Source organism: Sus scrofa, chromosome 8 (genome assembly GCF_000003025.6).
Source record: "Sus scrofa isolate TJ Tabasco breed Duroc chromosome 8, Sscrofa11.1, whole genome shotgun sequence".
Lineage (NCBI taxonomy): Eukaryota > Metazoa > Chordata > Mammalia > Artiodactyla > Suidae > Sus > Sus scrofa.
Genome location: NC_010450.4, coordinates 84,029,040 through 84,101,128, shown reverse-complemented (window position 1 = coordinate 84,101,128; position 72,089 = coordinate 84,029,040). Strand labels below are relative to the sequence as shown.

The 72,089-nt window shown below is 40.7% G+C and overlaps 1 protein-coding gene across 2 annotated transcripts; it reads right to left on the bottom strand.

Annotated features, from left to right (window-relative positions):
- GYPA (glycophorin A (MNS blood group)) lies at positions 34,033-63,555 on the bottom strand. 2 transcript variants are annotated; one of them, XM_003129173.4, is made up of 7 exons: positions 63,263-63,549; positions 59,495-59,578; positions 45,361-45,450; positions 43,811-43,849; positions 41,832-41,917; positions 39,948-40,098; positions 34,033-35,307 (listed from the first exon to the last, which is right to left on the bottom strand). In XM_003129173.4, the coding sequence occupies exons 1-7, from the start codon at positions 63,297-63,299 to the stop codon at positions 35,300-35,302; spliced, it is 495 nt and encodes a 164-aa protein (XP_003129221.1). In that variant the 5' UTR covers positions 63,300-63,549; the 3' UTR covers positions 34,033-35,299. The 2 variants fall into 2 exon arrangements, with proteins under 2 accessions (XP_003129221.1, XP_005656583.1); XM_005656526.3 differs by lacking the exon at positions 59,495-59,578 and having other exon boundaries at positions 63,263-63,555.

Below are 72,089 nucleotides of genomic sequence, written 5' to 3'. Positions count from 1 at the left end.
AAACTTCCAAGACAATTGTTATTTTCTGTTCTGCAACTTTTTACCTCTATATGAATGGGAAGGTGTTACACCTTTAAAGATCTGAGGCTTGAGAATGGGCTCCCCTGTATATTTCAGGATATAGGAAACATTTATTTCTTTACAGAGGTGTAAGTCAGCATGACTGAACACAAACAACAGAGCACAAAGGTTAGAGCTAAAAGAATAAATTCAAAAGGGAGTCATTTGTTTTTCTCTGTTACAAGTCTCTTTTATATTATATTCACTAATTTGTTTGTTTTGCAAGTACATGATTTAACTTTTCATGAATCCTTCTTTCCATTTGTTTTGTTTTCCTTATTTTTATCTTTTATATGATGAAGTACTCTCATAAAGATTTTGTATTTTCTTCATTAATTATTCTCCCAGGTGTTATTATTATTGTTATGCTATTATTAAATATGGGGTATTTTACTCTATTTTATATCTTGTAACTGGTGGTTGTTTATGTACATGCAGGCAATTAATTTATGTATATTAATTTTTCCCCTGTGACTACACCAACTTGTCTTATTAGTTAGAATAGTTTTCTTAGGTGAATCTCTGGAATTTTCTACATGTATATATTATCTAAAAAGTGATCATTTTTTTCTGTTTCCTGCCCAGTATTTATGCTGATTACATATTTTTTTTTGTTCATTCTGTTGTCATGTACTATTAGTGATAGTGAAGGGTCTTTGTCTTATTCCTAAATAAATATTTTTAAACATTTTCCTTTTGATCAGTGTCCTGACCAACGTTACCATGTTTAGGAAGAATCCATTTATCCCTATTTTAAAATCTGAACTTTCATTTTTTATTAAGACTGGATGTGGAATTTATTAAGTTATTTTTCAGCATTTATGGAGACAATAACAAGATATTTCTCTTTCAGTCAACTACTATGAGTTATAAGATTTTTTTATAGTGGATCAAATTGAATTCCTGATGGAATGTATCTGCTAATATTTTATTTAGAGTTTTGCCTCTATAGTCATAAGTGTGTGTACTTTATAATTCTTTATGTGATCATGATGGTTTTAGTATCATAGTTTTTCATATTATAGTTTTATAACAATAATCTTAAAGCTATTCTTTTTCTATGATCTAGAACTGTTCAAGAAGATTGAGATTTTGGGAGTTCCCATCATGGCTCAGTGGTTAACGAATCTGACTAGGAACCACGAGGTTGCGGGTTCTACCCCTGGCCTTGCTCAGTGGGTTAAGGATCTGGTGGACGAGGCTTGGATCCTGTGCTGCTGTGGCTCTGGCGTAGGCTGGTGGCTACAGCTCTGATTGGACCCCTAGCCTGGGAACCTCCATATGCTGCGGGAGCAGCCCAAGAAATGGCAAAAAGACAAAAAAAAAAAAAAAAGATTGAGATTTTAATTTTTTAAATATTTGGTAAAATGCTACTACGAAATTATTTAATTACATTGCTTTATTTGGGGCAAGTTTGCTCTTTGACAATTATTGTTACTTTTTAATGGTAATTCACCTGTTTCAGGTTTTTTTTTTTTTTCTTTTTCAGTCACACCTGTGGTATGTGGAAATTTCCTGGGCCAGGAATTAAATATGAGCCGTAGCTGTGAACTAAACCACAGCTGAGACCTACACCACAGCTGAGGCAATGCTGGATCTTTAACCCACGGTGCTACAGTGGGAACTCCCCTATTTAGATTTTTTTTTATTTTTCTGGAACTAGCCTATGCTACAGCCACAGCAATGCAGGATCCAAGTCATGTCTGTGACCTACACCACAGCTAATGGCAACACCAGATCCTTAACCCACTGAGCAAAGCTAAGATTGAACCCACATCCTCATGAATCCTAGTTGGGTTTGTTAGGACTGAGCCACAATGGGAACGCCAGGAATTAGTTTTAATAATTTATATTTTCCCAGAAAATAGTCATGTATGCAGATTTTCAAATTTATTTTCTTAGAATTGAGAGAATTATTTTGCAGTGATACTATAATTTTGTTTATATCTATTGTCTTTGATATCTTTGTCTTTTGTGCTTTTATATGCTCCCTTTTCTTGATTAGATTATCTAATTTATGTATTTTTTATTAGCTCCCTCCTCATATCAGTTCTTGGATATATTTATTAGCTCTACCTTTTCCTATTTACTCCCTTTGATTTTCTAATTCCTATCCTTTTCTCAAATTCATTTTTTAGCTTTTCTAATCTTTTGAGTTTAATTTTTAATTTGTTTATTTTACTTTTTTTTTTGCTTATCAGTATAGGTATTTAAGGTTATAGGTTTTTCTTTTCAGTATGACTTTGTGTCAAAGATACTAATAATTCACATTTATTAAGTATTTTCTATATTTTGGGGACTATTTAAAAATTTTTTTCTGCAACACAGTGAGGTAGTTATGGTTACTATTACCACTATTTATCAGCAAAGAAACTTAGGCGCCTGTGTGTTAGGTGGTAATTGTACAAAATGAAACACAAAGCTACTGGAGAAACTGTTAAAGGTAACAACATGTATCTTCCCTGTTTCTTATTTCATCAGGAACCTGTGCTACAAATAGAAACTACCCCTTTCTCTATCTAACTAGCTGCTCTTTTAGCTGCCCTGAGCTTGAGTTCTCTCTGCTCAGTGCTCCCAACTCCTCCGTTGGTGGAAAAACCTGCTTGAGATCTCATTGCTCCAGTTTTATTTTACAGCCTCCTTCCCTCACTGTTTCTAACACTGAGGAAACTGACAACAATAACAACAAAGACACCAAGAACTTTCTTTTCCAAGGACAGAGAGCCATCAAGGATCTCTATGGACATGGAAAGCAGAACGCATGCTAAGATTTTGTCAGCTCTTGCGATCTCTGATTCAGCCAAGTTACTCTTTACATGCCAAATGAGAACACTAATGCACGTCTCTCTGCTGGCTTGTAAAGAGAATTTGCCTTTTTTATATACCAGGAATTATTAGGCGGGGATAAGTCTGTGAGGAAAGTTTGGAGATGGAAGGCTTAACCCCCTGAGCCACAATAGGAACTCCCAGTCTGACTTTAAATATGTGGTGCTCATGGCTTTAAATGTGGGTTCAAATTGTTTATCTTTTGTCTTTAATGCTTGCTGGTTCCTCATTATAAGTGTGATGCTCATGGAGACTTAAGTTTGTAGACTCTTTTTGTTTCCACTCATTTCAGGATTTTTCCATTAATGGTGACTTTCTTGGTGTCACTATGGGTTTCCTGCTTTTCTCGCCTGTCTTGACTGTGCCTTCACGCCAGTTGTGAGTACTGACAGCTCCCGAGACTGCTACAGGAAGTCATTGAAGAGGCATCACAGTTTTTCAATCCTTTGTCCTTTCTCGTTTCACAGAAGTATATATCTTTTCATTCCATTGAAAGTGCTCTTGCCAAGTTCCCCCATGACTCATTTTTTGCTAAATCCAGTGAACCCCTGTGAGTTTTTATTTAATTATTTGACCTTGCAACAGCATTTGGCACTACTGATGATTACCCTTTTCTGAAAGCACTGTCTTCTCTTGGCATCTAAGACATGCTCTCCCCTTGTGTTTCAGGTCTCTGAAGTTAGACTGTCTGGGCTCAACTCTTGGCTTTGACACTGATTAGCTGCATGACTTTGGGAAGCCACTCAATATTTTTTGGGATTCAGTTTCCTCATAGTTAAGGGGAATAACAGAACTCATCTCTTAGGATGGATTTGAGGACTCATGTGAAATTATATGTAAAATGACTCCAATTATACTTGGCATTTTAGCACCACTTAAGTCACAGTGCATGGGGTGCTGGTAAACTGTCTTCCTGGAAAATAAAGCCCTGGTTTGCAGTGTTGACAATTTTTTTGGTGGAAATACTTCTGTGGCCTTAAATAAGCCTACCATTCTGGACTGTTTAGCAGTGGGCTTTCCCAGGAGCTGGCTTTGAGGTAGGAGATAGCTGGGCCCCTGGGCTGAGAGAAGTGGGGGGCTTGATAGGCCATGTAAATAATTTCTCTTTGACACCTCAAAGAAAAAGTTAGTTGAAGGAGCTGAACTCAGCTGGAGTAGAAAGATAAGATGACCACTTCAATCACTCTTGGAGTCAAGGAGATTTCCTCAGTTACACATGGGCAGTAAGGCTCCTAGGGGTCAAAAAAGGGAGGGGGCGCCAGGCCATAGTAAGTCCTGACAGCTTCCCGGTATCCTTTGCTCTGGAATCCATCTTTGTCAAGAGATGTGCATGCATTTGGGGAGGGTCCTATGTCCAGTTAGGTGTGAGAATTAAAACAAGATAGTTGGCTAAAGGTAAACAAAGACCCAGAAGAACTGTCCTATGTAACTAAATCACCTCTCTGGCATGCTCTTCACTCAGGACGCCCACACTCGTACTTTAGGCGTATATTTCTCTTTGATTCTGACTTACATAAATAAACTGCTTTTCTGTGTGCTCTCTCTCTCTCATGCTGTATTGTGACTCTTAACGATGAAATTTGTACCTGTTTTTACAGTTTTTGTCTCCTCAAAACATTCTTGCTTTCAACGGGGACAGGAATCAGGCCTGGGTATTTTGTTAACAAATTTCCTAGTATGACTTGTTTGTCCTAAAGTCATAAGCTCTGGCTTGAAGAAAATGACAGTTTCAGTCCTTTCACACTTGGCATTTAAGCTGAAATGCCACAATAGTTTATTAAATAATGAGTCAGCTTGATGAGTCATCTTGTTTTTATTTATTGCCCCCCATACACCTTTTAGGGCTGCATCTGCAGCATATGGAACTTCCCAGACTAGGGGTCAAATTGGAGCTGCAGCTGCTGGCTTACACCACCACCACAGAGACGCAGGATCTCAGCTGCATCTGCAACCTACACCACAGCTTGCGGCAACGCTGGATCCTTAACCCACTGAGTGAGGCCAGGGATTGAACTACATCCTTGTGGATACTAGTTGGGTTTGTTACTACTGACCCACAGTGAGAACTCCCCTATTTATTGCCCTCTTTATAGAAAGTAGGCTCAGAAAAGATGCAAGAAAGTGAATCATACACTGCATTTCACTATTCATATGTTGGTGTCATTTCTCACAGTAAAATATAATATACTTCGGGGGTGAGGTGTTGGAAACCAGATTCCTGGAGTTTCGTGAGGTATATAATTGACTGAATCTGGAAATACTACAGTCAGGCCAGGTGAAGTTGTTTGATGTTTCTGCCACAGTGATAACCAAGAAAATAGAAAATACATTGTACTATGTATAAAATAGGTAACTAACTATGACCTACTGTATAGCAGAGGAAATTCTATTCAATATTTGTAATAACTTCTATGAAAAAATAATCTGAAAAAGAATGGATATATTTATGTGTATATCTGAATCACTTTGCTGTACACTTGGAACCAACACAACTGTACTCCAATGAAATTAAAAGCAAAAAACAAAAATCAAAAAGAAAATACATTGGATAGGAGAAAAGAATGAATAAATGAAAATAATAAGTGAGTTATACTAGTCACTCTCTTCTGTGACCCTGGGAGCCTATGCTGAATTTTTCTAAGCCCACCTGACCAACAGGGATGGGGGTGTGGAAAGGAGAGAAGTAGGGAAGGAATTAGAAATGGGGGAGCTGGACAGAGCTCAGAAACCTTGCTCTAGTTAAGCCATGTTTACAGTATGACAGGGTAGATTCTATGGGCAGTGAAATTGGAGTTTAAAGCAACTGAATAAATATTTTTAAATCATAGTGGAAGCATTTGTTTCAGGAAGAGGCGGGAATTTGAAGGGGACTGAGGGCTCACCTCCAGTATAGTCAGTGTTGCAACTTTGCTCCTGATTCCTCTGACTTGGTTCTTTATGCTTCGCTTTTCCTATTGTGAAGCCCAAATTGCAGGCTTCCCTTAAAAATGCTCCTGCATTCTGTTGCCGCCTTCTGCTCTCAGGCTGATTGTAGAATCAGGGCAGGCAGAGAGTCCACAGGCAGGTTTTATGTGCAAATCTGAAGCTGAGAGGAGTTTCTTTATCTACTTGTTTACCTGTGACAGATCAGCAGGACATGCTTCCTTTCTGGGAGCAAATGCAGTGTTTTGGGCAGTTTGGTAGAATTGTGTGGCAAGGGCAGCTGTTTCTAAAACAACATTCAGACTCAACTGAACTATATTTGTTTTTCCCTTAAAAATAGATCCATTTTCTCTTTTTTTTTTTTTTTTCTGAAAGCAGAAATACACACAGACTCGGTCTTTCCAAATAAATACTACGAAAGTGATCTGGCTGTTAAAATGGAAGTGGCAATCCTTCAGGCCAGGTATTTCAAGGTTAAGTGTCTTCCCCAAGGTGAGCGCTTGATTTAAAACAAGAAAACAGGCTGTCAGCTGCAGGCAGGACTTGACACAGTCTCAGCATAAATGATGAAGTGCATTGCAGGCCTGTGGTTCATCTCCTTTAGGCATCTGAGAAGCAGTGGGGTGTCTGGGTCATTTGAATCAAACAGTAGCCTGCAGAAGTGCCAGCATATTTACTTCTGTCATCATCTGTGGTCCTATTACGGACGTTTCGCAGCAGCTCCGCGGCTGCAGTGTATCAGCTCCAGCAGCTCTGCCACCCGGAGAGAAACCAAGTGAGCCCGTGGAGAGCTGAACTCAGGCTTATTACGCCGGCGGGCCCAGAGGAGATCGCTCTCTGGAATCAGAGCCCCCAGGAAGGGTCTTACAAGGCCTTTATGGGTGGATTTTCTGGGGTCTGTGCTCAGTGGAATGGACTGGAGTGGGTACAGGCAGGATTGCTGATGCAGAAGCAAGCTTTCAGAAGCAGACAGATGGCCGGGGGTGGTTAGGGTCAGTTGGCTGGACCTTGATTAGTCATCATGAACAGGGTGTTCTCCCTACTCTTCATCTCAGGACATTTTCTCCTTCAGTCCCCGAGAAATATCCAGTGAGCCCCAAGCGACCTCTTAATGGGACAAAGTGCTAGCTCATCAATACCAGGTTGCTCAACTAGGATACACTTAATTTCCAAGTTTCCCAGAAGAGAGATGAGAAAAATAAAGGACTGCTGCTCAACACGGGAGTTTTACTTTGGCATTAAGCAAAAAAGCAAAACCTGATTCTTCCCAGAGTCATGAGAGATCAAATCTGGGTTTATTCTCTCACCATAAGTTAGAAGACATGTTATTTCAGAATTCAACAAAAGATAAAGGAAGACTAATGGGGAGGGGGCGCAAGAAAAAACTAGTGCCCTACAGGGGAGAGAGAGATTTATGCCTTCTAACATGGTGTATAAGATTGTTGCATAGGCATTTATGAAAGATGTAAAACTCCTGAGCATGTCAAGACATGTCTCTGTATTTATAAGGCATGATCAAATTATGACTTAAAACTCTGGGCTCTAATCAGAAAAGTGATATTGACAGGAGATATGAAACTTATAGAAAAATTTTACCTTGGGTAAAAAGGCTCTATTTTATCTGTGTGTGTGTGTGTGTGTGTGTGTGTGTGTGTGTATGCATGTATGTAGGTGTGTAAACCAGCCAAATAATTATGATTGTTTATCATATGGTCAGATTCTTTTAAAAAATTTTGTAGGAGTATAGTTGACTTAGAATGTTGTGTTACTTTCAGGTGTACAGCAAAGCAAATCAGCTATATGTATGCATATGTCCATTTTTTTCAGATTCTTTTCCCATAGAGGTTATTATAGAAGATTGACTATAGAGTTCCCTGTGCTATACAGTAGGTCATTATTGGTCACCTATTCTATCTTTAGTAATGTGTATATGTTAATTCCAAACTCCTAATTTATTCCTCCCTCACCCAATTTCTCCTTTGGTAATGATAAGTTTGATTTTGAAATCTGTGAATTTGTTTTTGTTTTATAAATAAATAATTTATTTATGTTTTGCTTTTTAGGGCTGCAGCTGCAGCATATGAAAATTCTCAGGCTAGGGGTCAAATCTGAGCAGCACTGCCGGCCTGCACCACAGCCACAGCAACATGGGATCCAAGCCTTGTCTGCAGCCTATACCACAGCTCATGGGAATGCTGGATCCTTAACCCATTGAGTGAGGCCAGAGATTGAACCTGAGTCTCATGGATGCTGGTCAGATTCATTTCCGCTGAGCCACAACGGAGCTCTGGGAGGCTTGTTCCCTTAAAAAAAAAAAAAAAAAAAAGTGCCCTCCAAACCCTAGTTGAAGTAAAAAACCAACAGACTTCATACATAAGACATCTTTGGTTGATTTTATTATACCTGATTTTGTAATTCTGTAAGATGATGTTTAATCTGAATACTAAAAGAAAATAATGCTTTCCTCCAACCCCAGCGTGTTAAACAGCATTATAAAATGAGTCATAGAGTAGTCACCCATATGTATATGATTCCTTCTTCATATTTTCTTACTAAAAATTCAAAATTTCTCGGTAAGGAATATTTTTCTTTTCTTTTCTTTTCTTTCTTTCTTTTCTTTCTTTCTTTCTTTCTTTCTTTCTTTCTTTCTTTCTTTCTTTCTTTCTTTCTTTCTTTCTTTCTTTCTTTCTCTTCTCTCTCTCTCTCTCTCTCTCTCTTTCTCTCCTTCTCTCCTTCCTTCCTTCCTTCCTTCCTTTCCTGCCTGCTGCATGTGGAAGTTCCTGGGCCAGGGATCGAACCCATGGCACAGCAGCAACCCAAGTCCCTGCAGTGACAACACCGAATGCTTAACCCACCTTGCCACCAAGGATCTCCAAGAATATTTTTTGATGTTCCAGTTGGTGGCTATCTCTTTACAATTACACAATTTTATGAGGGTTAAGAGTCTCATGTTTTTAATTACAGAATTTGCATATTTGGTTTAATATCATGAGTTTTTTTGGTAGGTTTATTTTATAGTCTCTTCCTTTCAAATCTAACAAGTCAAGACTACCTTCAGTGATGGGAAACAATGTTCATTTCTTCTACCAGATTGTTGACACGTGGCCTGGTTCCAGCTATCGATGTCACATATACCTGGGACAACTTCAGAGGCTACAGTCTTCTCTGGGTAAAGGTCACCCCATCAAGAAAAAAAAAATTTTCCCTGGTATTTTCTTGAAAGCATTGACTAAGTCCTACTAGCTCTTCAGCACCTTTAATCTTACTTCAAACACTTCCTAGTAACAAAGCAAACAGAAAAGAAATTTCAACTTTTCTTCTCAGGGAAGATGCTGATAGAGGTTTACTGCAAAAGTACTAGTGGAAGGGCTGCTGTGTCGGTGCCCTGGATGAAACCTGCAACCACAGGAAAGGCTGTTGGGGTGAGCCATCAGTGATGAATGGGGCGGGGAGGGATGGGGGCTGCAGTTAGGCAACTGCGTCAAGAAAAATCTCCCCCTGTACGTATCTTACCTCCGCATCTTAGATAAGGGACATGTAGCTTTGATGCCAGGCTCCTCAGCTTTTTCATTACCCACAGACTAGCTCGGGCAGTGGGAGCTAGAGAAAGGCTGGAATGAACTGAATGGTTCTCCAGGCTTTTCTAGATGCCTTGTCTGACAGAAGAAGGCAAGGCTAACACAGATGGTGCATGTCCCTGTATGTCAGGTTTGAGTTGGTTTGCGAAGGCCTCAATTCCCACAGTGGCTCAGACAACAGACAGTTATTGTCTCAGTTCTGAAGGTGAGAAGTCTGAGGTGAAGAAGTTTGGTTACTCTGAGGCCTGTGAGGGAGAAACTTCTCCAGGCCTCTCTCTTAGCTTCTGGTGTTTTGCTGGCCACCTTTGGAATTCCTTGGCTGCTTCTGCTGAATCACCCCCATCTCTCCTTTCATCTTCACGTGGTATTCTCTGTGTGGGCACCTGGTGTTCTCTGTGTGGGTGTCCAGATCTTAGAAAGACACAAGTCATACTGGATCAGGGCCCACCCTACTCCAGGATGACCTTGTTTTAACTAATTACATCTGCAATAACCTTATTCCCAAATAAGATCACATTCAAAGATACTAGGGGTTAGGTCTTTTAACATAAGAATTTGGGGAGACGCACTTCAATCCATAACAACACCCAAATATGACGTGGTTATTTTTAGCATTTTTCAGTCTTTTTTGGTGTGAGCCACAGGGAAGTCCTTTCAGTGTTTTGTGTTTCTGATTTTTGTTTTTTTGGCCATGCCCATGGCATGTGGAAGTTCCCGGGCCAGTGACTGAACCCACACCAGAGCAGTGATCCCAGCTGCTGTAGTGGCAATCCCAGATTCTTAACCCATTGTACCACAAGAGAACTCCTAGAAAATTTCAGTCTTATTAGAGCCAGAGATTTGCCGAAATCTTCCAGTCTCCTCATTCTGTCACCAAAATGGATTACTTCTGTGTGGATAAGAGAGATATTTCAAATAACCTCTAGATTTGCGCTCTAGCCATCAAAAGGACACCAAGATGCAAGACCCTGCCCCACAGGAACCAGAAAGACAGGAAGCTTCTCTATTACAAGCTCCAAGGACTTACCATATAGCTTTCAGAAAACTCCTTATGCCTGTAAGTATTTTCAGAGTTCTAATATAGATCTGAACAGACAATATCAGGATTAGTAATATATTTAATGCTTTAAAAACAGTGAAAGTGAACATTTTAACTGTTTTAACTTTTATTCTGAGTCTTGAACTTTTGCCAATGACTAGATGAAAATATTAAGAATGATTATGCATGTTTTGGAGGTACTGTCAACAATATCGACTTGACATCAGCCCTTTGCAGCAACAGTCCCTGTGGGCTGTGTTTTGTTCATTACTAAATCAGCTTTCAATAATAGTATTAATAAATTTTCTGGAAAGGGTTATGGGGTGTGTCAATTGAGATATGAATAAAAAGCATTTACTTGACTGCCTGAAACATAGCAACTGCTCAGTAAATGCTGGCTGTTAAAGTACAGCAAGAGGTCATATTTAAAAAAAATATTCTCCCTGATATGATTTCCCTTCTTGGTAATATGATTTATTCAGGGTTCTTCTATGCCATTTTTTCTCAAAAGAGTGGAGAGTCAGTGTTATCCAGGGAAAAGAGAGTTTGTAGTAGAGTGAAGTCATAAAGGGAACCATAGGGTTAAATGATGTAGATAGTTTAGGAAGTGGGGAAGCCCACTTTGCCCTTCATCTATATAGATTAAATCTAGAGGGGAAGAAAAAAGAAGTCGGAGAATCTCTTTTCTCCTGGCCACTCTTTTCTGTATGAGGTGGGAGACAAGATCACTGGTAGAAAATTAAAAGTGGGAATAAAATAGAGAACTGCAGAGGCATAGAATTGGAACTGCTAACCCAAAGAATACAAGCATCAGCCAACTGGAAAGAGTTCTTAGTCCAGTGAGACCAAGAGTCCAATTGAAGCCATCATTTCGCAGCTGAGGTTAACGAAAAGTATTATTATATTTTCCTCTATCCCAGTGTGTTTTATCTTATGCCATCTTGTTTATGTTATTTTACTTTCTCCCATTTAATTTAACTGGTAGAAGCAAAGTTAAGTGTCTTGTGGGTGTAAAGGAAGAAGTGATTTGTCTAGGACCGGGTTGACTGCATGGGAGCAGAGCAAGAGAAGAAATGGGGAGGGAGCCTGTGGGGTAGTTGAAGCTATTGACCAACCAGGCAGGAGGGAAGGGGTGTCACCACATACTTAGATGTGCTGACAGTGGAAAGACATATCTCCGTGGTAGGAGAATAGATATGATGGCAGGAAGAGATAGAAGAATGGAAAGACAGGAAGTATTGCTAAGAAATTGGGATTTTTGAATTTAAGAGTTGGAGCTGGAGCAGTTCTAGATAGTTGGCCCAGGGTCTGGGGTACAGAAAATGTAGTGTCTCTAGGGAGCCAGGGCATGGGATAAGTGAGGATGTGATGACATATGAAGTGGTGAAGGTGCTCACAAAGGCAAACTGTCCATTTCCCAGTCTTACAACCAGTCCCTGGCTGTGCTCTTTATTATTGCTCACTCTCTCTCCTCACCATCCACTTTCTGGCATCTTGTATCTTTTCAAGGTCATGTAACAAATCACTTTCCCAATCAGGAGCAGCACAGGGACATAAATCAATGTCATTTGTGCATGTTTTTTTCTTCCTCAAAGACTTGTCTAAATGAAACATTACAATATACTTTAGTTACACAAATTAAATGCTGGCTTTAAGATGCTTAGTCCTTGTACTTTTTAACCTTCAAAGAACTTTATAGATATTAAAGTCATTAATCTTTTTAACACTCCTGGAGGTAGCATAATTCAGTCTTTAAGTTGAACTTGTTCAAAAGATTAGCACAGAGGGTGAGGAACTATTTGGCTACCAGATGCAATTTTCAGCTACAACAACTGGTCTTGGAATTGTATTGCTTTGGCCACTTCTGACAGTTAGGAACTAATGATTTTTTGTTCCTCTCTCCATCAATGGGAAGCTGTTATTCCTTCAGTGTGGATCCACTTAAGACTTCACAAAAATAAAAATCTTAAATGAGGGTTAATAGATTAGCATTTCAAAGGACAAAAATAATAGATGATAATTTCTTCTGAGACCCATAAACCATCTAAAGTAATTCTGAGCTTATTGAGCCCTTCTCTCCTCTGCTTCTCATTTAATTTCATAGCTCCCATTTCTTCTTTTTGGGTTCCTCTCTTTCTACATATTGTCTATATGCAGGGGATCCTTATTCCTCTCAAGCTTTTTTTTTCTAGATGTACTTTACTGTCCTTGTGTATCTGCCTCTTTCTTTCTTTTTTTTTTTTTTTACTGTAGCATCAGTCATCTTAATTTATTGCTTACTTTTTTTTTTCTTTGCATGATATCTACATTTCTCATGCTATTCAGCAATCTCTTTCTTTCTTTTTGTTTTCTGACTCTCTTCCCTTTCTCTCTCCAGCTTTTTCTTTCCATCCTGCCGTTTGCTTCTATAGAATCTGTGCCTTCTTATCTCATCTTTTGGCTGCTTGGAGGCAATCTTATTTCCTGACCCAGACTCTGGACTCAACCCTTCTCTCCCTGGTTTGACTTTTTCATTACTATCATACCCATATAGGCCACTATTATTAACCAGCATTTATGGAGGCAAGAAGATGACTTTCCATTGTGAAGATGCCATCAAAAAGGCAACAATGTACACAAGAGACAATGATCTGTACTTGTTCTGATTCTCCAAGTGGGGAAAAAATGAATTCTCCAAGTGGGAATAAAATTCCTTGTCACCAGCATTTGCTCATTTATTGAAAAAAATAAAACACCAAGTCCCATTGTAGAGGGGGAGGAAGAAATGGAGACATTGATTGAACCCATGACAGTCTGCAGTATCGACCAGTCTTGCTCTCAAACAATAGAAACAGACTGAGATGAATTCTCTTTGTGCTGTTGTCAATCACTCGTGTGGCGGAGTCACGTGCAGGAGTTAATCTCTGGTTGTTGTACAAAAATGTCTGTGGGGAAGCGCCGTAGAAGACTTTTTCCTCACCTTTTTAAGGTTGCAGAGGTGGTTCAGGCAGGGATTTGTACAGCATGTAGGAGTGTGGAGGGAATTACAGAAGATAATGTAAGGAAGCTTGCTGTGCATTTTTCAGGGACCACATCCTAAGGAAGAATTAAGACCCCACAGCTGAGATGGGGATTGGAGTCCCAAAGCACTCCTTAAAATGGGTGAAGTGTTTGCAAATCCCAAATGGGATAGGTGCTTCTTGATTAAACATGCTGAAAAATGTAGAACCGCCTCTGTTCTTGGAGGAGATGGGGAGAACCATGAGCTGCTACAATGGATTTGCAGATGGGGAGCAAAGAGGTTCTTAAAAACTTCAGAACCTACAGCCTGGCATGGCTATGTGCTGAAAACTTGAAATCATGAATCCCTATCTGCCCTGGTTGGGGGAACACTGCAGGTGAGGAAGAACTTCTTTACTTTTCTGTAACTCATCCCAAGTCTAATTTTGGACCTCTGTACCTTCAGAAAGGCAGGAATTTTAACTCTGGCCTTTTGAAGGGTTTTTTTTTTTTTTTTTTTTTTTTTTTTTTTTTTTATCTCCAGAGAATATTTGTGTGGTAAACATTTACCCAGTACTAAGAATTCAGGGCATGGCATCCACTCCTTGAGTCACTTACCCACACAGGTGAGCAATGAGACACCCCTTCTGTGTTTCCACACAGCCTCGAGGTCCACTGGCTTCTGCTACCCCTATGACTGGTGTGTTTCCAAGACGCACAATCTCCATGTCCCCCCCCCCCAGGATCTTGCCACTTCCTTGTCTGCACAGGAGACAAGCAACAACATCCCAAATTAGACTTGGGATGAGTTACAGAAAAGTAAAGAAGTTCTTCCTCACCTGCAGTGTTCCCCCAACCAGGGCAGATAGGGATTCATGATTTCAAGTTTTCAGCACGTAGCCATGCCAGGCTGTAGGTTCTGAAGTTTTTAAGAACCTCTTTGCTCCCCATCTGCAAATCTGTTGTAGCAGCTCATTCTCCCCATCTCCTCCAAGAACAGAGGTGGTTCTACATTTTTCACTTCACTACATCTTTGCACTTCCCGCAGCCCTGGAGGACTTTTCTAGTGACGCTGTTATCTCTCTGTCTCCTGCTTCTTAAAACTCCTGGTTGACAAGATGTAGTCTTTCTTCCCTGGAACTAGCGCGTTTGGAATCCAAAGGCTAGAGAAACTTAGGTTAAATACTGCTCGTTTTTTTTCTTCTTTTGGTTTAATCCTCTGAGGGAAGAAATACATGACTGCATATCTTCTTGAATGGAAGGGAGAAAAAGAAACACAGGTTGAAGCTAAAAAATATTATCTGGTTACTGTTGTGTCAGAGGTCTCAGAATTTAAGAAGCTTTGGCCAGCCTTCTGGAGCTGTGGCCATCTGTCTAGGACAGATATGTGCCATGTTGATGAAAGAGGATGCAGTGTAGTCCTTCAGAATTTAAACGGTTGAGACCAGAATTGCAATAGTTGTCCACTGTTTCACTCATTGGACAAACTCTTGGGTTTGCTACTTCTGTGTCTTCTTTAAACCTGAATTTAAAATTAGAATCTTTTAAAAATGTTATTACTTATGAGTGTTCAAGGATCCTTCTGAAGGATTTGAAGTGGCAAATGTTTTGAGATCAGCATTTCTTAGGTAACAATATGTCCATTCTTTGAGAAATAGGTGGGTTGTGGTTGTATCATTGAAGTTTTTTTTTTTTTTTTTCTTTCCGTAAACCAAGGAGGTCTTATTTATTCTAGCTAAGGATGCTAAAACTGAGGAGTCTGGATCAAGATGGAGGAGTAGGAAGATCCTGAGCCACCTCCTCCCACAGCCACACAAAAGCAACAGTGACCTGGAAAAAAACTATCTCTGAGAATAACCTAAATACCAGCAGAATGGATTTTTTTTCTTTTTAAGAACAGATTTTTGAGAACTAAGGATATAAAGGAAAGGCCAACGGAGATGAGCAGGAAGGGCAGAGAGACGTGGTCCAGTGAGAACCTGCTTCCCCTGGCGCAGCCGCCCACATGCAGGAGGGATGTCTTGATAGTGGAAGATCCCCTGAGAAGTGAGTGGTCTGAGCCCCACTTTGGGCCCCCCACCCAGGGGACCTGCATTGAGAAGATGAGCCCACATAACGGTTGGCTTTGAAAATCAGTGGGGCTTCCTCCCCCAAAGGGCTATGGAAAACAGACTATGATTAAAGGACCTACCCACAAACTCACTTGGTTAGAGCCCCAGCCCAGATGCAATGGCTTGAAAAGTACCTGGGTCATCTGGGAAAGAGAGTCATTGACTAATTTGAAGTGTGTGCTGAAGGGGCAGTGATCTGGCAGAGCTTTCTCTGGGGGATGAAGCCCTGATATGTGCCATTAAAAAAAAAAAAAATTCTGGAGTTCCCATCATGGCGCAGTGGTTAACGAATCCAACCAGGAACCATGAGGTTGCGGGTTCAGTCCCTGCCCTTGCTCAGTGGGTTAACAGTCTGGCGTTGCCGTGAGCTGTGGTGTAGTTTGCAAATGCGGCTCGGATCCCGCCTTGCTGTGGCTCTGGCGTAGGCCGGTGGCTACAGCTCCGATTCGACCCCTAGCCTGGAACCTCCATATGCCACGGGAGCGGCCCAAGAAATAGCAAAAAAAAAAAAAAAAAAAAAAAAAAAAAAAAAAAAAAAAAAAAATTCCTTTCTTCTAGCTGACTCAGCACTGGTAGCTGCTATTTCTGTAACTCTCCATCAATCTAGCTAACACTGTGCACCTTCCCCCAGTTCTCCCTTAAGGACTTGCCTTGCCTCACCTGATGGGCCAAACTCTTGTCATTGGTTCTGCTCCAAAGTAGGATGGCCCCTTGCCCTCCAGGATGTCCCCTGTAGTCACAGCCAAGCATGAGTTATCTGGGCTGGGGGCCAGCTCTGCCCTTCAGTGAGCCTGTAGAAATTGTGGGCCAACCACAACAGGAGGGTGCATACAACTTACACAGAGAGAATCCCTCAGAGACCTAGCCCTGCTGGGCGGGAGGCACTGTGCCCCTGGGCCCTACAGGAGACCTACACAAAGTCACTCTTTCATGACCAGGAGACATCAGTGATCTACCCAATACTAGAGACAAACACAGAGAGTTAGGCAAAATGAGAAAGTAAAGGAATATCTCCAAAGATAGAAGTATCACACTCCCTGATTTCAGACTAAATGACAGAACTGTGGAAATCAAAACAGCATGGTACTAGCACAAAAAACAGACACACAGATCAATGGAACAGAATAGAGAATGCAGAAATAAAGTCAGGCTTATATAGATAATTAATTTACAACAAAAGAGCCAAGACTGTACAATGGAGAAAAGACAGTCTTTTCAATAAATAGTGTTTTGAAAACTGGGCCGTTTTCTTGCACCATATACAAAAATAAACTCAAAATAGATTAAGGCTTAAATGTGAAACTTGAAACCATAGAACTCATAGAAGAAAATATAGTCACTACACTCACATCAGCCTTTGCCATATTTTTGGTAGTATCTGTCTCCTCAGGGAAGGGTGACAAAAGCAAAAATAAACAAATTGTACTACATCAAACTGAAAAGCTTTTGCACAGTAAAGGAAACTATCAGCAAGATGAAAAGTCAGCCTACTGAATGAGAACAGATATTTACAAATGGCATATCTGACAAGTTAATAGCCAATATATAAAGAATTCATACAACTCAATATCAAAAAACAATCCAATTATAATATAGGCAAAGGAACTGATAAGATGTTTTCCCAAGGAAGACATACAGATGGCCAAGACGCACATGAAAAGGTGTTCAACATCACTAATCATCAGGGAAATGCAAATCAAAACTACAATGAGATCCCATCTCATCTGTCTGAATGGCTGTTATCAAAAAAACAGATAAGTGTTGGTGAGGATGTGGAGAAAAAGGAAGCTTCAAACACTGTTGATGGGAATGTAAACCCTCAAGCCCTGTTGATGCAGCTATGATGGAAAATGATGTGGCGATTTCTCAAAAAATTAAACTTAGAATTAATATATGATCCAATCATCTTACTCTGGGTATTTTTTAATTAAACTTTTAAAATTATAGTTGATTCACAATGTTCTGTCAATTTCTGCTATACAGTAAATATGTATACATATATAACATTCTTTTACATATATAGTTATACATATATAACATTCTTTTTTCTTTTCCTTTTTTTTTTTTTTGTCTTTTTGTCTTTTTAGGGTCGCACCCGTGGCATATGGAGCTTCCCAGGCTAGGAGTCTAATCAGAGCTGTAGCTGCCGGCCTATACCACAGCCATAGCAACACGGGATCCAAGCTGCATCTGCAACCCACACCACAGCTCATGGCAATGACTGATCCCCGACTCAATGAGTGAGGCCAGGGACCGAACCCGCAACCTGATGATTCCTAGTCAGATTCATTTCCACTGCATCATGATGGGAACTCCTACATATATATATATACATTCTTTTTCTCACATTATCCTCCATCATATTCCGTCACAAATGATTAGATACAGTTCCTTGTGCTACACAGCAGATCTCATTGCTTATCCACTCCAAATGCTATAGTTTGCATCTACTAACCCCAAACTCCCAGTCCATCCCACTCCCTCCCCTTCCCCCTTGGCAACCACAAGTCTGTTCTCCAAGTCCATGTCTCTCTGGGAATTTATCTGAAGAAAATGAAACCAGTAGTTCAAAAAGATAACATGCACACCTATCCTCATTGCAGCACATTACTTACAACAGTCAAGATATAGAAACAACCTAAGTGTCCATTGAGAGATGAATGGATAAAGAAGATGTGGAATATGCAATTCTAGGTAATTCAGCCATTAAAAACAATGAAGTCTTGCATTTGCGATCATATGGATAGACCTAGATAGTGTTACCTAAGTGAAGTAAGAAATAAGTCAGACAAAGACAGATACTGTAAGATTTAATTTACATGTGGAATCTAAAAAACAAATCAAATGAACAAGCAAAATAGAAATAGACTTAAAGATACAAAGCATAAGCTGGTGGTAGGCAGAGGGAGGATAATTAGGGGTTAGGCAAAATAGGTGAAGGTGATGATGAGGTAAAAACTTCCAGTCATGAAATGAAGTCATGGGAATGTAATATACCATCGGAGGGAATGCAGTCAATAATATTGTAATAACTTTTTATAGTGACCGATAGTTACTAGACTGTGTCTAAATGTCAAATCACTATGTTGTACACATGGATTACTAATATAATATTGTATGTCAACTATACTTCAACAAAAAAAAAAAGGGAAAAGGAAGATTGTTAAAAGTGTTGAGGTGGTAATTGGGAGATGGGAGTGATTGGCCAAAAGGAATCAGAGAGAAAATGTGTTATTACAGGGAAGGCAGGGGTTGCCAGTATTTTGATTGATTAAATCTTATAAGATAAAAGTTTTATACCTTATAATTTTGGGAAATTGATCACAGCTTATTGAGCTTTGAAGGATTTTAAAGTTCCCATATTTGAATTACTAGAGACTTTGATAGTTTTTACATACTGTGATCAGGCAAGTAAATTGCCCAGCCTCTGTTGCAATACTTTCAGTGGTGGGGAATGCATCACTTTGCATAATGTTGTTTACTTTGGAGCATTAAAAGTTGTTTCTTGTAATACCCAAATTTTGATTCTCTAGTATATATAGATCTTAGTTCCGAAGTATTTCTTCAGCCTTGCAGAACAAATCTACAGTCTTACAACTGTTTCCAGATTGATGAACATGTTCAGAGATTTTTCACTTCCACACAAAACATCTCCAGAATCATATGAACAGGTTATGTGGTTCTTGGTGATTCTGGTTTCTTTCTCGTTTCCCCAGATCTGGGTGTGACCTTTCCTAGAAGGGAGAGCAGAATGGCACTTGTACTGCCTACTTCCTAGATGCTGAATTTCATTGATGCCACCTAGGATGTGAGGGCTTCAGATGGGGAATCGTGGATGAGTTCTGTGTGGACTACTGCCCTGGGGTGAGCATTATTTTAAGTAATCAGTCTGGCGGCCTTGTAGGGATGGATTTAAAGGGAAGAGATTGGAGGGCAAGACAGAAGATACTGCTACAGGTGGACTTGGATAAGAGGAAAACAGTGATGATGAAGTAAAGGTTGGATTTTAGAAATTATACAATATTGAATGTGGGCGAAGAAGGAGAAACAGGAATTGGGATGACGCCAAGATTTCTAGCTTGGATATTTGGTGGTGTGTTGATGATTTCACAAAATAAGAAAGATATCCCTACAGAAAGAGTCAGTTTTAAGAAAAAGATAAAAATCCTTCTGTGATTTTATTGAGCCCGTATTCTTCCATCTGTCTATAAGAATATAAAGGAACAAAGAGCTATTATGTATAGATAGACCGTGTAGTCACATTACCCTGATCTACCAACCTAGCGATCCTTTTGGAAAAGGGGAATGAGTTTTATTTCACATGACTGGATATTGACTGGGCTTTGCATTCCTTTTCTGTATCATCTTTGATCAATATCAATCAACTGTTATTAAGTACTTGCAGTTGCAAATGTTTTATACTTCTAGTCAAGTGAAATCATTTGGATTATGTTTGAAGATTTTACAGATGTGTGTCTCTGAGACACAAAAAGATTCAAAGCACACTAGTTGCTTTGTGTCTAACTGTTTAGTCAACCACAGCTAAACCAAGGTCTTTATTAGCAAGATAAAAGAGGTCTGAATTTTTATTGAAATTTGAGGAGTTATGAAATTGCTCATCTGAAATCTAAATCTCATTGCAATTTAAGGGCACCGTGTTTGGAATAATACCTCCTTGCGAAGAAGAATTATGATAAATTATAAGAAAATGACACAGGAAATGCTATTCTTTTGTAAAATCATACTATATTCTCTATCCTTTTTGTGGACAGGCTGTTCATGCTATTTATATCATTTCCAAGCCACTCATTTGTCTTTGAAACTGTTCTTACCGATGCCAATCATTTGTTTGCTTTGTGGAAGGAAACGCAGGGTAGAGAATGTGGGTTAGGTAACTTAAACCCCCAGAAAGCTTGAGGCTGCTCTCTGTTCTTGACTCATTGAAACCTAAATAGCTTCCAAGCTTAAGTGTCCACACTTAAGCACAAAACAACTTCCTTAAAAGTGTCAAGCCAGGCTGGTGGCAACTGCAGCCACATGGAAGCATGCCCTTTCTGGAGGGAGCTGCTGCTAGTCACTGTTGTCATGAGGGGTTGCGGGGTCCTTATTCATAGATCCTTGATATTGCAAGAGAAACAAAAATATCTCATGTGAAGTCTACTTATTACAAAATGTCAATTCATTCACATTAAACACATGCTGTACAATCCAAGCAAAGCTTGCCCTCAAACCAGAAAGGCCCCCACTGGTTTGCAGCATCTATGTTAAACATTTCTCAGTAGGCCCAGTTAAAGAACATGCATTCTTATCTTTTCAAACATTTATATTAAAAGTTTAGGAGGAAAAAGATGGCACACAGCCAGGAGTTCCATGGTGGTCTAGTGGTTAGGGTTTGGTGCTGTTACCATTGCAGCCCCGGTTCAAGCCCTGGTCTGGGAACTGAGGTCTCACATCAAGCTGCTGCACACTGTGACCCATATATATATATATATACACACATATGCATATATATATACATATATATACATACACACACACACACACACGTGTGTGTGTGTGTGTGTGTGTGTGTGTGTGTGTGTGTGTGTGTATGTGTGTGTTTGGCCTATAACCCCTTATTGTGTAACTCACTTTGTTAATTTTACCTAAAACCAGAGCTGATATTAAGCCAGACTACGCTGTTAAGTATGTCTGCCAGCATTCATTCTGATTGACTGGTACCCTGTGGCCCAAGTGATTAAATATTTTTGGTATTATCCCCACCCTAAATTAATAAACAACATACCATTAGCTTGGTTTAGGTATGGTTTTATTTGAACATTGAAAGTTCTTTCAAAACCTTTTTATTTCAAGCCTTCTAGCATTTCTTACTTTACACATAAATGTTGTATTAACTTAAATAATAAATTGTCAGCCCATAATCTCACTTGTTTCATTTCAAAATATTTATTTGGTGATTCTTACTCAGTAGTACTTTTAAAATGACCAGTCTGACATACGTTGATTTAAAATATTTGATAAAAAAAACCAATTAATTCTCTTCATCTGTATTCTTCAAAGATAATAATAGAATATTGGCTTCTCTTTTGTTTGGCTTCTCTTTTGTTCTCTTTTGTTTGGATTTAATCATGTTTCCAATCAATTAATTGGTGACGTTTCTTCAACTTAATAGGAATATAATTGGCTCAATTGTCAACTCTGTAGACTTTTAAAAAACATTAATTCCAAATATGAGCATCTATCATGAGCTGTTTGGAACATGCTTTTTTCCCCCAGAATTTTTATTTTAAATAATAATTTACAGGATGTCAATTTTGAAGAAAATTACTTTGAAACACTGACCTAAAATAAAGAGATGGCCCATTATTTCTCCAGCAAAAATGGGTTTATTGGAGATCAGCAGAGAATTGTGATTGTTATGTGATGAGTCCTGTGCAAGTCCCTGCAGCAAAGAAAGAGGAACTCTATACAAGGGGAAAAGGAAGTTGGTGGAGCTAGCACAAATAAAGAGATCATAGTTTTTCATTTGCTGACTTATTGCTGAGAAAGAAGAGTCTTTTTTTCCTGCTGGGCTCTGCCATCATCACAGTGTGAGACCTCTCTCTTCTGGTCCTTTGATTTTATTGAATTGAGGTTTCTTTTATTAATTTTTTTTGCAGAAATTATTTAGAATAGTAGTGATCTTTGTAGTATCTAAAAACGTTCAGTCAAGTGAGGCAGCAGTGGAAAGAGCACTGGATTAGACATCAGAAGACATAGACCTGGTTTGTTTTGCCAGCTACTCTGATTCTTTGGTTTTAAGTATTATTATTATTGTTATTTTTCATTTTTATTGAAATATAGTTGATTTATAGTATGTTAATTTTCAGGTGTCAAGTGATTCAGATATATATGTGTATGTATATTCCTCTTCTATATTCTTTTCCATTAAGTTATTATTAATGTGAACTATTTTAAAATAGTCTGAGTCAGGAAAGTAACCATTCCATGGTAGGCTTTTTATATTTATTTCATATTTGTTTTTCCCAATCAGAAAGAGAAAAACTAGAGTCTCTGGAGCTTGGAGAGTTTGAACCTTATTAATTCTATTGCCTCTAGCTCTACAGATCAAAAAGGAGTGTTTCAAGTTGAGCTCAGATGAGCAGTCTGTCTTTCTGATGTGTGGTATTACCAGCACTTGTGAGCCAGAGGTTACACTTGGGAGGTGAAGATGTGTGATTGCTAAAAAAAAAAAAAAAAAAAATAGTGCGTGGTATGTGAAGGGCCAACAGCAGAGCATGGAGCTCTTTGCATGCATGAAGGGTAACATCTCAGGTCAGGAGTCATTAGCAAATTAAAATATTTAGGTTCCATCCTTCAGTCTCCCAAGGTATATTTCTGAAAAGTGGCTTGTCCCAGGCTCTCCTTCAACAACTGTCCACTTTTGAATTTGGAATGTCTTGACTATTTTAATCTTCATTGTTAGATTATATATGTGTGTGTGTGTGTGTGTGTGTGTGTGTGTGTGTGTGTATATTTATTTATTTATTTTAGGGCTGCACCTGCAGCCTATGGAGGTTCCCAGGCTAGCGGTCAAATCGGAGCTGCAGCTGTCAGCCTGTGCCACAGCCACAGCAACACCAGATCCGAGCCATGTCTGCAACCTACACCACAGCTCAGGGCAACACCAGATCCTCAACTGACTGAACGAGGCCAGCGATTGAACCTGCATCGTCGTAGATATTATGTCAGTTTCTTAACTCCTGAGCCACATCAGGAGCTCCTCTTAGATATATCCTGCAGCTTGCCCTTGCTATTGTTGGTTTGTTGACTGTTAGACATTAATTTATGTTCATTTGAAAGAACATAAAGATTCAGAAATGACGCCTCCAACTAACTATGACAATGGCCATCTGCCAATATATCCTTGGTTTTTGTTCTAAGAGGTTGCAACAGTGGTTTCATAAAAGGGATGAAACGCCTGATTTCTACCAAGTCTGATTCTAGGCCATGATTTGGGATATTTGCAAACCCTCGGGGGAGGCAAATTTAGAGAGATAAAGACAGAGAGTCCCGACTCACACTTATCCCTGATCTCCTGTAGTCAGATGGCTGTCATGCCTCTTACCACTTAACCTCTGCTGCTTTGTGTGTATTGAGGGACAATGCCTTCAAATGTTTTGAAAGTTATTTTGTACTGCTGAAAGCATCTACTCAGCACTGACTCAATTCTTTAAAAGGGGTTAATAAAAAGTCAGTTTCAGGGCCACAGCCTTAATTTCATCTTCACCTTGAAGCCATGTCTTTAATTTGAGAATCTTTTTCTAGCTTGAGGGAGTAAGGATATGAAAACAGTTTTAGTTTCCCTCTTAGCAATTTCTGTCCTGTTTGTATTCCCTCAAAATTCTCCTCATAACCTGTGCATGATTGTTTTTCTAAGTTGGTCTTTTCCAGGTTGGTCCTTTCCTTGGGGTACCTTATATACAGTTAATAAGACTCAGTTTTGCCTTGGCTAAGCTGGGGAGACCTATTTTATTCAACAACATTGTATTGAGTTTTTCTGTCTCCCACTCGCTGTCCCCAGGTTTGGGGATACAGTAGCAAACAACGCAGACAAAAAATAAAATCAACACTCTCTTTTGAAGGTGTTAGGAATGATGTGAAGGAGGTAGCCCAGCAAAGGACTAAACAAAAAGGGAAGAAAAAAATGGAATAAAGTTCCTGACAAAGGAGTAAGTGAAATATGTTGCAGTTTCAGGAAAAGGGATTGGCTGGAGCCCCGTGAACAAGGAGAGGGTGGTGAATAGGGGACAGAAGCCTGGGTATGTAGACAGGTCAGATCCTTGAAGAGCATGCTAAGGATGAGGGGATTACTCTGGGCAATGGGAAAGCCACTGGAGATCTTACATAGGGGAAGTACATGATATAACTTAATGTTTTAGAAAAATTACTCTCACTGCTTTGTGATGGAGAAAGTGTAAGAAATACGAATAGAAGCTGGAAGACAAAATGTGGGGCTGATACAGATAACTTTACCTTTTCTTTTTAGTAAGAATAAGGGATGTTGGACACTCTTCAGTGCCCCTCTTTTTTTTTTTTTTTTTTTTGTCTTTTGTCTTTTTTTTTGTTGTTGTTGTTATTGTTGCTATTTCTTGGGCCGCTCCCGTGGCATATGGAGGTTCCCAGGCTAGGGGTCAAATCGGAGCTGTAGCCACCGGCCTACGCCAGAGCCACAGCAACACAGGATCCGAGCCGCGTCTGCAACCTACACCACAGCTCACGGCAACGCTGGATCGTTAACCCACTGAGCAAGGGCAGGGATCGAACCCGCAACCTCATGGTTCCTAGTCGGATTCGTTAACCACTGCGCCACGACGGGAACTCCCAGTGCCCCTCTTAATTTCTAAAAAATACCCAAGGATGGGGGTTCTTTGACCTGAGGAAATTAAAATATTCAGCACTTTTATGCTTTAATGGGCCTAGAAAGAACTTAATTGATTCAGGTTAAGTAAGACTTACATTAAACTGATTGCTTTTGATTAAAATATAATATCTTCCAGCTGAGGATGGAAATAACTTTCATATGGTTGGCAATATTTGAAATAATTACTCAACCCCAGTTGAAATAAAGGTCTAAAAATTATTTTATTAATTTTCCTCAGAGTACATCTTTTTACAAATAATACCACCCATGAGAGAGAAGAGCCATGAGATGGGTCAAGGACATCCTATGAGTAACTTCAGTAGAGGCTGAAATAACATATTCTAATATATGATCCACTGCTAACATTTGGCAAAACCATTTGGAAGAGTCCCATACTGAGGCAACAATCCCAGTTAATAAGCTCCATCGAATGATGTTCAACAACTGATAATGTGAACTCAGGTTGAACTCTAGTCATAAAACTTGGAAAAGGGGGAGTTTGAGAAATTGTATCTTTTTTATTGCAAAATGATTGACCTGAGTGTGAGATCAATGCTAAGCATGCCTCTATGGGGTAGATAAGTTCAAGGCCAAGCTCAAAAAAATAGGAACCACTCAACACAGGTTCATCATCTTCCAGACCCATCTGTACTGAAGAACATTTTTGGATTCCCAAAGCGGCAGTGAAGTTCTTATCTCTAATTTGAACTGACATGCACGGTTCTTAGTAAGCACAACTAAACAGTCTCTGAAATATGTTAGAAATGCAATAGAGTCAAAGAACTCATCTACTTGGGATGACCGTTTTTATCATTACTTTTATTACAAGTAAAACCCCATGTAGATTAATGCAGTCTCTCCTTTAGAGAAATGTTTTTTTTTTTTAACTTTGAAAAAGTTAATGGCTTTTATTGTACTTTTTTCTTTAAAAATACAATAAGGCTTTTTTTTTTTTTAATTAAAACAAATTTTTTTTTTAGGGCTGCACCTGCGGCATATGGAAGTTCCCAGGCTAGGGGTCAAATCGGAGCTACAGCTGCTGGCCTACACCGCAGCCACAGCAATGCCAGATCCAAGCTGCATCTGCAACATACACCACAGCTCCTGGCAGCGCCAGATCCTTAACCTACTGAGTGAGGCCAGGGATTGAATCACATCCTCATGAATACTAGTCAGGTTCGTTTCCGCTGAGGCACGAGAGGAACTCCATAAAAATGTAACAAGGCTTACTATAGAAAATTTAGAAGCTAGAAAAATGTGAAAAGGAGAAAAGTAAAATTAGTTATGATACCTTACCTAGTTGGACAGACCAACACACACCAATGAATTCTTCCTGTAGGACCCATCAGTAGTCTTTTCGGCCTTTTTCTCTTTGGCTATGGCATACGGAAGTTGCTGGGCCAAGGATCAAACCTGCCCCATAGCAGTGACAATACTGGATCCTTAACTGCTGGACCACCAGGTAACTCTGCTGTGATCTTTCAAACATACAACAAATACAATTCCTTGTCACAAAACCTAAGGCTATAGCATAGTGTGATTGTTCGGTAATGTCCTGATGTTTTTAAATTACTCTATATTTTATATATTTGAGGTGGCAACTTTGGGAGGTCATAGTCTGTATTCATTCAAAAGCCTATCCTGAGCGACGCAGATTTGTGACAGTCTTCTGTTTGTCAAGGGAAGACATGGGCTTGTGGCCAGGGTCTGCCATCCCCCGTCTTTTAGGACAAGAGAGAAGAAGCCTCAGACATTCCTCGCCCCTACTCCCCAGTACGGTGGTCACGGTGTGTCTGGTGTGTGGGAGGGTGCAGGGAGTACCACACATGGTAAACCGAGATCCTGTGGTTTTAACTTTCTTTCAGGGGCACGTGGGCCTCTGGGGTCCCTGGGAGAATTCTGACCTAGTGTTCTGAGCAGGATCCACTGTGCTTCCTGGAGGTCACTGAGAAGTCTGTGCTCTCACCCCTTCTCCTCTCATCCTCTGTATATTGTAAGACTCCTACTCTTCATGCCCCATATGTTTTAACTTAGTCGTTTCTTGTGTATGACTCATAGTTTCCTGTGCTGATGTCTACCTCTCATCTCTGACCCTTTCAGTCTTTCTTGAAAGTCCACAAGTGACCATGATCTCCCTCCCCCATCTCAGTTCCCAGAACACCTGTGGTACTTCACTAGAGATGAGCATCACATTTCCTCTTTTATTATAATCATGCCTATTCATCATCTTTGTTTCTATGTTGCACAGAAGCGTCTCATTAGTAGTTGGCAGATGCTTGTAGTGGAAGAAGCCTGGGCTTGAAGTCAGGTACATTTGGGTTCAAATTATAGTTACAAGACAAAGGAAGATTTAAACTTAAATTTTCAAGAGCTGCGGAAAAAAAAAAAAATCACTTGATATGTTATATGTGAAAAAAAAAAAATCCCTGAACAACTAGAGAAGAGATTTCTAAAACAATAATGATTATAGACTAAAAACTTACAGAGAACAGTATTCTTAGTGAAGAAACTTTAGTTCTGACTTATTTCCTTTAAGAAAAGGAGCAAGAAGGATGCCAGTTATCACTGCTATTAGATAATGCATTACTGGACATAGTGGCTAAAACAGCATGCCTTTGCCTCCATAACATTTAGTTGTGACCATGGAGCTAAGTATGGCTAATGGCATGTGAGGGAAGATACCTCTTGTTCCATCTGCCAGTCTCGTCCAGAAAACCTGTTAGCATCATTGTAGGTTGGATCTTAAGCTGCCCTAATTAATAACACATACAATCAAGGGGATGAGATAAAGTAGCAATAATCTCAAGCAGTGACAATACAACAATACTAAAAAACCCCAATGGGTGGCAGCACACAGTCTAGGTAGCTTAGGAATTGCCAAGATATCAGGATCTAAGGATACAGAGAAGTACCAGCCACACAGGAAGAGGGCTATCCACGTGGTCAGAAACCAGACAGAAGAGTTAGGATTCAAGTTCATTTACCTTGAGGAATGGTGGGAAAAGCCATTTTTATTAATCAATATTGATCACTTTTTGAAGTCAGGCAGACAAACACAAATATATGCTATTACGTATATGTGGAATTTAAAATATGATACAAATGAAATTATTCACAAAATAGAAACAGACCCACAGACATAGAAACAAACTTATGGTTATCAAAAGGGAAATGGGGGAGGGATAAATTAGGAGGTTGTGATTAGCAAATACAAACCACTATATATAAAATAAACAACAAAGTCCTACTGTATAGTACAGGGAACTCTATTCAATATCTTGTAAAAGACCGTAATGAAAAAGAATATGAAAAAATATTGATCATTTTGCTTTAAGAAAAGTTTTTAAACTACAGGGAAACATAATGCTATTTTCAATTCCTTATCCACCTATAGAATATTTGAGAAAGAAATGCAGACCCCTGATCTGTCCTAGCTGTGATTTCAAGAAGAGTTACCAGTCGTCTGGGTAATACTGTACCATTTTGGTGGGCTCTAGCCCAGACACAGTGAGGGAGCTAGGATGTGAAGATGCTCTGTCATTGCCTTGAGTCTCTCATGTCCCCTGGAAGGAAGAGAAGTGTAGACAAATCACGGGATGCCAGAGGCTCCTGCTCTAAGCTGTACTAAACAAGAATGGAGTTCCCACTGTGGCGCAGTGGAAACGAATCCGACTAGTATCCTTGAGGATGAGGGTTCAATCCCTGGCCTCGCTCAGTGGGTTAAGGATCTGGCCAAGAGCTGTGGTGTATGTAGGTCGAAGACGTGGCTCAGATCCTGCATTGCTGTGGCTGTGGTGTAGGCCTGGAGCAGTAGCTCTGATTCGACCCCTAGCCTGGGAATTTCCATATGCTGCAGGTACATTCCTAAAAAAAAAAAAAAAAAAAAAAAAAAAAAAAAAAAGAAAGAAAAAGAAGAAATAAAGCTAAACAAGAATAAAGGAAAAACCCTGGGAACTTGTAAATTCAGTATATTGGGAGTTTTGTGAAAATCTCAAGGTAAGCAGATCACAGCAATTTATTAAAAGTTTGTTTCTTTTTTTAAATGTAGCACGGTTATCATTTCTTAGGGATTGTGTTTAGCTTAAGACATGAACAACAAATATTACATGTCAGGAGACATGGGGGACACAAACTGCTACACCTTTTGCTCAAAGGGTCCCAGTGAGAGAGACAAGGGCTTCATTTGCTTTCCTTTTGGGTTTTCTTTACAAGCCTCTGTGGAAACCATGGTCAGTGCCAATTGCAGTGGCCATGAAGTATCTAGAAGTAAACACTGTTCTGGAGCAGACATGTTCCCACAAGGGAGAGGGATCACAATGTTCGGCCTTCTGTTGCTGGGATGACACTGCTGTTATTTCCTTGGGTTGAGGGAAACGGAGCCTGATTCTTTTCAACCAGGATTTGCATGATGTAAAATTTTTTGAGCTGGTGGACGATCATATACATACCTGCTCCTAACATTACAACAAACTGATACATGTCTTAATATGAAAAAAATTAGTGCTACATTGCATTAAAAAAAAATAAGACCACATTCTTCCTAAGGTGTACAGACTAAGTTATTCTATTGCTGAGTTAGAAAACAGGAATCTTTCTGTTCCACCCTTTCTCTGAGGCATTTCTTTGTCAACTTTCCAGGACTCTTTTTGCAGAGTCATAGCACATTTCGATCACACCCAAAAAACATGTTTTAGGGGATATGGATAATGATATACCAAAATATCGCTGGTGTTCAGTTTGAAATAGAGCTCTAGCTTAGAGGTGTTTAGCAGAAACCTGCAATGGTACCATTTCACTTTTTTTTTCTTTTTAGGCTCGCACTTGTGGCATGTGGAGGTTCCCAGGCTAGAGGTTGAATAATCAGAGCTACCCCACAGCCACAGCAATGCCAGATCCGAGCTGCATCTGCAAACTACACCACAGCTAACCACAAGGCTGGATCCTTAACCCACTGAGCAAGGCCAGGGATTGAACCCACAACCTCATGATTCCTAGTCAGATTCATTTCCACTGTGCCACAATGGGAACTCCCCATTTCACTTTAAATTGGTGGCACTGGTTCATAAGCAATAACAGGTAGAAAGAAACTATTGAATATTGCTGCCCATTTTTTTCCCTGAACTTATTAACTTATGTACCTGTACTTCTGTTTAGTTCAGAGTAAACATGCTATGTTTCCCATCTTTTCATTTAAAAGTAATTTATACACACATTTCCACTTGGAAACAGGGTCACCATACTTGTAATTTTTCATGACTGTGTAACAGTTTATTTTGTTAATATACTAACAAGTAATTTATGACTAATGTAGAGACAGATGGACACGAGCTATTTTCTTTTTTCATTTTGTTATTAGCTACTGCTATGAATGTACAAGATGAATTAGAAGATAAATTACAAACTACTCTTGTTTTTTATTGGAGTAAATTCCTCAAAATGGAAATACTGAGCCAAAATATAGGGGCAAATTTGTAAATTTGGCCATACATTTTTCTGCTGTTTCTAAGTTAATTTACAGAGATACACTGACAATGTATAAGCTTTCTTTTCATTATGCCTAATCTGGTTTTTTTTTTTCACTGACAAATGGTTTTGCTATACTAATAATTCTGGCAGTATAATGATTTTATTGAATGAATAAGACTCACAGGATACAATTAAAAACAAATTTAGTTATGTCTCCTGTGTTCTTTAAAATGTGTTCTATGGACTGGTTCTTCCTTTGTTCCTCTGTCAAAACCTGGATAGACTCCATTACTCTTCTGCTCACTTTTAAGTACTACAAATAGTCCTCCAGTTAGTAATTAAAATATCTGCCACGTACAACCCCTTAATTCCACTCCTTGGTATATATCAAACAAACAAACAAACAAGCAAACCACTAACTTGAGAAGATACATGCACCTCAGTGTTCATAGCAGCATTGCTTACAATAGCTAAGATAAGGAAGCAACCTAAGTGTCCATCAATCCAGATGACGGGATTAAAAAAAGATGTGATATATGTGTACATATATATATACACACATATACATATACACATACAATGGAATACTACTCAGCCGTAAAAAAAGAATGAAATTTTGCCATTTCCAGCAACATGGATGGACTTTGAAGGCATATATGTATATATCATATAACATGTGGAATCTAAAAAATACAAGTTAGTTAATATAACAAAAAGAAGCAGACTCACAGATATAGAGAAGGAACTAGTGGCTCCCAGTGGGGAGAGGGAAGGGGGAGGGGCAATATAAAGGTAGGAAAGGGGAGATACTAACAATTGGGTGTGAGACAGACTGCAAGAATGGATTGTACATGAGGAATACAGCCAATACTTTGTAATAACTGTAAATAACTGTAAAACTTGTACAAAAATTACAAAAATTTAAAAATTATTTTTACCAATGCCATAATCAAAATTTCCATTCTGTTTTTAAATTGTTGTCTTTATGCCTTCCCCCACCCCACCTAAATCTTTCACTCCTCTTTCTCCATCTTGCTCCCCAAAGCATCTGCCCCCTCTCGCTCTGGAACAACAGGAAGGGAAAAATGACGTAAGGGAGTAGGCAAGTCCTGACTAGACCAATATCTTCACAGTGGCCCGGAACCCCACTCCCGGCAGAGATTTCCACTGGAATCTTTCTTGGGTGCTTCTGTGGGTTCTGCAAAATCTTCCCATCACTGGAGTTCCTGTCTTGGCTCAGCAGAAACGAATCTGATTAGGATCCATGAGAACGCAGGTTTGATCCCTGGCCTCGCTCAGTGGGTTAAGGATCCAGTGTTGCCATGAGCTGTGGTGTAGGTCGCAGACGCAGCTTGGATCTGGCATTGCTGTGGCTCTGTGATAGGCCCGTGGCTACAACTCCACTTCAACCCCTACCCTGGGAACCTCCATATGCCTTGGGTGCAGCCCTAAAAAGACAAGAAAAAAAAAATCTTTCCATCATTGGGGACCTCTCACCTACCATCCTCTCGGCTTCTGGAAATCCTGTCTCGGTTGCCTGGATTTTCTTCAGTCCTTAGGTGTCTGGAAGCACTTTTACTTTTTTTTTTCCTTTAATTTTTTTTTTTTTTTTTAATTTTTACAGCCGCATCTATGGCACATGGAAGTTCCCAGGCTAGGGGTCCAATCAGAGCTGCAGTTACTGCCCTACACCACAGCCACAGCAATGCCAGATCTGAGCCAAAGCTGTGACCTATACTGCAGCTTGTGGCAACACCAGATCCTTAACCCACTGAAGCCAGGGATCGAACCTATGTCCTTATGGATACTAGTCCGGTTCTTAACCTGCTGAGCCACAATGGGAACTCCAGCATTTTTACTTTCTATTAAAAGCTATTTCCTCCTCTAGGAAGTCATCTCTGATATGCCCAACATCAAACCCTCATAGCCCATATAAAGCCCACAGGAAAGGCTTTTTCCCACCGTCCCTCCCAACCTTAGGCATGTTTGTTACCACATCTCCTGGCTGGACTGCGACATCTGTCGTTTAGGTTTCCCAAGTGAGAGTCAGACATCAGTAAGTTTCAGAGGATGCAAACACCCCCTTGATGTTGGCCATTTGTATACGTCATTTTGAAAACATCTCAAGATACTTTTGAAAGGTAGTTATTCTCATCCTCACGTTACAGAGAGGGAAATAGAAATTATGTGGATAAATAAGCAAGGGTTCAGACTCGAGCTCCAAGACTGATTCTTTCCACATCACGCTGTGTGAAACCTTTATATCAACTATGTGTGATGGCATTTTACATATTAAGAAAAGCTTCATGAAATAAGAAGCAAGTTTTGTGAAGCCTCACAGGAATTACAAAAATGAATGAAATTCCCTTCCCTTTATGAATCACAGTGAAGCAGGAAATGGAACTCAGATCATAGTTACAAGCAACAGGATTGTTTAAAGCTAGAGCCTGAAAGTTGTTTATCAGTTGCCAGGGGACACATTCCAGCTGAACAGAGCCGAGGGCACAAACGCATTAGAACTGGGTGGGCATAATAAGAGGCTTCTGCATGATATCAGGTGGAATGATGTACTGATTTTTGTTTAAATGACACTGGCTCTTAGGCGTTGCTTCTGTGAAATTTGCAACATTCGATAGGACAAATGCTTAGAATAAATCGGAAGGCTCTTCCTCAGTTACTATTCCAGATATCACTGCAATACCCCTTTCACCATGTCAGTCCTCTCCTCCCCACATTCTACCATCAAGCATCTCTTCCCCTTCTCCGTTCATTTTCCCCCTCGTGTATGTAAATCCTTTGCTCACACCTATACAAGCAACCCCCTAGGCCTGAAGAATAACATTTTCTAATGTTTCATTCCCAACCCCCATTCCAGTCCTAAAGTTGGAGAAATTCCAAGTGAACCATGGGGTCATGTTGGCCTCATAGGTGAGACGTCTTTATTATCATCCTATGATGATTTAATTATAACATTTGAAGAATAAAGGCCGTGTCTTCTCACAAACATTAAGTTTACATGTGAAAGGTTCATCGATAGAAGGACAGAGAAATGAAGGAAAAGTTCAAGGAGGTTAAAGCAATTCCTGTTTTAATTATTTCGTGGGCTTTTTTGCTCTGGTAGAAATGGGACAGTCAACTCTGATCTCTTACTGTCTTTGACTTGTGATTACCTTAGAGATATGACTAGTTTCATGTTCTCTCTTGGTTCCATGTTTTGTTTTTATTGAAGATGGTGTATTTAAAATTGCCTTGATGTTTAGGTCATCCTTTGACTAATTATCTTCTCTTTTCGGCCATGCCAGCTGCCTGTGGAAGTTCCCGGGCCAGGGACTGAACCCATGCCACAGCTGTAACCAGAGCCACAGCAGTGACAACACTGGATCCTCAACCCACTCAGCCATGAGGGAACTCCACTCCATTTGATTAATTTAACCCAATAATACTATTAAAACGCTTTTTAAAAAATACATACCAAGAGAAATATGTTTTTAGTCTTTATTTTTATATAATCAATTTAATACAAGAATACTCTCTGAACATACAAGTAGGTTAAGATTTAAATTTTTAAAAAGTTATTAAAAAATAAATCGAAGTTTTCAAGCTCAAATATGTGTACGTAATATTTTTAACTTAATTATCACACAACAATGAAAAGCCATATGGATTTTTATTCACTTGGAAATAGCACAAGAAGGTACTTTGTTTTTATACTGCTTTTCAACTTTTATTACAAGTGAATGATGACTGTATAGTCACAAAACCTTAGTCTCCTGTGTCCAGAAATTTCTTTTAGATCATTTAAACCAATTTCCAAAATTTTATTAATAAGAGAAACTAGGACTGGACAGGTTAAGAAATTTAATTGGGAATATAAAGTAACCTTTTAATAGATTCACCTGATGTCAAATTTGCACAGCTTTTGCACTTACAGAGTTAAGAAGTTTCTTTTGCAAGGAAAAGTCACTGATTGTTTCTCAGGATACTTTGCGCACTGACATAAATAACTCTTCTGGTGGAGCACAATTCATCTATCTGTGCCCTGAACAAGTTGATGCTCTAGACTATCAGATGAGTTATTTTAAATGAGCCAGTTATACATATGTAACATCTCACTTTTTAAATGGGAAAAACCCTTTGTGTTGATTTATGCGTTAAAGGTTGAATGTGGGTGTCATTTTATACATCTATATGTCCACAGCTTTATCTGCATATATGTACATATGTATTTGTATGTATGTATGCAAGGCATTGCCAAGCACAAGCTCGATTAGTGTGACTGAAACATCATCATTAATATGACCATACCTTGCCTTTTCAGCCATGAAGGAAATATTAGCATTTTGCTGTCCCCTTAATTTATTCAAAACGATGAAAATAGACTCAGAAGTTAAGAATGAGAAGAGAATTCGATTTTTATCTAGCTGTTACAAGCTTTTCATTTGAGAGCACAATCATTAAAACACAAAAGAAGAGAGTAAGTCAGTCTTAGAGAACTCGCCAACTAAGGCTTTGAATAAGAATTCCAAGTCATTTGATTACAAAAATCAGGCTCACAAATAAAAGCATGAAAGAAACGATTTGCCACTGGACTTATTATGATGAAATTTTCATCCTGATATTGGACAACTTTGGAAGATACACAATCTATTGGTTATTTAATTTTTTTCATTGTTTACTATAGTTGATTTACAATGTCCTGTCGATTTCTGCTGTACAAAGTGACCCAGTTATACCTATATATATATACATTCTTTTCCTCATAATATCTTCCATCATGTTTCATCATAAGCATACTGGATTTTTTACATGTTCCTTTTTCACTTGACTGAAATTTGGATGTTTATTTTTCACTTAACTGAAGTCTTGTGTCTTCGAATTCTTCCATAACTTGTTTTGGTGAGCAGATTCTCATCAATCAGGATGCTGCAGAAGGATTGTAAAGGGAAAAAAAGTAGTGTAAAGCATAGTTATAGTTAAATACAACAGAAAACTAATGCATAAAATAAATTCAGTATTCTACATTCTTATGGAGTTGTTCTTGAATACAATTGTTAGGAAATGAAAAACATTTATTTTCAAATTAGCTCTATTAGAGGTATGTGTAAGTGAAACAGAATTTCTTAGACAATCTATCCTAAAAGACTTTGGTAAGGAATAAACATAATTTCTCTGTTCCTAGTTTCTGCAGAGATGAGAAACTAAGAGAGAAATTATGTAGGGGTGGAATATAGCAGGAAGTCAGTGAATGATAAGTGAGCTGAATTATATATGTGTGTTTGAATTTAAGACAAGCTTCGTCATCTGTAGTCTCTTTTAGAAGTAACTTTTTTTCCTTAGACATGAGCAAAGGCAAGTCTGTATAGAAACTCTGCTAAATTCCTCTCTGATTCTAGCATGTGGTAGAAAAGGTTGGTTCCCCCCACCCCCTCACCCCCACCGGCACCACCACCACCAAATCCGATGTTCCACCTTTCTTTGCTGGTAGTTTGGATTTATGTTATTTTCGGAGAGTATGGGAAAGGGATGGGAAGAACGTTTCTGTTATAGAAGCAGATGTTTTCCACAATTTTCTTCCGCTGGGGCATTATAGGAACTGTGCATTCTAAAATTCCCCCAGAAGTGCGCTGGCAGGGCTCACATGTGGCTGCCACTGTGGGCAGCTAACTCAGATTCACTTACTCTCATTTCCCACCAATAATCAACCATGTGCAAGTTCCAGGATGCTAAAGCAATTAGTTCTTTATCGCCTAACATCTTTAGTTCTCGTTGAGATGGCAGGATCACTCAAATTTATCACTGCCTTTTGACTTGTAAATTACTTTAGAGCAGTATTCTACAAAAATAGGTCTCAAGCATTTTTTAGGACGCTGATGTGTTTCTCAAATTTTCCTGTGAAGTGAAGTCAGATTTTATAATTCATTTTGTTAGAGCAGGCAGAGTGCTAGATGTGAACAGAGAGAGAGGGCATGGGCCAAAGGGCAGGAAAACCATACATTTTGGAAACAATGGAGGTCCTTGGGCAGGCAAAGAAAAGCAGGAAGCTCTGGACTAACAAGAAACCACATATTTTAGGGTGACAAGGTCTTAGAGGCAGACAACGAAAGGTGGGACACTGTGGTTTCTGAATGTCACAAAGAAACTCAGGGCAGCTACTCACCTGAGTCTACCCCCTCACCCCTTGACCGCGTACCTATTGCTTAAAAAATCCTTGCCTTAATTTCTTGACCTCTGTGTCTCCTCTCTAGATTCTTTCTGCGACAAGAACCTTCTCTCCAGTTACAATGTCGCTAACTTACCAAGCCATATTTAATAACTTCATATGCACAAATATGGGGACTAAAAAGAGCCTCAAATCGGGTTCATCTGCCTTTCCACTGCCTTTATGTGTATTAGAAGTGAATGAGAAATGAATTTGAGAATGGAAGCATTAATCTTGCCAACATGAAAATGCACCCAACTCCTTGAGTACACCATACTCTGTCTTTTATGCTTTTTTTTTTTTTTTTTTTGGTCATTTTGCCATTTCTTGGGCTGCTCCCAAGGCATATGGAGGTTCCCAGGCTAGGGGTCCAATTGGCGCTGTAGCCGCCGACCTACACCGGAGCCACAGCAACGCGGGATCCGAGCCGCGTCTGCAACCTACACCACAGCTCACAGCAATGCCCGATCCTTAACCCATTGAGCAAGGCCAGGGACCGAACCTGCAACCTCATGGTTCTTAGTCGGATTCGTTAACCACTGAGCCATGATGGGAACTCCCTGTCTTTTACGATTTTGCATGAAAGCCTGCCCTTTTGCTTGGAACTGACTTTCCCCCAGAAATGTCCGTCTGTCCTTTAAGACTGACCTTAGGTGATTTTATCTCTGGAAGCCTTTGCTACTGACCCCAGTCCTTTCTAGATGCTAATGCCTCTGCTAACTTAAAACCTGTCCCTGCAATGGCCACAGTCTGTCTGTTGCCCCAACAAGACTCTCAGCTTCTAAAGTACAGAGATTCCTATTACTACATTTAACGTCACTGCAGTGCCCAGCCCACGGTAAGCATTTGGTAAATGTTGGTCGCACTTAAATTAATGAGGATATTTTTATGCACTTTGATGGATATTGTTTTCAACTTTTGTGGGCTTTTCCACAGAGAGGCTCAAGATTGTATGAAGAATAAAAAAAGAAGCAGACAAAACACTAAATATGTCACCAAAATAAATCAATAGTTATAAGCATATAGAAATTTAAGTTTAAAATAATTAGGCTTTAGGGAGTTCCTGCTGTGGCACAGTGGGTTAAGAATCTGACTGCAGCGTCTTGGGTTACTGTGAAAGTGAAGGTTCAATCCCTGGCCTGGCACAGTGGGTTAAAGGAGCTGGCATTGCCACAGCTGTAGCGCAGGATGCAGCTGTGGCTCAGATTCGGTCTCTGGCCCAGGAACTTCCATATGCTGTGGGTACAGCCATAAAATTAAAAAAAAAAAAAAAAAAAAAAGGCTTTGGCTGGTAATTGCTCCACCTTAAAAACAACTTCAGGGAGTTCCTGGTGTGGCGCAGTGGAAACGAATCCGACTAGTATCCATGAGGATGCAGGTTCTATCCCTGGCCTCACTCAGTGGGTTAAGGATCCGGTATTGCCGTGAGCTGTGGTGTAGGTTGAAGATGTGGCTCAGATCCGGCATTCCTGTGGCTGTGGTGCAGGCCAGTGGCTACAGCTCTGATTCGACCCCTAGCCTGGGAACCTCCATATGCCACGGGTGCAGCCCTAAAAAGCAAAAATCAATCGATAAAAAAACCTTCCAAACACTTTTTTTTTAAACAGTGCAGAATGTAGGTAAAATAAATAAGGATATTTGTTCAAGCTGCAAGTCCTATAACAAAGTAACCTTAGTAAATGAGGTGAATCTTATACATAACTCAAAACTTTTATTGTTTTAAGTATCTGCAGATTGTTTTTGTTTTTAATTCTTTGACCTAAGAATTACAGATATGCCATTTACTCTATAGAGCATGAACTTCCTAGGACTAAACAACTACATAACAATCATTGTAAGCTTTAAGAACCTACAAGAAAATATGATGTGCTTAGCTCTGCACATAGGTTATGTAACTGGGATGGATCTTTCAAACTCTATTTTTATGATCCCAAAGCCTGGAAAACCCTAGCAGCCCTTTGAAGATAGGTGTAGGCTTAAAACTGGAATCTGGAAATTTATCTGTCATGATTTTTTACTAATTTTTACTTCCATCAATTTTGTAGAAGGCAGAAGGAATTCCCTTTTGCTTGAACATTTAAAGCCCATTCCATAGAGTCTTGTTTTTAGTGGAAATCTCCTAGACTAGACATCACCTGGGCATAGGCTTCAGGCAAATTTTAATAGAACTTAACCTGCTGTGCCACAAAACTCTAGAGTTTACCTTTTTTTTTTTTTTTTTTTTTTGCAGGAGGGTACTAATATCTGATTGGGTTTTTTGTTTGTTTTGGTTTGGTTTTTGATTTGCAAATTTTTTTGACATATAGTTGATTTATAATGCTGTGTTGGCTTCAGGTGTACAGTATAGTGATTCAGTTATACATATATTTCTATTCTTTTTCAGATTCTTTTCCCTTATAAGTTATTAAAGAATATTGAGTATAAGTCCCTGTGCTAGAGAGTAGGCTCTCTATCTGGATGTTTTTAGATGTAAAAAAATCTCTCACTCTTTAAGGTTGGCAAAGAGTGCTCTTTTTGAAAAACATTATGAGTCAGTACTAATCTGGATGAACAAAATACACCTGACACTTAGCACCTGGGGGTGGAAATGAAAATGGAACCAAGTGACCAGCCATTTGTGCAGAGGTCATTTGGGAATGCAGCCTGCAATATTTATAATAGCTATCAGGCACAGACACTTACTACGGGCCAGAATTCTAGATGGTTTACTTGTGGTAGTTCATTTAATCCTCATGAAATTCTAAGAAGTGAAACCATAATTATGGCCATATTAAACTGTCTCCACATTGGCTGTCATTATCTCCATATGAAGAGCTGGCTCAGTGTTACACAGCTGATAAGTTGGAGTATGGATTGTGGGGTGGGGGGATGTGCTTGGGTTATGGGATGGAAATCCTGTGAAATTGGATTGTTATGATCATTATACAACTACAGATGTGATAAATTCATTTGAGTAATGAAATATATGTGTGTGTATGCGTGTGTGTGTGTGTGTGTGTGTGTGTGTGTGGGAGTATGGATTCAAATCCGGGTCTGGCTCCAGATCTGGGGCTATTCACCTAAAGCCACTGCAGGGTCTCTTACACACCACTTTGCAGTTTGGAAAGTAAGAAGTACACACAAGAACTTGTCTTTGTTTTACATAATAGTATTTGTTTTACTTCTTTTTTTAAAGATAGTTTATGCCTAGAATTTCATTATGCTGCAGATAAACATTCACATTTAAAAAAAATCTTACAAAGAAGACATCGATGCAGCAGATTATAAATGAATCCTAATTGAGCGCACTTCCCAAAGCAGAAGTCAGTCATTACTTTATCTCCCATCTAAAAAGGCAGATGGCAATAAAAGTATTATCACCAACCTGGTGTTTCTATTTCTACAGAAGTTAAAGGAGGATCCTCTGTGTCTTGTAGTTCAGAAGGATCTGCTGTGTTTTGTGCATCAGAAGGATCTGCTGTGTCTTGTGTGCCAATGTCAGGTGAGTCTTGAGGTTTTGGCACAGGCAAAGGTTTCTACAAATAAAAACCAGAAAAAATGTTAATGCCACAGTTTTCTAAACTTAGACACAATAAAGAAAAACCCTTCAGATTAAAAAAAAAATTTTTTGGCTAAAGTCTGTTTTCTTCTGATGAAAATTCACTTTGTGGAGTTCTTTGGTGGGATAAGTCGCCTATTTCATAGATATTTACAAACTTTGATTTAAATGAGTATTTGCGATTTCCGAGGGGAATGATTACCCCAAACCTGGAAATCATATTTCCCCACTGTAATGAAAAGCTGAAATGGAAAATTTTTTTTTAATTTTTAAAAAAGAGACAAGTTCTCTTAGCCATATTGGACACAACTCTTCTGTGTCCATATTGAAGATTTTCTCTGAATTTTGCCAACTAAGGATATCATCGGCATTTTGAGATTTTTTTCAGATCAACCAAAAGAGCAGACAACTAAGTCTGGCATATATGCCCAAGCACATGGAGATGACTTTCTTCCCAACATTTAACCTGCAGACCCATCATCTTCCGTTTGAGTCCTTACAAAAATCTCTCCTAATAAAGCAGATATTCTTAATTACTTTACTTTTACTACGGAAGTATTATTTCTAGAAGATCCATGTACATGGAGTAATGTTAGTCAACCACAGGTTCGGATGATTATAAAAGTCACCTCATAGAAATAGTTAAAAAAGGAAAGGACAAAGGAAATTTATGTAGATTTACTATCAATCTTGTTACCGCCCTGCCATTGCAGTATTGCTCTCCCTCTAAACAAGCTTTTTAAAGAGAATATATACAGTGGCTATGGTAGGAAGGTCATAAAGAGAGATCAAGAACAGAGGGCAAATGAGAACATAACTGCACTATTCTTTTGTGACCAGGCACTTAAGGATCTGTGATTACAGTTCCAGTTGCTAACATCTTAAACACACGCACATGGGGTTCCCGTCGTGCTGCAGTGGTTAACGAATCCGACTGAGAACCATGAGGTTGTGGGTTCGATCCCTGCCCTTGCTCAGTGGGTTGGGGATCCAGCCTTGCCGTGAGCCGTGGTGTGGGTCGCAGACATGGCTCGGATCCCACGTTGCTGTGGCTCTGGGGTAGGCTGGTGGCTACAGCTTCGATTAAACCTCTAGGCTGGGAACCTCCATATGCCGTGGGAGCGGCTCAAGAAAAGGCAAAAAGACTAAATAAGTAAATAAATAAATAAACACACGCACAAATGTGTCTGAACTGTCTTACATAAAAGGTTATAGTAAAGGCTATGTGCTTTGGAATGTTGTGTCATACAGACTTAAAATTAGCTTTCGTGATGAAAAAAAATCACTCATCCAGGAAAATTCACAGGTGGGGTTTAAAAACATCTGCCTCAGGAAATATGAGAATGAAAAAAAGCAAAACATTTTAAATGTATAAATACGTCATGTTACTTTAAATGTTTTTCATACACATATTAAACTAGATACTATAGTTAGAAATTCAACTATTTTATCCATATCTTTCAAAATATCTTAGATCAAGTGAGGCAAAACTTTGGAGGCTCTTTCATTGGAAAATGGGGATAGATTTATATTTGGAATTTCTTTATATGGCAAATGCAAAAAAAAAAAAACTACTAGAGTAACTCAGTGACTTCTGTGTGTGCATAGATAAAGATGGCATTTTATGAGTCTAGTTGAACCCAGGGGAATAAACTCTCCTAGAGCTATTCACACCAGCACTTACAGCAAAATTAAACACTGAATCCTCACCTTTATCATTCGGCCAATAAGATAAGCAATTAAGAAGATAATTAGAAGGATGCCAGCCATCACTGCAAAAATAATGCCTGTTATTTCTATGGGAGAAAAAGAAAGCATCAAATTACAAAAGTGTGAAGTAAATGACCACATAGCAATTGAAAAATAAAGCAGGGAAAATCAGGGTAATGTCCCTTTGCTTTTTTACAGAAAGTACACTAATAAACTTTTACAGATATTGTTATCCTTTCAAAAATTAGATTCTTCACAGTAACCTTGTGGGAACTGGGACTTTGATTGGTAAAATCTTTTGTCCAAGGTCACACAACTAATGACAGAACCAAGACCCATAGGTTTCAACTCCAAGTCCAGTGTTTTTGTTTTTTGGTCATATCTGTGGCATATGGAAGTTCCCTGGCCAGGGACTGAACCCACGCCACAGCAATGACTCAACTGCTGAAATGACAATGCCAAATCCTTAACCCACAGCACCACAAGGGAACTCCTAAGTCCAGTGTTCTTTACATGGTCTCACAGGTGTAACTGTGGATAAGAGCTATATGTGGACCTTCTACCCCCAAACGGGAAAAAAACCATAGGCTCCATATGGTTCTTTATCCCATATGAACATAGTGCTTTGATATGTTAAAAGAATATTGGACTGATCATAGAATCTGAAATTTGCAAGGAAACTGGTATAAGCAGTTTATAAATGAGGAAAAGAAGACAAATGAGTTTGAGTTACTTATACCAGGTAAGATAACTAGTTAGAAGTAGACTGTGACCTATCCAGATCACCTATATTTGAAGGCTCTGTTCCCTCTCCATTATCCTTATGTGTAGTCTATAATAAGATCACTAAAACTCTTTTTCGAACTTTTACATGTTGAGAGTGAAACAGAATTTAAATTCAAGGCACTCTCACATATTCATAGCATATTTGCTTCCAAATGAAGTAAACAGAGCTGAAGGCAAGACCTACAGGGAAAAGAGTATATTTATTGGGCTAATTTGTATTTAAAAGCCTTATTATTGATTAAAAAAAATAAATGTAGCTTTTCCTTTCACTGTTATTGCTCAGCCTTCTTTTCCATTTAGCTTTAATTTATGAGATAGTAATTCAGCTATACAATCAATTTTTCTGTTGTGAAGGACAGACACAGTGTGAAGGGAGGCTTAGAAACACAGAAGAGTAAAGAAACACATACATGAACCAGAGTGAGATTTACAGCAGCACCAAAGCGGGGAAGCAACAGTTCCCAGATGGAGAGGGTTGGAAAAATAGCCCCAAGTGGTAGCATAGGACCAAAAAAGAATCAGGGTTGAGACACAAATGGCTCATACTTATTCTTGACATGGTGCCAATTAATTAGGTGCTTTTAAGTTCTTCATTTTTCTTTACAGTAGGAAAGGGAGAAGAAGTTCAATGGTTTTATAAACTCTTAGACTTTTTTCAAGTACCCTTGGTGGGTTAAAAAGCTGAAACATATCTAACTTAAGAAAAGTGAGGATCAAGTTATGTTTCCCAAACGTTGAAGGAAACTAGAAGTGCCTATTTTAATTTGTAAAAGAACATATTTTGTTTACCTGTACAATTCTGTGAGATTAAAGTCAATAACCTATACTCTTCTGGTTCTAAAATAAATGATTGATTATCAGTGGGGAGTGTTGAGGGGAAGGGGAGTAAGAGGCACAAACTATCACATAGGATAAGCTACGAGGATCTACTGCACAACATGAAGGATATAACCAATATTTTACAATAATTATAAATGGAGCGTAACTTAAAAATTATGAATCACTGTGTGGTACACCTGTAACTTATATAATATTGTACAGAAAATATAATTCAATAAAAATAATACTAACAAAAACAGCAAAAAAGAAAATAAACGTAAAAATAAAATTGATGACTGTATTTCTATAGGCATTTGAAACTAGCAAACATAGTTTAAAATGAAATGACCATTCCATATTGAATATTAACATACCTGCATGTGAGAAATCCTGGTGATAGCTTTCTGGTACTCCTAAAAAGACAATATTTCAAAATAAAGGCAATATTTCAAAATAAAGTCAGAAAACATAAAGCATGTTAAAAAATACCATTTTGGAATTAGGCTGTCAAGTAGGTTTCTGTTTCTTAACTTGGGAGAGCTGTTCAACTTTCAACAGAGAGCTAGTAAAACGTATGCGGTAATGGGTCAGTCTTAACGTGAATATCTACTTTCCAGTATTGCCTTTCAAGATCCAGCAAGTTTTCATGGATCAGAAATTAGCAAACCACCTCATGAACTGAAGGGAAAGGTGTGAGAAAGTGCTGGAAGAACCACCTATTGGCTTCCACAAGATGCAGAGCATTCTTTAAAAAAAAAAAATGTAAAAATGGTGAGAGCAGAGAGGAGATACATTGAGCCGTCACCCCCTATGGATATCAGTCCAACCCCCAAAGAAGCCATGTTGTTGTCAGTTTTCCAGGTTTATGCCACAGCCACTCTCACAATCCAAACCCTTGCTGCATCTCAGCTGAGTTTTTTCCAGCAGTCTCCCTGGAATCCTCTTCTGCAGAAGTTTCTAGTATGGTTGTCTTAATGCTTTGCTAGAATTAACCTCCCCCTTATTGGTCTACAGCCACCATTTCTTCTGCTGCTGTCTCTAAGTACCACCTTATGTCAGGAAGTCCCTTAACTATAGCCATACAATTTTCTGGAATTTAATAATTACAAATAACGTATTACACTTATATTGTATGACACAGACAAGGGCTTGGTTATATTGGTTATTCTTTAGCAGTTATGCATAAAGGCTAATTGAGGCTTGTCTTCTCTGTCTTTGTGGCAGTTGATAGTTGCTGGAGTGTATGACCTCTGGAATAAAACAGATAGGGTTTCAGCCACCTTTATGCCTCTTAGAGGGTGTGTGGTTTTGGAAAACTTATTTTTTTTGGCGGGGGGGGGAGTGGTGCTGAACCCATGGCATATGGAAGTTCTCAGGCTAGGGGTCAAATCGGAGCTGCAGCTGGTGTCGAAAGACAATGCTGGATCCTTAACTCACTGAGCGAGGCCAGGGATCAAACCTGCATCCTCATGGATACTCGTCAGGTTCATTACCTTTAAGACACAATGAGAACTCCCTAATGAGCCTTGTTTTAAAATTCAGAAGACACAGGCCCTTTGAGGAATACAGGGTTCAACTCACTCAGGGTCAGCATCTGGACAGGACCACGCTCTGGGCTAAATCCAACTGGGCTGGACCACAGGGCCTCCTCACCCCTCAACTACTAGATCCCTTTGAACTTGACCCCCATTTCAATCACATTTATTGTTTATGTGCTTTGCTGGATTGTTTTAATTTCTGTAACCTACAATATTATTTATATGAGACATTCCAAAAAATGAGAATTCCCCTAGAGAAAGGACTGTGTCTATTTTGCTTCCATTTCTCAGTCCTTGTCACATTCTCCTCACAGTGGCAGGACCCATTAAATAGAGTTGCATCATAACGATGACCCTGGAGCAACTGTCTTAAGATAGGAACAAACCAGTTTCCTTTTGGACGACGGCAGTAGTATTTTTGATGGTCATCACGCCAGGGGAAGTGGCTGAAGGTTTGCCAGCAGTGACAGTGGCATCTGTAGAAAAGAGAAGATGAGAAAGAGATCGAGAAGGAGGCGATGAGTGGACAATAGAGCACATCACAAAGGACACAGTTACCCACATCTCTCCCAGGGACAGTAACAGAATTTCTATCTTGCAGGGCCTTGCAGATGAGGAAGGTGAGTCTTGATTTCCTCATCTGGAAAATGATAATACCTGCCTCAAAATGTCACGGTGAGGCCTCGGTTTAATATATACACTTGGGTCTGTATCCTACACACTCACATCATTTAGTACAGTACTTGGCACGTAATGAGTGTTAACATTCACGTTGGCTATGACTATTGTTCTTACAAAGGGGGAGACTTGAAGCTACGTTTGCATAGCACCTTACATAACTTTGGAAAATCGTCCCTGTTAAAGAGAGATGGAGACTTAAGGCAATTATGCAAAGACTGAAGTACCGCCCTGTGCCTCCCTGGCTCCACCTCCTAGTACCACCCTGCTTCCCCAGTAAAAATTAAAACAATGACACTATTAAATTCCATTTTCTTCTAGCTTGAGAGAGGATGGGTCAATTCCAAGCTTCCCCACCCATATTTCATTTCTCTCTTTCGAAAGTAGAATTTCAGAGTTGTAAGAGAATGTTAGGAAATGCTAGCTCTGGTTTAAAATTACTGGCTGAGGATCCAGATAAATGGGATAAAAACAAATTTTTTTTTTTTGTCTTTTTGCCATTTCTTGGGCCGCTCCCAAGGCATATGGAGGTTCCCAGGCTAGGGGTCCAATCGGAGCCATAGCTGCCGGCCTACGCCAGAGCCACAGCAATGCAGGATCCGAGCCGCGTCTGCAACCTACACCACAGCTCACGGCAACACCGGATTGTTAACCCACTGAGCAAGGCCAGGGACCGAACCTGCAACCTCATAGTTCCTAGTCAGATTCGTTAACCACTGGGCAACGACGGGAACTCCTAAAAACAATTCTTGATCATGGTAACTCTTTACCTCAAACACATATGCACACAAATATGAATACAGGATGTGTCTTCTCACATATCTTTTAAAACATCAGTAAATACATATAAATTGATTTTTATAATTGAACAATCATCATACATTTATTTTAAAATAATTTTTATAAATTTAAAATTGATAATTTATGGAGTTTCATAAATTAAGTTTTTTATTGCAAAAGCAATACAGAGTCAATAAATTAAAGTTGGGAAATACAAGAAAGGGCAAAGAAAAATACAAAAATTATCTGTCATTTTACCACCCAGCAACAGATACCTTAAACATTTTGTTTTTGTTACAATAGCATTTTGAACTTTTAGCTATTGCATCTAAATGTGGAATCACTGTGTTTAAATATGTATAAACATGTAAACAATGTTTTAAAAATATATGCCATGAACATGTACCCTATATTTTGAATACTCTTGTATTACAGGAATTTTAATGGCTGCAAAAATTCCATTGTATAAATACCAGTTTATTTGTCAATCTCTGAGCATTCGTGTTATTTTTACTCTTAGAATTATAAATCTCCTGGGATAAACATCAGTGCACCAAACTCTGTAGATGTATCTTTGCTCATTTCTTTGAGACATTACAGTGAAGGAATTGGTATACCCAAAAATGATGGCATGGGGATGGAAGGGCACCTGCAGACACTTCTCAGAGACAGTATCACCTTGGCTCCTCAGCTAAATGTTCAAGGTTTCCTGGAGAATACACAAAGACCTGAAAATGTCTTTGACACTTCGGATTAGTCTACACAAGAGTACCAAGACTTGTGTCTTTCTACTGGCTGTCAGCTACTCAGTTGACCCTCAAGTTTTTCAGTTGACCCTCAATTTTTTCAGTCTCTAAATTGTCTGGAATATTTCTCCCCTTTCATAAATCCTGTTTCCCTTTGTTCCTTGACTTGTCTTACCGCCTGGTTCATTACAAGTATGTAAACACTTGCCACACAAATTAGGCAAACAGTGTGACAAACAACCTGTATTTGAATCTCTTAAGTTGTTCTTCAGTACTCAGGTGTAATGGTATAAAAGATAAGAACAAGTGTCTTTTTTTTTTGATCAAAGTGTAGTTGATATACATTGTTTCAGGTGTATAGCACAGTAATGCACTTATGCATACATAGATAGATATTCTTTTTCAGGTGTTTTCCATTATGGGCTATTTTAAGATGCTGAATATAGATAGCTTCTGATCCAGTAGATCTGGTTGTTTATTTTATACATAGCAGTGTGTATTGGTGTTTTTATTTTTTTATTTTGTTTTGTCTTTTGTCCTTTTAGGACTCACAGCATATGGAGGTTCCCAGGCTAGGGGTCCAGTTGGAGCTGTAGCTGGCAGCCTACACCAGAGCCACAGCAACGCAGTATCTGAGCCGCATCTGTGACCTACACCACAGCTCATGGCAATGCCAGATCCTTAACCCACTGAGCAAGGCCAGGGGTCAAACCCATATCCTCGTGGATGCTAGTTGGGTTCGTTAACCACTGAGCCACAGTGGGAACTCCTCAAGGCCTCTGACCTTCCCTACTTAGATTTAGAATGAAAACTCCATGAAGTTCCCAGGGCTTGGCATGGTGTAGTAAAGACACGATGAAATCTTATGATCAACTGTTTAGAATCCAGATATGTTCTGTAGGCCTTGATGATGTCAATGAAAAATGTTGCCTGCCATGTCAGTAAACAAAGGATATTGCAGCCACCAAGCCATCAGCCACTGCAGCTCTCCAGACGGTGCAACCTGAGGGGATTCAGGATGGAGAAAAGCAGGCTACTGGCCCTGGATAATTGAGGTACAGATCAAAGGAATGGTTTTAGTAATCGAAGACTCTTGCATCGTCCCATATATGAATAAGTGCTAAATTCATAAACTTGAGATAGCCGGTTTCCTTTAATCAACAGTAATCTTTTGATGTTCTAACAACCTAGCTTTTGTTGTAAAACTCCTGTGTATCCTGGCTCCTCCCTTACTTCTTTGGAGCAGTCCCTCAGAGTGATCTGAGAGGCTGTCTTCTTGGCTTAATTCCTTGAAATTCCGCTGAATAATTATCAACTTTTAGGCTGTGGGTTTTTTTTGTTTGTTTGTTTGTCAACAATGTCTTGATCATTCATTTACAAGAGTGTTTTGGCATGTCTACTTTGTACTAGGAATACAGTGAATTAATAATTTATGGTCTTTCCATCAAGGAAATTCCAGCTTAGTAAAGAGAGACAAATATTTAATCTAAGTGTAATAAAGTGATTTGGGGGGATGGTGAAACTGGGGGCACAGGAGACAGTGGTCAATTCTATCTGAAAAGGGAGGAGGTGGAAAGACCTCATGGAGGGGTTCTCTGAACTCATCTTGAAAGAAGAGGATTTCACCTGTCCGACTATGTGGACATTTACGTACTGAAAGAGCAGTGTCAGCAGTGCCCTGGAACTTGAGACATCTTGGCAAGTTGGGGAAACTGTATTGCTGTGGCTGCAGCCTATGGTGTGAGAAGCAGAGGAAGCAGTGACACGTCATGTGTTGTGGGCCATGGCTTGGGATTTGGACGCTAAGGCAGTGGAAAGACTGTAAAGGGTTTGAATCAGATTTTCATTTTGAGATGGTCACTGTCAAATGAAGTGATGAAGGATGATGTGGGGGTGAGGGGGAAACACATGCCCAGAACTCTTCATAAGAGGAGTGCATCTTGTGTTCAGTAGTGGCCAAGATAAGCAGTCCTTTTGCAAACCAGACACTCCTCTTAGAGAAGGACCTTATCACTTGTCTGCATTGCCTTTGGTAGAGAAGGCCTGAAGGTTAAGGGCCTAAAGGAACAGAAAGTGACACCAAGCTGTATAAAGAATATGGTAAAGACTCAATTGGAGGGTAGGCTCTCACATTTCTTAAAACTGGTATTTTAATGCTCTTAATTTTCAACAAAGTCAGAGAAGGGGAAAGCAATATTTGCAAAGGATAAGCAAAGTCTGCGTAACTTTAGGGAAAGAGAGCTCATTAACATGAGTTTTGAACATTAGCAAAACTATTTTAACCTCTAGCAAAGAGATAGACTTCTTTCTTTTCCAGCAGTTATTCTTCAGGAGAAAGGAGCATGTAGTGGAAATTTTGTTCTGAAGAAGCAGAGCCTGAAATTCCATGGCCCTACATTGTAGTCAGAACTCAAGAATATCAAACATTGAAGGCCACATGTTGGTTAGAGGAAGAAAGTCATTGAGGCAATTTCCAAAAATTGCACATACTTTCTCAAGTCCACCTGGTAAACACCATGTTCTATAAAAACTGATTGGGGGCCAAATTTATTTGAGGTTGAAATCTTCCACTTATGTTCTTAGAAATATCTGCTTTAATTCTCCAGGCTTATTCTCTCTGAGACAATCTCTTACTGCGGTCACCTAAAGCCACCAGCATGGTAAGTAAATAAATATTTACCTAGAGTACGTAAATAGATGCTCTAAGAACAACTTGATAAGAAAAATATTTCAAAACCATTTTTCCATAGCTGATCTGTGAAATGACCTTCATCATAGTTGGGTAACTTTATAAGTATTCCAATGGTATTAATCTATACGCTTGATTACTGGTTCGAGAAGGGTTGAGATACCTCAAAGTCCAGTGTTCGCCATTAGTGTCAGCTCGAAAGAACATGGGCTCTGATCCCACAGCTAAGCCTTTATACTTTCTAGCATTTAATTAAATTTTAAAATATAGAACTTGTTGGTTATTCTAAAACAGATTCACAGGGAACAACTTAAAGAATTTTATCCATTACCTCACATGGATAAACCAGCCCCTGGTTGTACAATGTCGCTTGGAAGAAACCAAAGCAGAATCGCTTTATACAACCTCAGATGCTTCAGCTACTTTCAAAGTTCGAGGTAAGGAAGCCCAAATCCCACAGAATGTATGTCCAGCAACTACCAGGAAGGCTCTAGTGTTAGTTGACAGGTCTATCTGACGCTCCCAGGTTCCTGGGGTCCTAATGGATGTCTGGGGATATATTTAGTTACACACAGTTGCAAACTTACTGTGAATAAACCCATTTCAAACGGGGCTTTTTACAAGAAGAGATCAAAGGTTGGGCCAATGAGGTGGGCAGAATCCAAGCAAATCTGTAACCATTAAGCACCAGAGGTGGTTTGCCTGAACCTTTTGGGGACAGAATTAGAGGCAGGGTCTCTCTCCTGTTTTCTTTTCTCTTGGGCTCTAAGCCCTTCCCTTTCTGTTGCTAACTCAGCTCTCCACCAGCCTGTCTGCCTCGTGAGCTGGGTAAAGGTCAATTTAAATACCGTCCCAATTAATTCAGAATGTACTGTTTACATTTTACCTTACCAAGCTTCTTGGAACATCTAACCCAACTTCTTTACTTTACAGAGGGGAAAGTTGATATCATGAACATTAAATTATTAACTCAATTGAATGCAGCTAGTTAGGAACAGAACGGAGACCTAATTCTGCTGCGTCCCCAAAATATCCCACCTCCCAGATCTCTGCCTGGTTGAGGTCTTGTCAGCAAGATTTCTTTGATGTTTTAGCATATTATTTGGTGAACATTGGGGCACATTATACACATACACTTAACTGAATCACTCATTTTACACAAACTTAAGCTGAATTACTTTATTTTATTTTTTGCTTTTTAGGGCCAACCTGCGGCACATGTAAGTTCTCAGGCGAGGGGTCGAATCGGAGCTGCAGGTGCTGGCCCACACACCAGCCATGGCAACTTGGGATCCAAGCCACGTCTGAGACCTACACCAGACCCTTAACCCACTGAGAGAGGCCAGGGATGGAACCCACATCCTCATGGATACTAGTCAGATTCATTTCTGCTGTGCCATTATGGGAACTCCAAATCACTTAATTTTAGATTTGGGAAGGTGGGAATGAATGAATGAATGAGTATACCACCCAGAATATTATATTAGTGGTCACATCACAGAGTTGCGTAACACAGGAATTGTTCAAGAACATTCACCTCTTTTGTCTTTTATCCTGACTATTCTGACTGCACAGTTGCTCACAAAAACTCTACCAGCCTGAGATGTCTGGGTGGGTGTTGTGGGAGGGAGCCTGACTGACACTGTGTATGGAGAAGGTGCGCTGACTTGTGGGTGACGACACGCTAGGGACACAACTGGGGATGGAGGTTCAGTGTCCCAGTGCTCTGCTCTATGTTCTAACCTCTAAACCACACAACTCTCCCAAAGGTTGACATTTCTAACATAGGGTGTCCCTAGAATGGATTAAAATGCAGCGTTGGGCAAATACCCTGCAGTTTTGCTCTGCGCCAAAAATTCCAGTAGCTGAGCTGCTGTCATGATGTGATAAAGTCAGCTCACATAACTGTTGGTTTTAGCTTGGTTCCCTCCCTCCGTGCAGCTGATAAAAGTCTTATCTCGCAAAAGCAAACCCTTACAAGGATGCACCCCATGTATGAAATGCCTTCAATAGTTTCCAAGTCAGAACACTAAATTTTCTCAGTGTTCTAGTTTTTTTGGCCTTGTGATGACCATGATGACTGATCGATAAATGTATTTGTGGAAGTTTTGCACCACTAATTTGTGGTAAAACTGGGGAAAAAAAACCCCAAAACTCACATCCACTGACCTCCAACTCAGTGTCTTTTCTGCCAGACCTTATTGTTTTGTACAGAATGCATGTACAAACAGGGCTTTTGCCTATTCTGTAAGATGTTTGGAGAAGGCTATTGCCATGAAACCATATTGTAAAAGAAATATTCAGATTTGCTCTTGAACCAAAGGCTTGACAAACTCAATCTGGGTCAAGTTGTAATCATAAAGTCAGACATCCACGTCGTGTGTTGTCATTCATTCTTCTTTAGTGGAAAGGTTTTAGTAAGCCAAAATAGCCAGTTTACACTTTAGAAGAATTGAACTTTCTAAAGGATAAAGTGGTCAATGGGATTAACATTGGAGCTGAATGTTTCGAACAGGTCTCAACACTTTGTGTGAACTCCACTCGGGAGGGGTTAAGAAGGACACAGCATGTGACCTGGAGCAATTAGTGGGCCAGATGTCAAATGCAATGACCCAGTTTCTGCTCATCCACCAATGCCAATGCTTTGACAATTCCCAGCAACCAACTGGTCACACATACCTCTGCCTTCCTTAACCTGGTAGAGAACTGCTTCTTACTGAGTCCGACCTGAAGCTGCTATGGCCTAGAAGGACAGTGGCTTTCCTCACGGAACCCTGAACTTTACCACCCGGCTCTGTTCCGCCCAGCTTCTAGTCAGCCTCATTGCTCCCCATGAGTACGAGAGAGAAAAGCAGCCCATAATCTCCGCCATGTGCTTTCCTCAGTATAGACTGATAGAAAGCAAGGGATATTTCTGTCCATTGTTCCAGTGAGAAAGGAGATTGGAATCTGAGTCCTGGCTTGGCCACTAATTGGTAGGGATCTGAATGAGTCATTGAACTTTTCTGGGGCCTCGGTTTCTCATTCTCACTTCTTTTTTTTTTTTTTTTTTTTTTTTTTTTGCTTTTTAGGGCTGAACTTCTGGCATATGGAGGTTCCCAGGCTAGGGGCTGAATTGGCACTACAGCTGCCGGCCTATGCCACAGCCACAGCAACGCAGGATCCAAGCCGCATCTGTGACCTACACCACAGCTCATGGTAACGCTGAATCCCTAACCTGCTAAGGGAGGCTGGGGATCGAACCTGCAACCTCATGGTTACTAGTTGGATTTGTTTACACTTTGCCACAATGGGAACTCTGGTTTCTCACTTCTAATATGACAGTAAAGGAACAGATGTGCTTTAAGCTACTTTATTATTCTAAAATCATAGAGATTCTTATGTCTGAGATAAGATTCATAGTTAACATATTGTGTATTACTTAATATTCTAGACATTCTTCAAAATAATTATCTAAGAGCATATTTTTACATATTATTATATGTTATATTAGGAGACAAACAAGGATAGGAAACATTGCCCAACTTGCCTACAATCATGCAGCTGATAAACAGCAGAGCTGGAGTTTGAATTCCCATCTATTTAACTGCAAAACTGCCTGCCAAGGTCTACCCTAATCTGCAAAATAAAAAAGAATGAGAGCACCAAATGTGTTTCATTAAGAGAAGTTGAAATTTTCACCAAATTATGCAACTAACTCTTAAGCAAGACTTCACTTACAGCAAATCAGGGCTAACTGAAAAGATGCACAAATACTTCACCTTGGGTATAGCCTGGGGGTAAGAGGGTTATTCCTCTAGTATGCAGTGGCTTGAGTGACCTGCATTGTGAACTCCAGATGGGGAAGGACAGATAATTCTGGTTAGTAACAATTTGTTAACAGAAATCTCCTTTTTCTTTTCTTTTTTTCTTTTTTTTTTAGGGCCACACTTATGGCGTATGGAAGTTTCCAGGCTAGCAGTTGAATGGGAACTGCAGCTGCTAGCCTACGCCACAGCCACAGCAACGCAGGATCTGAGCCTCATCTATGACCTACACTGTAGCTTGGGGCAATGTCGGATCCTTTAGCCCACTGAGCAAGGCCAGGGATGGAACCCACCTCCTCATGGATACTAGTAGGATTCTTAACCCACTCAGCCACAATGGTGACTCCAAAGTCTCACCTTTCTAGCCAAGCATCTTCCAGTCCTGTTACTTCTTCTTATCAAAAATCCTCAGAGCAAAAGGAGATTTCACATTTTTTAGATGTGCCAGCTTTATTTTAAGATACTGGCATTTCTGTAGCTAAACTCCCTATACATATTAAGTTTAGGGTTAAAGGAAGCTAGACTGGATAAGAAAAATTCTAATTAAAAATGAAAACTTTATCCCAAAGTTCTCAGACCACTGAAATTCCCCATTGCTGGCTGGACAGTGATGGAGAAGAGCAATAGAAACTAGATCTGCATCCTCACTGTTGACTATGTATTAGAATCATCTGTTGTACCCAGGCATTGGAGTCTAATGGGCTGCCAGCAGCAACAATCATTGCTCAAGACTAGATAAACATGTATACACTTCATTTTTCTAGTTTTAAAGGTTTTCCTTACATTTTCAAAGGTTCTTACATCATCCATACTTTGAGTTGGAACAGATTCGTAGAACAACTGGGTATTAGCCCGATTTGCTTGAGAAAGAATAACACAATTTTCCATATTAAACGATGAAACTCAGTCATCAGTACTTTTTAGAGTCCCTCAGAAGATTCCAACATGTAGTCAAGACAATGAATTCCTGCATTAATGGGCCATAAAATGAGTTCACTCAGTTGTCTCTGGCCCTAAAAAATTAAATTGTATAAAATAGAAGAGAGTACATCCAAGTGTCCTCACACATAGTAAGAACGGTAATTATTTTGTGTAATTTTGCTTTATGTGTGTGTGTGTGTTTGTCTCTATGTACAATGAGTTGCATTGTATATTCGCTATGTCTTATCCATCCTTGAATAGGTCCTGATGGTTGATATACCTGGCTCTACCTACCCTATCTGAATTCCTGTCCTCCAGGGGGGCTGAGGGAATCAATAGCCCATGACACAACTGACATCCATTCAAGGAACCTAGATGGCCAGTTAGCTTCACACTCTAACATCCTTACCCAGCTTGTATAGAGTCTATAAAAGCAGCCGGAGTTTTTATGCATGCTGTGTTGTTAAAACAGTTTGGGAGTTCTGGGAGCAAATGCTTTCAAAAGCATAAAGTTGGCCAATGGGATAATTACAGGTAGATCTCTGAGAGGATACGGACAAATAAACCACTGCATGTATATAAAAGATCAGAAATAAGAATATCATTTAATAAAGTATGGACTAAGTGAAGTAAGTCAGACAGAAAGACCAATATCCTACGAGATCACTAATATGTGAAATCTAATAAAAATGATACAATAGAACTTACAAAACAGGAACAAACTCAAAAGATATTGAAACCACAATGAAGTTTACCAAACTTATGTTTAAATGGGGGGTGGAGGGATAAATTAGAGGGTTGGAGTTGATAAATACACACTACTATATATAAAATAGATGGCTATAAGGACCTACTGTATAACACAGGGAAATATACTCAATACCTTGTAATAACCTATATGGGAAAAGAGTCTGCTAAGGAATGGATGTATGTATATGTATAACTGACTTACTTTCTGTACTCCTGAAATGAGCACAACTTTTTAGGTCAACTATATAGTAGTAAAATGTTTAAAAAATAAAATGGAAATAAAAAATAAAGTATGGAATAAAAACAACAAAAAAGATAATGTTAGTTGTGAATCTATAAATGCATATGGATTAAATTTCTGTATTAAAAGACAAATTTATATTGAGTCAAAACAGGGGGAAAAAACCCAACAGATATATCACAAGGAATAAAAATAAAACAAAATAGGAGTTCCCATCATGGCTCAGTGGTAACAAATAGGAGTTCCCATCATGACTAGTATCCATGAGGACTAGGGTTGGACCCCTGGCCTTGCTCAGTGCGGTAAGGATCTGGTATTGCTGTGAGCTGTGGTGTAGATCACAGATGAAGCTTACATCCTGTGTTGCGGTGGCTGGGTGCTGGCTGGCAGCTACAACACTGAGTTGCCTCCTAGCCTGGGAAACTCCATATGCCATGGATTAAGCCCTAAAAAGACTATATATACTTGTATGTATGTGTATATATACATATATACACACACACACATGTATATTATATATTTGTTTTAAAAGTACAAAAATATATTAGAAAAATAAAAATAAATAAAAGCAGAAATCACCACTTTAATATTAAACAAAGTAGAATTACAGGCAAAGACAATAAAAAAAATCTGGAGAATAAATTCGTGTTGCTAAAGGATACATTACACAATGACTCTTAGATAAATAGGAACCGGTCAAACTATTATATCCAGTAACAGAGCAACATGAACTATAAAGCAAAAGAAGGAGTTCCCGTCGTGGGGCGGTGGTTAACAGATCTGACTAGGAACCATGAGGTTGCAATTTGATCCCTGGCCTTGCTCAGTGGGTTAAGGATCCAGCATTGCCCTGAGCTGTGGTGTAGGTCACAGGTGTGGCTCGGATCCCGCATTGCTGTGGCTGTGGTGTAGGCCAGCAGCTGCAGAGCCGATTAGACCCCTAGCCTGGAAACCTCCATATGCCCCGAGTGCAGCCCTAGAAAAAAAAAAAAAAAAAGCAAAAGAAATTGGCAGAATCACAATAGCCATGAGAAAGTTTCACCCTTTTCTCCAACTGTGATAAATCAAAGAAGAAAAACAACCATTGAGGGAATCTGAAGATTATCTGCCTTGCAATCACAAGTGATTGATGTATGCTTCATTTGGTAATAAATCTAAGGGGACCAGCCTTATCACGTGTGCCCATGTCCCCATACACTCATTTTCAAGTGACATTGTTGAATTTCTTGACAGGGTGTTTTGAGATCTGTACCTGACAGAACAGGGAGGACACCAGGGGGCAAATTTGTGGTGTTTGTCCTGACAAGACATGGTACCATTGCCTGGATCCATCTTCCCAATTGTCTTCAGGAGAAGCACGATGCTCGCATTCTGTGCTTTGGGCTTATTTTCTTTGATTTTAATTTGTAAGTAGCATCATGACTGAGCAATAAGTGGCAGTATCAAAAGGAGAGTCCTGGGGAGTTCCCCCTGCAGCTTGGTGGGTTAAGGACCTGACACTGTCTCTGTGAGGATGTGGTGAGCTCTCTGGCCTTGCTCAGCAGGTTAAGGATCCAGTAGTGCCCCAGGCTAGGGCTCAGGTCGCAGATGTGGCTTGGATCCCACACTGCCGTGGCTGTGGCATAGGCCCCAGCGGCAGCTCTGATTCGACCCCTGGCCTGGGAACCTCCACATGCGGCAGCTGTGGCTGTTAAAAAAAAATGAAATAAAAAAGGAGAGCCCGACCGAGAGAAAAAGGTTATTTAGCCCAGATAAAAAGGGTAGCATCATAGCCACAAAAGGAGGGTTCATTAACTGCACCAAAAGGAGAAGACGGACCGCCAGCCTTCACTACAGGCTTTTGCATCGGCAAAACCAAGAGGGTGCTGAGGGACAGTGTTGCAAGAGTAAGGGAGGGCCAAGCTCAGAACATCGGTGTGTATGACAAGGGAGGCGACATCAGGCATCGACTAAATGCAAAGACTCTAGAGCCAGACTGCCTGTCAATTTGTTCACGAACTACAGCTGAGACCTTGGGTGCTGCCTTCAGCTCTCCGTAGCTTTGTTTCCTTATTGATAAAGTGGGGAGAGTGATTGCCTATTGTATAGAGTTAGTGACTGTTAAATGACTTCAATCTGTATGTATGCATACATACACATTTATGAAAGTGTTCACACAAACAGAGAACTTTAGGTCAAAATTCACATGGACTCGCTCGGGACCTCAAAGAGCCAAATCATCTTGAAAAAGGACACAAAGATGAATGACTTCGATTTCACAATTTCAAAACGGACTACACAGGCAGCCCTGGAAGTCCAAGTAGGGCGATGCTGCGCTAAGGATCAGTGGACTCGAACGGTGAGGCTAGAAAAAAGCCCATGTGTATCTACAGGAATTGATTTTCAGCAAGGGTGCCAAGACCATGGCGTGAGGAAAGAAGAGCCTGATCGAAAACACACTAGCAAGACGGGGTTCTGGACAAGATGAGACCGGAACGCTCCTCCTACACTTTGCACTGGGGGGTGGTATGCTGCCTGGGGACTGAGAGAAGAATGCGTGATTTGGGACTTGCAACATTTTGGAGTCATGGACTCTTCTGTGACAGTCCTGGGCCAGAACACTGCCTGACTCCCGAGATGTGGTAGAAGTGTCTCAGTGAGTAAAGCGTCCTAAAGGTCTATCTGCTTCCACTGTTGCAGTTCTCTCAGTTACTAGAGGGTGGTGGCTGGGGGCATGGGGATGTTATGGCATCATAACAGAATCAAGCCCTATAAAAAACAGAAAATGGGCCTCTTCCAAAGAAGATATGCACACGACCAATAGGCACGTATGGAGATGCTCAGTATCGCTGATCATCAGAGAAATGCAAATCGAAACCACAAAACGAGATAGCACCTCAAATCGGTCAGCACCGTTATCCTCCAAAAATCTGCAAATAACAGTGTTGGCGAGGATGTGGAGAAAAGGGAACCATTCGACACCGTTGGTGGGAATGTAAACCGATGTGGCTGCTATGGAAAGTGGTATGGGGGTTCCTCCAAAACTAAAGCTAGAGCTCGTACATGAGCCAGCAATTCCACTCCTGGGTGCATATGCAAAGAAAATAAAAATGCTAATTCCAAAGCGACAAGAACCCCAGTGTTCAGAGCAGCATTATTTACACTTGCCAAGATATGGGAGCAACCTAAGTGTCCATTAACAGATGAATAGATAAAGAAGACATGGTACACACACACACACACACACACACACACACAAGTATTTCTCAGCCATAAAGAGGAAGGAAATAATGCCATTGGCAGCAACATGGACCGACCTAACAGCTATTGCTTAACGATAGAGACATCTTAGAAAGCAGAGATAGCAGGTGCTCACTTTAATTTAAAAAAATTTAAAACTTGTCCTAATTATAGTTTATCATTCTTTTTACAGAGAATTTAGAAAGTATTAGCAAGCAAAAAAAAAAAAAAAAAAAAAAATCATCCCCAAGTCCAACTTCAGGGATAATCCTGGGATGTTTCCTTTCAGTATTTTTGCTTTAGCTTTTGTTTTGGTTTTTAGACTTTTGGTCTTTTTAGGGCTGTACCCACAGCATATGGAGGTTCCCAGGCTGGGGGTCCAATGGGAGCTATAGCCGCCGGCCTGTGCCACAGCCACAGCAATGCAAGATCCGAGCCATGTCTGTGACCTACCCCACAGCTCACCACAACGCCTGATCCTTAACCCACTGAGCGAGGCCAGGGATCGCACCTGAGTCCTCATGGATGCTAGATGGGTTCATTAACCACTGAGCCACAAAGGGAACTCCTTTTTGCTTTAGTTTCAATTTAGTTCACAGAAAAATCACACATTTGGGTCCTTACTAGATATACGCATATTTTAATAATGGCTGAAAAGCTATTACCCATCTCTTTTTGTTGGTAACTTACTTGATACATTCCCTGGTGTTGCAGAGCCTTGTTCTCCAGTGACTGGTGTTTCAGTGGTGGTGACAGCTTGTGTAGAAATATAAACTATAAAGACATTTGGGGAAATTATTTCAAAAATGCGTCCCCAATAGGTTTATAGATTATTTTTAGTCATCCTCTAGAGGCTGAAGTAAACGGAAATTGATCCCAAGAATGCTAAATTCAACTTCCTGATTAGAAATCTGTGTAAGTCGGAGTTCCCGTCATGGCGCAGTGGAAACAAATCTGATTAGGAACCATGAGGTTGCGGGTTTGATCCCTGGCTTCGCTGAGTGGGTTAAGGATCTGGCATTGCCCTGAGCTGTGGTGTAGGTCGCAGATGCGGCTCGAATCCCGTGTTGCTGTGGCTGTGGTGGCTGGTGGCTGCAGCTTCAATTAGACCCCTAGCCTGGGAACCTCCATGTGCCATGGGAGTGGCCCTATAAAAGCCAAAAAGATGAAGAAAAAAAAAATGAAATCTGTGTAAGTCAATTTTGAGATACTGTCCCTCCTTGCTGTCTTAGAAATCCTTCTCTAGGAGGTCCTAGGGGAGTGTTCATTTCTTTCTAAAGACCTAATTTCACATCAAGCTAAAGATTGATAGGATAGGAAACTAGCCTACAGAGCATCTCAGGCTGACCTTTGCGGCATCACTGAACTAGAGCTCGTACATGAGGCAGCAATTCCATGCAGCCGAGAGATGAAAGGGATTTTAGACGCCAGCTGGTCTGTGTTTTATTTGATAGGCTGGAGAAACCTGATGCTCCATAGTTAAAGTCATTGCAGCAAAATTCTGGTCATTTCCATTTCTGCAGCTACTAGGTGCCTTCTAGCTGTCTAGCAGTGTGAGGCATGCACCCGTGACAATGCAGATTTGACTGTTAAGAAGTTTAGGGTGCTGTGGTCCCTGAAACCAAGCTCAACTCATTCCTGTAACACGGACATGGATAGGAAGGTTCTCTTCTTGATCACTGAAGGGAAAGGAGACACCTAATTTCTTTGCTTATTCTGAGCATGTGCTCTTCAAACTGGTGTGCCTGCAGGCACAAAGCAAAGAGGGTCATTGTGGTCTGTATTCCCAGAGCTCGCTCTAAGGGCGTCTTCGCATCAGAATCCCGTTTTCAAGTCAAAGCTTTGGCTGTTCCTTAACCACACGACCTCTTCTGGCTCAGAACTTTCTCCCTTCCTCTCCCCTCTCCCTCTTGCCAAATTTTGCAAGGTTGCCCTCATCTCATTATTCAACTCTCAAAAAGGTGAAAAATTTCCTGCCTCCCTTCTTTGTGTCAGCCTTCTGCACTATGTTCATCATCTTCCCTGGTTTAATTCGCTTTGTGCTATTGTTCACTCTCTCTTCTTCTATTTTTTTTTTTTTTTTCTTTTTAGGGCTGCACTCACGGCATATGGAGGTTCCCAGGCTAGGGGAGCAATCGGAGCTATGGCCGCGGGCCTACACCACAGCCACAGCAACTCAGGATCTGAGCCACATCTGCGACCTACACCACAGCTCAGGGCAATGCCAGATCCTTAACCCACTCAGTGAGGCCAGGCATCGAACCCACAACCCCATGGTTCCTAGTTGGATTTGTTTCCGCTGCACCACGATGGGAACTGCCCACTGTCTCTTCTTACCTTAATCATTTACTGTTCTGTCGAGTGCCTGGGTTCCCTCCCAGAGGCTGCCCCGCCCGCCCTGAACCATCAATCCCCTGGGCAGCTGCTCTGTCTCACTGTGTGGCCTTGCTGTTGGGCACCTGACACCAAGTGCACAACTGAGTGACTGACCTCAGGGATTGGGACCCAGATCATTTCGAAAAAACGCACTCTCTATTTGGAGGATGACACCCGAAACACTTTTAGAAATATTGGCTTTAGCTTTAGGATTACGAGAGAAAGCAAATGCTCTCTCTGTCTTTCTTTTCCTTTCCAGAATCAAGGATGTTGAACTTGCCTCACTCACACTTTTCAGGTTCTCCACTTCAACTGGTGGGTAAGGGGGGAAAATCTTTTCCCACATCTTTCTTCTCTTTCTGGTCTTTTTTCTTTTCTTTCCCACATCTTGTCTTTCTTTGTCTACAAAGGAGTCCCATCCAGAGCGTTCCTTTCATGGCATCCAGGAGACGCAAAAATGTGCTGACTGCTTTTGGTGTTGGTCACCTGGCCTTGCTGACCTCATGAAGTCTCCTTAAAGGTCGTGGGCCGCTAGCTACTTGAGCACTTGTAGCAGGAACTGATTTCCTCTCCAGGAATTCTTTCCAAATCCTGTGCCCCTCCCTGCTCCCAGTGGCTAATGGGTCTCATTCCATTGACTCGCCACACCTTGCCCTCTGGAGCCACATAAGAACACCCCTTGTCCCTTCAGTGTCAGAGCTCTACACATATTTAGATATGTTTAAATATTACGCCACATTCCTTCCAGGTGTTTTCCCTTCTCCCAACTGAATGTTTTCATCCTTGGCCACTTACAAAAGATGAGAGAGAGCCCCTTAGTCTTCTAGTGTCTTCTTCGTCATCTGTTTTCCTGTAACTTTCCCATTTTCCCTCCCTTCTCAGAAATCGCCATCCCATACCCAGGTTCGTTTCCTCGTTTATCATCATTATCACAGCTAAATACTTATTTATGATTTTCCTGTGTGCCAGGCCCCAGAGTGAGGACATTACAGCCATTGCTTTGTTTCATCCTTACGCGATTCCTGGCAGGCAGGTAGCAACACTGCCTTCCACAGACGGAGACACTGAGGCAAAGAGCCAGTAAGGCACTTGCTTTCATGGTCCCCAGGCTTTCCGATGTGGAGCCAGATTTGAACCTCGTTCTGTCTGTCTTTGATGTCTGTGCTTGAACCCTCACCCTCTTTCACCCCTTCGTGTATCTTAGAAAATGCTCCATTCCCTTCCCCATCTCATACAGAACGGCCAGGAAATCCTTGAAACGTGCTCTAGCTTGAGTTAGAGTCACATCTGAGGGGCTCAACACATTTCGAGTAATTGCCTGCTCCTTATCTCTGTGCTGGGCCCTAGAATTTCTGACACATAAACACTGCCTCTGAGAAGATGTGAACCATAACGCTCTCAGGAAAAGGCCAGAAATAATGTTAACTGGATACCACTTCATAATACGCATGTGTTATATCTTTATTTTAATGAATTGATTTTGAGTTCTTCCAAACCACATAACACCTAAGCCAATAAGAATTGGTTTTGTTTGTTTGTTTGTTTGTTTGTTTTCCTGCCTCATCCCTCAGTAATAGACCACAAAGTGAGAAACAACTCCCTCATGGATTCAGAGCTCATGCTTGCAGCTTGGACTGACTTTTGGCAAGAGAAAGAGGAAATTACAATTTTTCGGAAAACTCTTTGAAAACTGGGGGCCATATATCCACCATCACCTTCATGAATGATTCCTCAATTTAGACGTTAATCTCATGAAAACAGCAATAAAGCAGCCCAGGCCTTCACACAGAAATGTTTCTCATAGTAGCTCATAGTAGTTAATAAAGTTCTTTTCTTGCTAACTGGGCTGAGAATTGCTGAGATGGGAAATCATAATCTAGCCACAGTTCCTGGGCCCCTGGGGCCATTTCATCTGCCTTACCAGACAAATCCCAATCCCAGTCCCCCCACCAGACTGGGATCCGTGATACCACTCCTTCATTTGTGCCCCTAAGTACACTAGGACGAAGGGGACAGTTAATCTTTTGATCTATAATCCTATATCCCCTATATCAGCATCGGACTGAAAAAAATTCCACTCACCTGCCAAGAGTAATACAAAGATCATTTTCCCGTGCATCCTGAGATCATGAGCTGGCTGGCCAAGGTCAGTGCAAGAAAATTGCCAGAGACACCTGAAGTGTCGTCTGTGGCCTCAGCCTCCGTGCTCTTATCTTTCAGACCCACCCTCTCTGGCACCAGAAGATAGGCCGGGTGGCATTTTTAAACTGTGCAAAGTTGTGAACAGCGTGTCCATATAGATATGGGGCTATCTCCTTACCCAGGATTATGAATGTATTTAGCCAGCTCTTCCCTCACTCCAGGGAACTGGTGGCTGCGTGTGAAATATCCCAGCATGAACTCGGTGGGCGTGGCAAGGTAGGAGCAGCAGGAGCTGCCTGATTGGACAAACCAGAGACAAGAGACAGACTGCAAGGGCCTGAGACAGACTGCAAGGGCCTGAGCCAGGCGCTGGTCGCTTTCGCTTTGGGGAGCAGGGCGCCTCCTCCTTTTTAAGGCGGAGACCCTGTGGGCCAGGGTGGAAGTGACTTCTTAAGCGAGAATTGAGTGTCTTTGAGAATGGTGATTCCCACTGGCGTGCTCTGAGGTTTCAAATAACTCCAACTCAAGGCAGGTCATACAGCCATGTAAGAATACAGGCGACGCAAGAAGTTGTTTAATTTTTTTACTTTATTCCCCCCACCCCATGACTTCCTATTTTTAAGGGGAGAACAGTTAGCATTAGCTTTAAAAATGCTACTTCCCTTTGAAAACAGGTGAATAAATTAGGTATTCTCCTCACAAGGGACTATTAGTTAGCTATTAAAATCATGTTTTCAAAAGTAGTTGGTATGGAGACTGGGGATAAAATAGGTAAGTGGAAAAAAACAGGCTCAAAAACTGTGTGGACAAACATCAAAATCCCGTTCGATTCTTTTTTCCTCTGTTATGTCCCGTCTGCCTGGGACATGCTCATTCTCCCCTTACAGGCCCTACTTCTGTTCTGCTTAGGAGCTCAATTTAATACTGCTTCCTCCAGGAAGTTGGCCCTGCTTTCCTACATCTGCATCAGGGGTCCCTGCTCTGTGCTCATACCAGTTCCTCCCTGTGTCTAGGACATCATAGTGCATTGCAATGATTTTTGTGTCCCCAGCAGACTCTAAGCTTATGCAGGCAGGCCCTGCCTAGGGCTATCTTACTTACCACCGAGTGTTAGGAGTAGAGTTGACAGTAAATATTTGTTAAATTAATAAATCACAAATGAATATTGCAGAGGAAAGCAACTTCTCTCTTGGTGAAAAGAAGCTGCGCTTTACTATCATCGTTCTTACTGTCTTCTTGTTAGGGTCACACCTGTGCTATATGGAAGTTCCCAGGCTAGGGGTCGAATCAGAGCTGCAGCTGCTGGCCTACACCACAGCCACAGCCCCAGCAATGGCAGATCCAGGACGCGTCTGCAGATATGTTGCCACTCCGTGACCTCATTAAAGACAGACAAAACCTGTAAGGCTCTCAGTGTAGAAACAGGTCAGACCCAGCATGAGGCACCGGCTGTGTGAAAGCAGAACTGTATGGTGCCCTCTAGTGGTGGGTCCACACAATGGAAGGAAAAATGTGAAACCTGGGGGAGAAACAAACAGCGCAGGACATGAAGTTATACTTTTCCCTTTCAGGCACTTCCCCAGTCATGCTTGCATTCTGACTGAAACGCATGTTCAGGAACACCATAACATCCCACCAGGGAGACATATCATTGCAAATGTGTCAGATAAAGCTAGGCATCTTTTGAGAATTTTGAGTTTACACCTTCAAATGTGGAAACCTCATCCCACTTCTTGGTACTATGTGTCCTGGGACTATTTTTTCCTTATTGTCATTAGTCAAGGAGAAGAGTGAATTACCATGTTGCAAACTAGGACAGCCAACTTGGATCTCTCATCCCAGGTCCACCTTTTTTCTGGGGAAGGAATCATTACTTTGTGTCAATGACTTACATCTCAACTCTTTCAGAGCCATCTTCACCCCTGAAGATGGTTGCAGGAGAGTCGGATCTGCCTGTGGAGAAATAGGCTTTTTATGTCTTGTCTGGAGGCGTAGGAGTGTTGAGACACAGTGCTTGTGGTCTTGGCCCCCTTGGGATCTTGTCACCTTGGGCATCTCCAGCCTGCTTTGCCAGGATGGTTTCATTTCTTTCCTTGACCTTCTTTTGTTACCTCGCTCTTTCAAAACTGAAATAAAAGAAAGCCCACTCTAGGCAAATCTGACACTGCAGAGAACCCTGTTAGAGAGGCAGAGCAGATATTATCATTCTTATATATGAGAAAGCTTAGCGGTGAATAGGAAATTGCCCATGTATTCCTTGATTTGATTTGACCCTAAGAGTTTTTTTTTTTTTTAAAAATATATTGCTTTAGGTTGCCAATATTTAAAAGGAGGTATGTTTTATTTGATTTATTTATTTTCTTTTTCACAGCCACCCTCGCAGCCTGTGGAAGTTCCAGGCTAAGGGTAGAATCAGAGCTACAGCTGCCGGCCTGCACCATAGCCACAGAAACACTGGATCCGAGCTGCTTCTGCGAGCTTCACTGCAGCTTTTCGTAATTCTGGATCTTTATCCCACGGAGTGAGGCCAGGAATTGAACCTGCTGCCTCATGGATACTAGTCGGATCCTTAACCCACTCAGCCACGATGGGAACAAAGGAGGGTATATTTTAATTAAACATCGTGAGGGGGGTTAATTAAAAATCTGGCCCCTCTGAAAGCATAAGAAGATCTATCAAGAGTGGGTTTGCCTTCCCACATGGTAATGACCTATAGGAGCTGGGAATTGGCTGTTCCTTGGGACAGGTCGGCTTTCTTGAGTTAGCCAAGCCCTCTGCCTGTTGCTTGCCACAGTCAGCTTAGACTACTCTGTCCTCTGATAAAACCCTCAAAAGCTCAGTGTCTTACATTGGCTCATTTCCTGCTCGCAGTCCTTTTTGTCTGTGGTGGTTGCAGGACCCATGGTGAAGGAGCAGATTCTGAGACCCACGGTGAAGGAGCAGCCCCCACGGGAATTCTTGTTGCTGATGGAAAAGAAAAATGACCAAATGGGGCAATGGCTTTTCATGTTTCAGCTCTGACAGGGCATATGCCATTTTTGCTCACAATCTATTGGCCAAACCAAATCACGGGCCAAGCTGACATCAGTGGGGCAGGGATGTACACTTCCTCCAAAGGAAAAATCTGTAAGTCGTGAGGCAATGGCGAGGATATAAAAAGCACTTCCAGGCAGGGCAGTGAATGACTGAGAACCGTGGTGCAATCACCCGCATTCATTTATCCTCTTTGCTGAGCTCCTTTCTGCATGTGGGTTTGCAAAGAGTTGGGAGACCTGTTAAGGATCCAAGCTTCTTAAATTCGTGAGTTGATCTTTGTATCCGTTTTGGAAAACCTTGACCATTATCTTTCGAATGTTGTCTCTTTCTCTCTCCTATGGGATTTCGATTATGTATGCATTGGACTTTTAAACTATTACTCACACATCTGGGCTTTCCCCCCCTTCGTCTTTCCTTCTGTGCTTCATTTTCAATTCCACTGACCTTTCGCAATCCTTCATGTACTATGTCTATTCTGCTTTTAAATTAAATTTCATGTTGTATATAGTCCTCATGACTTCTTTGATGCTGATTTTGCATTTTTAATTCAGAATGCACATTTAATTCGCTTTTATAGGTTCTGATTCACAGTTGTAATCCTACTTATTTTCATTTGTCCTATGTACCTTTTACTCTGATTTCTCAGACCCCCTAGTCATAGTTATTCCAATGTCCTTATCTGCTGACTGCAGTATCTGGCCATCTCTAGTTCAGCCTTTATTTTCTTTATTTATTTTTACGATGACAAAATATGCAAAGCATAAAAAGTACCATTTTAATAATTTTTAAGTCTAACATCTGAATGGCATAATTAGGTACATTCGCATTGTTATACAGCCATTAGCTCTTATTTCCTAAAATCATGATATTTGCCACATTTTCCTGCCTCTTTGCATGCCTAATAACTTTTTTCCTTTTGTGCAGGATCCTTTTTTTTTGACCATGGAGGTAGTGGCTTGATGGGGGAGCTCAGTTCCCAGATGAGGGGTTGAACTCAGGCTGCAGCGATGAAAGCTCTGAATCCTAACTATGAGGCCTTCAAGGAACTCCGTGGCCTTAACGTTGAAGCTTCCCAGCCACACAGCTTTGATGGAGATGGGTTTTTTTTTTTGTTTTTTTTTTTTTGTCTTTTTCTTCTTAGGGCTGCACCTGAGGCATATGGAGGGTCCCAGGCTAGGGGTAGAATTGGAGCTGTTGTCACTGGCCTCCGCCACAGCCACAGCAATGCCAGATCTGAGCTGCATCTGCAACATACGCCAGAGCTCACGGCAATGCCGGATCCTTAACTCACTGAGCAAGGTCAGGGATCGAACCCGCAACCTCACCGTTCCTGGTCGGATTCGTTTCTGCTTCTCCACGATGGGAACTCCATGAGGAGGAGAGGCATCTTGGTTAATTGCAGGCCCCTTCCCTCCAGGAGGATTTTGTTCTGTTTTTCTAATTTAGCTCCATAGACCTGTGTGCCATTCTAGCACTCAGAAAATGCCTTGTGGGAGAAAAGGGGCTTTGTGGTTGGGCTCCTCTAGGTCCGAATCTGCTATGCCAGCTCTGACGAACCCTCCAAAGCTCTGATGGTCTTTTCTCCCACTGTTTACAACCTAATGTCATCAGCAGCCTGTGCACGGAGAGAATGGTGGTCTCAATACAGAGGACGAGGACAAGTGTGTAATGTCTTTGGGCTGGATGGACAGTTCCCAGAATGTCTCTGAGCCTGGCCTTGGGAACTGGAGACTTGGTCGAGACCTAGGCCCTGGCATCTCAGCTATGTTCCCGGTTTATGTAGCATCCAGCTGGAGCTGTAGAAAAGATACCATCTGCCCAGAATTCACCCCTTTTCCTGGAGTACCTTCCTCCCCTTCAGAGCTGGACTCATAGTAGATGATATTTTATTTTGACCATGGCTGGTAGACCCTGTGGAACAGCAGCGACCTGAGCCAAGCAGGGGCAATGCCAGATTCTCCCCCCCCCCCGCCCCACCCCTCAAATACAGAACCTGGTTTGAGCTGGTTCTTTCCATCCAGGCCCCGAAGAGTCTACTTTTGGTGCCCTTTTTTCTGGATCCCCTGAGCCGCTTATTTATTTATTTATTTATTTATTTTTATTTTTTACTTACGTTAGCAAGCATGGATTCATTTTGCTTGAGATCATATAACGCTATTGGAATGGAAGAAGGCACACATTATCAGAGAGGAAAATAGCCTGACATTCAGAATTAAAGGAGATGCCATGTCTGGAACCTAGGATCCACAGAGTCAGCCCAGAGCTCTCTTGCTCTCTCGCTCTCTCTCTCTCTCTTTTTTTTTAATTTTTTATTTTTAGTTCTGTGAGTGAGGCATGTGGAAGTTCCCAAGCTAGGGGTTAAATCAGAGCTATAGCTGCCGGCCTATACCACAGCCATAGCAATACCAGATCTGAGCCTTGTCTGTGACCTACACCACAGCTCACAGCAACGCTGGATCCTGAACTCACTGATGGAGGCCAGGGATCGAACCCGAGTCCTCATGGACACTAATCAGGTTCGTTACCGCTGAGCCACGACGGGAACTCCCCAGCCTGAATTTTCCAAGCACAGTATCAGTATCTTTGTGGCATCTGTACCTTCGTGTTGGGAGAAGGCTGAGGACCCAGCCTGAGACACCACTCTTCTCTGTAGAAGCTGGGCTTCTGCTCTTGTCATTTCATCTTGAGGAAAAGCCTGAGGGGCTATTTGCCGCTAGTGGGAGGCCAGCAGTGCCTTGAGAGCGTGGCTTGAGAGCAAGGGCAAGTTGGCTGTAACAAATCCTTCAGCTTCTCCCACAAGGACTTGGTACACAGCCATTGCTCTGGGGAAGTGCCTTTCAGTCCTTCTAGCTCATTCTACTCATCCTGTCCAGCTTTCCTCAGTTTTAGTCAACCCAGAAGACCTACGTGACTTTTACTTTCCACTAATTGGTATTAAGATGCAAAGGGGGAGTTCCTTGGTGGCCTGGCAGTTAAGGACTCAGTGTCGTCAGGTTCAGTCCCTGGTTGTAGAAATTCTGCATGCCATGGCAAGGCAAAAAAGAACGAAAAGAAAGCAAGGAAGGAAGGAAGGGAGGAAGGGAGAAGGAAAGAAAGAAAAAGAACATGAATATATGTCTTAAGAACGACCCAGCCCCATGACCGCCTACCACATGGTCCTGGGACCGACTGGATGTGTGAAGGGCTCGCTGCCAACAGGAAGGACCTGTCTCTGCCAGGCTAAACTCAAAGCAGGAAACTTAATTCATACGTTTAGAAAGTATTTCCCAAGGTGCTACCTTTCCTCCAATAATTGTGACAAAGATGCCTGGAAAGTCTCTTCTTTCTGCTTGTCCCTCGATTGCAAAATTTACCGAATAGTATTTGATACAGAGACAAAAAAGAGAACTTGTATTTTACCCTATGATTGCAAAAGCCGTTAAGACAAATGAAGCCTCAGGAAACATTTTCCAGGCATAGCTTTCAGCAGATAGATGGCGTATGGATTCCTTGTGTAACATTTGAGGGTTTTGATGATGTGGGTGTTTACAAAACATGGTTCCTCAGAATCTGATAACACTCTGCTTCTTTCTTTTCTCCAAGGGGCATAACCTTGTCCGGATGGACCAGGGTGACCATACAGCTCACAGAGGGCGGTTTGGGTAATTCTTGGTCCTATTGTCAGCCACAGGCGGCCCTTGGGGGAGTGCTGAGTGGGCGTCTCTCCACACAGACCTCCTGCCAAGTTCACCACATACTCCTCTTGGATGGCACGGCTGCTGTGTCTGGGTGACCGTTTCCTTCTTAGAATCATCTGGCCGTTGGATACTAGGTATTGAAAACCATTCTCCGAATTCCCGTCATGGCACAGTGGAAACGAATCCGACTAGGAACCATGGGGTTGAGGATTCGATCCCTGGCCCCACTCAGTGGGGTAAGGATCCGGCGTTGCCGTGAGCTGTGGTGTAGGTTGCAGACGCGGCTCAGATCCTGTGTTGCTATGGTTGTGGTGTAGGCTGGTGGCTACAGCTCCGATTAGACCCCTAGCCTGGGAACCTCCATATGCCGTGAAAGCGGCCCAAGAAATGGCATAAAGACAAAAAAAAAAAAAAAAAAGACAAGAAATTTCATCTTGAGACTTTTTATAAATTTTTATTTTCAGGGCCACATCTGTGACAGAGGGAAGTTCCCAGGCTAGGGTTTGAATCGGAGCTGCAGCTGAGGCCACAGCCACAGCAAAGGCAGATCCGAGCTGCGTCTGTGACCTACACCACAACTCACAGCAATGCTTGATCCTTAACCCATTTAGCAAGGCCAGGAATTGAACTCACATCCTCACAGAGACAATGTCAGGTCCTTAACCCAGTGAGCCACATGGGAACTCTTTTTTTTTTTTTTTTTTTTTTTTTCCGATTTGGCAGGACACAAGGAATTTTCCGGGCCAGAGACTGAACCCATGCTGTAGTTGCAACCTGCACCACAGCTGCAGCAATGCTAGATCCTTAACCCACGGTGCCATATGGCAACTTCTCTAAAACTTTATCCTAACGCTGCAAGAGTTCAAAGACTTAGCTCCAGGGATAATAGAAAAAAAATAAAACAACCTAAATAGCCAGTAATAGACAAATGCCTAAAGAAAATATGATGAAATACTGTGATCACCAAAAATAATGTGTGGAGGGATATTGAATGCCATGGAAAGATGTTCATAATGTACTGTTAAAAAAAATATGTGTTGTGAAAGAGTATATTAACAGTTTAGTGTACTGTAAAAAAAACAAATTATAAAATAGTTGTCCTGTATGATATTTTTGTGAAGAATTACCTACTTTTGTGTGTTGCTGGGAATCTGTATATCTGTGAATAGAAATAAGACTGAGAAGAATACACTTCACGTACTGAGATTTTCTTCTCCTCCTTTTGCTACCATGAGAAAAAACATTTCCCTGTACTAATAAAGAGTTAGTTATTTCACCTAAAGAATGAGTAGAGGGAGTTCCCGTCGTGGCGCAGTGGTTAACGAATCCGACTAGGAACCATGAGGTTGCGGGTTCGGTCCCTGCCCTTGCTCAGTGGGTTAACGATCCGGCGTTGCCGTGAGCTGTGGTGTAGGTCACAGACGCGGCTCGGATCCCGCGTTGCTGTGGCTCTGGCGTAGGCCGGTGGCTACAGCTCCGATTCAACCCCTAGCCTGGGAACCTCCATATGCCGCGGGAGCGGCCCAAGAAATAGCAACAACAACAAAAAAGACAAAAAGACAAAAAAAAAAAAAAAAAGAATGAGTAGAAAAATTGTAAAACAAATAGGCAATTCTTGACTTTGGAAGATCCCTTTTTTCTAAAAGGAAAACAAGACTGGTTCGTTTGTTCTCTGTTTTGATCACTAGAGGGCACCAAAGTCATAAAGATTATTAGTCATTTTTTTTCTTTCCGTTTTCATTCTGTCACAGAGGGAAGTTTCTGGCCTCTCCTGTTTAGCAGTTTTGAAGCATTTACTGGAAGACCTCTTGCTGCTTAGACTTAAGGAGAGTAAACTGTTTAGACTAGGTTTTTTTCCCTAACATTAAATATTCCCTGCAACAGACAGCCATCTATCTATGGGACTATTCAAAACAGATGGGTGTTTCTGGAGAATGTGATTTATTTTCTTCTCTGATACCAAAGGGCTTATTGGCTGATACCTGCTGAATGTGAGTTCTGAGCCATGTTGTTGAGACAGGACCACAGAACACCCAGAGGCAGCACACATCGTT

Bases quoted from the DNA above. Each gene is read 5' to 3' on its own strand.
- GYPA (XM_003129173.4), bottom strand. From the start codon at position 63,299: ATGCACGGGAAAATGATCTTTGTATTACTCTTGGCAG. The intron at 43,850-45,360 runs GTTTGTTCCTAT...TTGTCTTTTTAG, and splicing joins CGTCGTCCAAAAGGAAACTG to GAGTACCAGAAAGCTATCAC. The intron at 40,099-41,831 runs GTGAGGATTCAG...TTTTATTTGTAG, and splicing joins TTATTGGCCGAATGATAAAG to AAACCTTTGCCTGTGCCAAA.